This window comes from Oncorhynchus mykiss, chromosome 13, assembly GCF_013265735.2.
Source record: "Oncorhynchus mykiss isolate Arlee chromosome 13, USDA_OmykA_1.1, whole genome shotgun sequence".
NCBI classification, from domain to species: Eukaryota; Metazoa; Chordata; class Actinopteri; order Salmoniformes; family Salmonidae; genus Oncorhynchus; species Oncorhynchus mykiss.
In genome coordinates this window covers 58799601-58871689 of record NC_048577.1, presented here as the reverse complement: position 1 = coordinate 58871689, position 72089 = coordinate 58799601, and positions in this window count along the sequence as shown.

The window sequence follows — 72089 nt, the reverse complement described above, 5'->3', positions numbered from 1 at the left end:
ATCATGTGGAAAAAACAGAGCTGTCTGTCTTACGAGAGAGAGAGAGAGGGGGGGGGGGCGAGAGAGAGATAGAGAGAGGGGGGGTGAGAGAGAGAGGGAGAGAGAGAGAGAGAGGAGGAAGAGAGAAGGAGGGAGAGAGAGGAGGGAGAGAGAAGGAGGGAGAGAGAGGAGGGAGAGAGAAGGAGGGAGAGAGAAGGAGAGAGAGAGGAGGGAGAGAGAAGGAGGAAGAGAGGAGGGAGAGAGAAGGAGGGAGAGAGAGGAGGGAGAGAGAAGGAGGGAGAGAGAAGGAGGAAGAGATGAGGGAGAGAGAAGGAGGGAGAGAGAAGGAGGGAGAGAGAAGGAGGGGTAGAGAAGGAGGGAGAGAGAAGGAGGGAGAGAGAAGCAGGAAGAGATGAGGGAGAGAGAAGGAGGGAGAGAGGAGGGATAGAGAAGGAGGGAGAGAGAAGGGAGAGAGAACGAGGGAGAGAGAAGGAGGGAGAGAGAAGGGAGAGAAAAGGAGGAAGAGAGGAGGGAGAGAGAAGGAGGAAGAGAGGAGGGAGAGAGAAGGAGGGAGAGAGAAGGGAGTGAGAAGGAGGAAGAGAGAAGGAGGGAGAGAGAGGAGGGAGAGGAAGGAGGGAGAGAGAAGGAGGGAGAGAGAAGGAGGAAGAGATGAGGGAGAGAGAAGGAGGGAGAGAGGAGGGATAGAGAAGGAGGGAGAGAGAAGGAGGGAGAGAAAAGGAGGAAGAGATGAGGGAGAGAGAAGGAGGGAGAGAGGAGGGATAGATAAGGAGGGAGAGAGAAGGGAGAGAGAAGGAGGGAGAGAGAAGGAGAGAGAAGGAGGGAGAGAGCAGGGAGAGAAAAGGATTGAGAGAGGAGGGAGAGAGAATGAGGGAGAGAGAAGGAGGGAGAGAGAAGGGAGAGAAAAGGAGGAAGAGAGGAGGGAGAGAGAAGGAGGAAGAGAGGAGGGAGAGAGAAGGAGGGAGAGAGAAGGGAGAGAGAAGGAGGAAGAGAGGAGGGAGAGAGAAGGAGGGAGAAAGGAGGGAGAAAAAGGGGAAAGAAAGAGAGAGATGTTTATCTGGGTGCTCTTGACAACTAACTCCTCCACAGTGCACTTTAGTAATGTTGCTCTGCAGAAACCTGATCAACTGCTGCCAGGGCAAAACACCATTATAACAGGAAGTGTGAAATACTCTCTCCATCTTTACTTCCCCTCACACCTCTCCTGTCCTAATCTGCCCTCTTTCCATTCCTCCTTCACACACTAACCTTTCCTCCTCTCTTCCGTCTCTACTCCTCCTATTTCCTCCCCTTCTTAATATCCTCCTTAATGTCTCCTCCTCTCATCCACTTCTCCCTCCCTCTTTCTTTCACTCGTCTGTTTTTACTTTCCTCTCTTATTAACCCCTGTCCTCTTATCTTCATTCCCCTCTTTCCCACTGACCTCTCCTCTCTACTCCTGACATCCCCCTCTTCTTCCCTCTCTTAACCCTTTCGCCTCCTCTCCCTCTCCCTCTCTTCTCCTCTTTTCTCCCTGGCATATCTCAAGATTCTTGAAGTGAGACGAGGGTGAGACGAGGGGGGGACGAGGGGGGAGAACAGAACAAACAATGTGGGACAAGAGAGGCTCCGGGACTGGCATTAATTCCTCCTCTCTCCCTCTCTCTCTCCCTCTCTCTCCCTCTCTCTCTCCCACTCTCTCCCCCTCTCTCCCTCTCTCTCTCCCACTCTCTCCCCCTCTCTCCCCCTCTCTCTCTCTCTCTCTCTCTCTCTCTCTCTCTCTCTCTCTCTCTCTCTCTCTCTCTCTCTCTCTCTCTCTCTCTCTCTCTCTCTCTCTCTCTCTCTCTCTCTCTCTCTCTCTCTCTCTCTCTCTCTCTCTCTCTCTCTCTCTCTCTCTCTCTCTCTCTCTCTCTCTCTCTCTCTCTCTCTCTCTCTCTCTCTCTCTCTCTCTCTCTCTCTCTCTCTCTCTCTCTCTCTCTCTCTCTCTCTCTCTCTCTCTCTCTCTCTCTCTCTCTCTCTCTCTCTCTCTCTCTCTCTCTCCCTCTCTCTCCCTCTCTCTCCCACTCTCTCCCACTCTCTCCCACTCTCTCCCTCTCTCTCCCTCTCTCTCTCTTCTTCTCTACTGTTTCTTGGCTGTTATCCAGCAAATGTCAGCACCCATGATGGCGTACTGGGCACTGGCCAACAGATGCCCTTGAGGAGAACATTCCTGTCTGGCATAACCCATCTTTTCACGCTATTTATACAAAAATATCTAAGCCCCGACTCGGCTTCCACTGACACCACAGCACAGCACGCAATGTGCAGTGGCCGTTCTTCTTGGAACCATTCTCTTCACAATCAAATTAAATGGTGATATCGTGTTTTGTCATTTGTGCCAAATGGTGTCACAATGTAGGCTTAGTATTCTTCTCCATTCTCTCTCCTCACATGTTAATATCATGTACTGAACTGTAATTCCTGTAAAATGTTGTCCCAATGTGGTAGGCCTACAGGGCAGGAGTAGTTGTGTTGTGTGTTCTACAAATTCCAAGAACACAGGATGAGATGTTACTATCCTTTGTGCAAGCACTTCCAAGAGTTAATGAACAGTGAGCCTGGTGAAATTTGGGGAGCGCATCATCAGTAGTGTACCTTTGGTTCCTAGGGTGTTTCGGCCTTTCGCACTATACACCCTCCCCAAAGGCGGCCAGCGATAGGGTGATCAATCCTACGCTTGCGTCCCATTCCCAATTAGTCATAGGAGTTCCCTTGTTGATGATAGCCAACATCCCATGGGACTATGCATGGCAGGGGCATCCTCCTCCCTGAGTCAAGCATTGTTGACCGCATACCTCCTGGCCCTCTCACCCTCTCTTCCTCTTCATCCAGAGCCACTGACTGCTGCCTTCTGCCGCCTCCGATACAGCTTTGATTGCCGAACGCTGGCTCTGGCCCTTAATTCCTAGGTCTCTAAGCAGTCTGGTTGTAGATGTTGCCACAAAACCTCTGCAGCCCACCTCCACTGGTCGGACTTCTGTGTTCCAGCCATGATGCCGTGCTTCGGCAGCTAGATCGGCATAGCGCAGATGCTTTCGCTCATAAGCCTCATCTACTGAGTCCTCCCAGGGTACTGTGAGCTCAATGATGAAGACCTTCTTGAGTGAACGGGACCAGAGCACCATGTCAGGTCTTAGGGTGGTGGTCGCGATCTCCGGAGGAAACACAAGTTGCCGGCCAATGTCAGCTAGCATTTTCCAGTCGCGGGCCAAGCGCAGCTGGTCTCGCTCTAATGGTGTCGAGCCGCGCTTCGGTGGTTTAGCCCCTTCGCGGACAAAGTTTGTCCGTAAGGGGTGTGATGCTGCTGGGGGTGGTAGGGAGTTGGTGGCAGCTCGCTTGTCCTCCAGGGCGGACGCAAGGTTTTTAAGGACTTGGTTGTGACGCCAAGTGTAGCGTCCTTGAGTGAGGCTTGTTTTACACCCTGTGAGAATGTGCCTGAGGTTGGCTGGCATGGAACAGAGGGCACAGTCCGGATCTTCACCATACCATTGGTGAAGATTAACTGGTGTTGGAAGGACGTCATATGTTGCTCTGATGGAGAAGCTCAACCGCCTCGCTTCCATGGCCCACAGATCCTTCCAGCTTATCTTCCTCTTCTCCACACTGTCCCATCAAGTCCACTGTCCCTGTTTGGAAAGAGAGACTGCATTGGCCCACCTTGCAGCCTCCTCCTGATGGCGTACTTCCTGCACTACCATCTTCCGCCGCTCTGGTGCAGTGGCCTTACTCCAAGCAGCACGGCTAGTTAGCCCAAGGCCTCCTCTCCCTTGCTGAACATGACCCACAATGTCAGCATGTCTGAGGGCTGCTGTTGCCTCCTGGACTGCTTTTCTTGGCCTCCATTTGCGCCCAGTTGCCAAGGTCGGCGCGTTGTTGCTCACCACTGGGTCTCGAGATTCATTCAGTGTCATCTGGAGCCTGGTTTTTGAACACTTGAATTCCTCTGTTAGACTGGTGAGGGGCAGCTTGAGGACACCATCTCCATAGAGGCCTATGGTGGTAAGGCATCGTGGAACTCCGAGCCACTTCTTTAAGTAGCCTGTGACTCCTCTTTCCATCTTCTCCACTGTTGAGATTGGAACCTCATACACTGCTAAGGGCCACAACACCCGGGGTAGGAGACCAAACTGCAGACACCAGGCCTTTAACTTTCCAGGTAGCTGGGTGTTGTCGATGGACTGTAGGCTACTACTGATGTCTTTGCGCAGCTGTTGCACCTGGTCTTTGTCCTTCAGGCTTGCATCATACCACCTTCCAAGGCTTTTTACCGGCTGCTCAGACACTGTTGGGATTTGGTCATCTCCGATGAAGAATTTCAGGTCAGAGAGTACTCCCTTCACAATCGAGATGCTGCGTGACTTGGATGGTTTAATCTTCATACGGGCCCAGCTGATGTTCTCCTCGAGTTTTCTGAGCAGTCTCCTGGTGCATGGGACAGTGGTGGTCAATGTTGTAATGTCGTCCATGTAGGCTCTGAGTGGAGGGAGGCAGAAACCAGAGTCGACCCGCTGTCCACCAGCAACCCATTTTGAGGATCTGATGATAACCTCCATTGCCATTATGAATGCCAACGGAGAAATGGTACATCCCGCCATTATACCTACATTCAGGCACTGCCATGAGGTGGTGAACTCTGAGGTGGTAAAGCAGAACTGCAGATCCTGGAAGTACGACTTCACCAGGGTTGTGATGGTGTCCGGTATGTGGAAAAATCTGAAGGCAGACCACAGGAGTTCATGGGGCACAGAGCCAAATGCATTGGCGAGGTCAAGAAAGACTACATGGAGGTCCCTTTTTTCCACCTTGGCCATTTGGATCTGGTGCCAGATCATGCTGGAATGTTCCAAGCAGCCAGAGAACCCTGATATTCCTGCCTTCTGTACAGATGTATCGACGTACGCATTCCTTTGCAGGTACTCGGCCATCCTCTGGGCAATGACCCTAAAGAAGATTTTACCCTCGACATTCAGTAAGGAGATTGGGCGGAATTGGCTGATGTTCACTGCATCCTTCTCCTTAGGGATCAGGACCCTGCCTGCCCTACGCCACACTTTGGGTATTATCTTATTTTTCCAAGCTGTTCTCATAAGCCTCCAGAGGAACCTCAGGACGTCTGGTGCGTTCTTATACACTTTGTACGGGACTCCATTTGGCCCCGGGGCTGATGCTGTTCTTGCCCGTCGAACTGTGTTTTCCACCTCTTTCCATGTCGGAGGGCTGGTCTCAATATGATGTTCCGGGGGTTCAATGGGTGGGATATCTGATGGGATGGCCAGATGTTCATGTCGCTTTGAGTCAAAGTTTGTTGTTCTCAGGTGCTCCTCTAGGTCTTTCTTTGTTGTTTTTAGAGCTCCACTTTTTTCCTTCGTGAAGAGACTTTTAAGGAACTTGAAGGGATCTTTATAGAATCGAGTTCTAGTTTGTTCTTTCTTCCTTCTGCGTTTCCGTAGGTTCTCTGCTCTGCGGAGGGATGCCAACCGGGTTTTGATATCAGCCTGAAGTGCCTCTATGCCCTCCTTTTCCACTTCCGAGGCCTTCTTCCACTGTTTCTTAAGCTGTCGCCTTTCTTGAACGAGGCGCTTGATTTCTTGTTGCCTCCTGGAAACTGGTGGGGTTGGAACCTTTCTCCCGCCTTTTGCCTCTTCCACTCCAAATCTTTCTGTCCCGTACTCATAGATAATGTCCCCCATCCTCTCCAACTTCTTCTCCACTGTGCCTCGAAGTTTCTCGAGGGTCAAGGTAAGGTCAGTATTCACTGTTTCCCACAACTTCTTGTCACTGGCGCCAGGCCACTTCACATACGGCCTGTGCCCTGGTAGTCTCCTCTCGACTGCAGGTCTGGGAGGCTCGGTGAGTTCCACTCCTGTTGTTGGTTCCACCTCAGTTGTTACTTCGGTGCTTGAGTTTACGTCCTCCATGACAGTGGTGCTGATGCACTGCAAACTATGGTTTGCGTCCAGTTGCTGTGCTTCATTCGACTGATTTGATCGCTTTCGCAGAAAGTAATCAATGCGAGGCCTCTGTCTCTCTTTACCCAAACACCCCTTCTTCCCCTGGTGGATCCTCAACCCATGGTGTGATGTAACTTTCCTCCAACCACAGACACATACCTGCATCTGTTTGTGGCCCGCTGTTGCAGCAGAACTTGTGACAGTTGCCGTGGTGTTCTCTTGTGCTGTGCTCTCATTACTCGTAGTCGTTTCCGGTCCAGTCGTTACCATGTTGTCAGCCGATGAGTCATCTTCCGCCCCCGCTCTCGCAGACTCTAGGGGTATTCTCGTATGTTGACTTTCTGTAGCTAAAAGCGGGTGTTTCCAACATACTGTGAAGCATGGGAAACTACAGAAATGGGAAGCTACCCCATGACTGTCCCAGTGGGGTCTATTCCCTCCTGTCAGCCGTCTCTCCGTGCCGCCACAAAGACTTTCCCCTGTTGTCAGCTGATCTTTCTCAGCAGTCACTGGACAAGTCCAGATATTCAGATTCCAAGAACACAGGATGAGATGTTACTATCCTTTGTGCAAGCACTTCCAAGAGTTAATGAACAGTGAGCCTGGTGAAATTTGGGGAGCGCATCATCAGTAGTGTACAATAGTGTGTTGTCAACATTTTGATAAATGGTCTTTATTAGTTTCTATGAGACAGATATCCTGAGGACAATGTGTGGCTTATGAACCCTGATCTACATAAATTGATGTGACTCCATTGGTGAATTTGCGCCGAAAACAAATGTTTGACTCTTCACAAGAGTTTCAATTAGCTACATTTCCCATGGTATCACTCTTCTCTATATTCACCATAAAGAGCTTGGACTGAATCCCTTCTGGGTGACGTGGATGAAATGAACCATTATCAACAGAAAGTCAGGGGAAGAGCATTCTAAAAGTGCTCAATGAAGATTAAACACTGTGGTGTTTCAACTAAAGAGAAATCCATTCATTTTAGATATGTCACCCTTTGAGAAACCTAAATGAAAAGAGAGGAGGAGGAGGAGGATGGGGAGGAGAAGGAGGAGAACGAGCAGGAGGAGAACGAGGAGAAGAAGGAGAAAGAGGAGGAGGAGAAGGAGAAGAACAAGAAGGAGGAGAAGGAGGAGAATAAGGAGAAAGAGAAGGATGAGGAGGAGGAGAAGGAGGAGAACAAGAAGGAGGAGAAGGAGGAGAATAAGGAGAAAGAGAAGGAGGAGGAGGAGAAGGAGGAGGAGGAAAAGAAGGAGGAGGAGAACGAGAAGAAGGATAAGGAGGAGGAGGAGAACGAGAAAGAGGAGAAGGAGGAGGAGAAGAAGGAGAAAGAGAAGGAGGGGGAGGAGGAAGAGGAGGAGGAGGAGAAGAAGGAGAAAGAGAAGGAGGGGGAGGAGGAAGAGGAGGAGGAGGAGAAGAAGGATAAAGAGAAGGAGGAGGAGAAGGAGGAGGAGGAGAAGAAGGATAAAGAGAAGGAGGAGGAGGAGGAGGAGGAGGAGAAGAAGAAAGAGAAAGAGAAGGAGGAAGAGAAGGAGGAGAGAGGAGAGAGGAGGGAGAGAGAAGGAGGGAGAGAGGAGGGAGAAAGAGAAGGAGGAGAAGGAGGAGGAGAAGAAGGAGAAAGAGAAGAAGGCGGATGATGGGGAGGAGCACTAACATAATAAAAGACTTCAAGCAGCACTAACATAAAACGGGCTTCAAGCAGAACTAACATAAAACGGGCTTCAAGCAGCACTAACATAAAACGGGCTTCAAGCAGCACTAACATAAAACGAACTTCAAGCAGCACTAACATAAAACGGGCTTCAAGCAGCACAAACATAAAACGGGCTTCAAGCAGCACTAACATAATAACAGGCTTCAAGCAGCACTAACATATTACAGGCTTCAAGAAACACTAACAAAATAACAGGCTTCAAGCAGCACTAACATAAAACGGGCTTCAAGCAGCACTAACATAATAACAGGCTTCAAGCAGCACTAACATAAAACGGGCTTCAAGCAGCACTAACATAATAACAGGCTTCAAGCAGCACTAACATAAAACGGGCTTCAAGCAGCACTAACATAAAACGGGCTTCAAGCAGCACTAACATAAAACGGGCTTCAAGCAGCACTAACATAAAATGGGCTTCAAGCAGCACTAACATAATAACAGGCTTCAAGCAGCACTAACATAAAACGGGCTTCAAGCAGCATTAACATAAAACGGGCTTCAAGCAGTACTAACATAATAACAGGCTTCAAGCAGCACTAACATATAACAGGCTTCAAGAAACACTAACAAAATAACAGGCTTCAAGCAGCACTAACATAAAACGGGCTTCAAGCAGCACTAACATAATAACAGGCTTCAAGCAGCACTAACATAAAACGGGCTTCAAGCAGCACTAACATAAAACGGGCTTCAAGCAGCACTAACATAAAACGGGCTTCAAGCAGCACTAACATAATAACAGGCTTCAAGCAGCACTAACATAAAACGGACTTCAAGCAACACTAACAAAATAACAGGCTTCAAGCAGCACTAACATAAAACGGGCTTCAAGCAGAACTAACATAAAACGGGCTTCATGCAGCACTAACATCAAACGGGCTTCAAGCAGCACTAACATAAAACGGGCTTCAAGCAGCACTAACATAAAACGGGCTTCAAGCAGCACTAACATAAAACGGGCTTCAAGCAGCACTAACATAAAACGGGCTTCAAGCAGAACTAACAAAATAACAGTCTTCAAGCAGCACTAACATAAAACTGGCTTCAAGCAGCACTAACATAAAAATGGACTTCAAGCAGCACTAACATAAAACGGACTTCAAGCAGAACTAACAAAATAACAGGCTTCAAGCAGCACTAACATAAAACTGGCTTCAAGCAGCACTAACATAAAACTGGCTTCAAGCAGCACTAACATAAAAACGGGTGATTTCGTCACTGCCCAATGATTCCATAAAAAGAGTAAATGGGTTTCTTAAACCATCCCAAAACTAGTTGAGGAAAGCCACTCCTTTGTTGCATATTAGCTAATCAGATTTGGACATTCAGTAAAAAGAGTAGCCTAAACCCAGGTTCTGATGAAACCATGTGAAACTAGTCAAGGAAAGCAACTGTATGTATATTCTTTTATCAGTTGTCTTTCAAAAGGGCAACACTTCACTTTACACAAGCATATTTGGTTTGCCACTTGGGCAGTGCATGCTTATTTATTTTCGATACACACAGTGATGCACACTTCAAGGTTTCAAAGAGGCTCTGTTTCACGGGTGTAAAATAAACACCTGTGGGCAGTAGAATGGCAGTACTATGTTGAGCCTCCTCCAACCAACCCAACCCAGGCCCAGAGCAAACATGACAGGCTATTCTTATAAACACTTGATACTGTCATCAAGGGCCACACTATAGCTGGATGTTCTCACTATGGCCCTCTCTCCCCTGGGAGATGGAGGGGGAGTAGGTGGGAGGCAGCAGATTGATGCATATTGAATTGTAAAGATATTGGACAGGTTTAGGTCATACGCCTACTGCTCTACTCCACTTTTCTCCCCACCCCCCTCCTTCCCCTAGACATGTCCCAGCAGACCCCTCTCCATGGCGGGCCCTCCTCCGTGATAAAAAATGAAAGGGGGGAGAAAAGAAAGAGTGTTTTTTAGCATTTTAAACAGGGGTTAGGAGAGGTTTAGAGAGCAAAAGAGGTTCTGGGAGTGGATGGATTTAAACACTGTGACCATCTCCGGTTTGCTGTGGCTCAGGGAGCTCAGCCAAGGTTTTGTTTGGGTTCAGCCCAAGACATCTCTAACACCTGTTGAGAGGAAAGATTTCACGCTCCATCATCTCGCTGATCCTATAGTTCCATTTGTTTGGTTGCACTACATCTGAAATGTTCAATGTGATAGTGGACTTCAATGCTTTTCAGTGGGATAAAGGAAAAAGATAACTCTCTGGTTCTATGTGACATACAATATGATCCATTTGGAGTTTGGGCTGGTGACCATAGACAATACAGTACTTCTTCTTCTCCTTCTACTTCTATTCCTCCCTGCTCCTTTCTCTCTAGATATACCTGTACATTGGTTGATAGAGAGTCAGGAGGAGAGAGTCGGTGGCATTGGGAGTAGGGTTTAGGGTTCGTCCAAAGCTGCCGTTAAAACATGGGACCGCAGGCATAAAGCTGTCAGCGTGTGGACCAAGCCGTGGAAAACAGACCCACTTTGCACCCACAGGAACTTGACAGAAGGTTTTTATGTATATTTCTCCCTCCCCCTACCGAAACCTGTCTATATATTTTTTTCCCTCCCTCAAGTCCTGTTTAATATTCAGTGTGTGATTCCACAAGCATTCCATTAGATAAATCACCGGCCCAGGCACTTTCTAAAACAAAGACGTTAAGACTTGTTGGGGGAAATATTGCTTTCATCTGAGCACTCACACGTCTATGGATGGCATTTTAAGTCTTGCTGTCAGATATCATTTTACCCCCCCTGAAAGATTTTTGGAGTTGCTGATACATGGCGGTGGGTTTGTGTGCGTGTGCGTGTGTGTGCGTGTGTGTGCGCGTGTGCGTGTGCGTGTGCGTGTGTGTGTGCGTGTGTGTGTGTGTGTGTGTGTGTGTGTGTGTGTGTGTGTGTGTGTGTGCCTATGTGTGTGTGTGCTTGTGTGCACTCTGAATAATTTTCCTGTCTCTTTGATGTGAGGTTGATTGCGTGGCTCAGTCGTCTGTCTCCGTGGCGATGATAATTGTTGCGTTCTTTAATTAAAGAAGCAATTCAAACCTTTATGTAATCAGCCTGAGAACCTACCCTCCCACAATACCCAGCAACACTGGCATATTAAAGGGATCATCATATCACAACACTCTATGTTCATAATACCATCATACCACAACACACTGTGATCATACAAGTCCACTTGTTGATCATCTTTTGGCATCTTCCTTTAAAGCTGAAGTAGTAAAATTAAGTTACAAAGTTACTGTAGGGAAATACCTAATGAATGTGTACTGGATAATGGTTACCTCAACTTGAGATGAGTTACTAATTGAGAGATCAATGAAGACTGTCAGATACTGTAGTGTGGCTGTTGGAGACCTTGAGAATGACACACACACACACACACACACACACACTCACACACACACACACACACACACACACACACACACACACACACACACACACACAGTGATCTATGTGGGTTTACAACACCCTTATCCAGACACACATATTAATCTCTGTGGGTTTACAACACCCTTATCCAGACACACACAGTGATCTCTGTGGGGTTACAACACCCTGCTTGCCACCTGCCTGCCACCCTGCCTGCCACCCTGCCTGCCACCCTGCCTGCCACACTGCACTGGGTAATCAAAATAACATTTGTAAACCTGCCAACCAAAAAGTCCTGTAGATAGCATCAGAGATGGCTGCTTTGACCAGCCTGGTCTCGTAGACTAGACGTAACATAGTAAATGTAAACCGGGACAAATGGTATGAATTGTTACATTTGGTATGGTTACATAGAACAGAAGGTTACTTAAGGAAAAAACAAAAGTAGGGTGGTTTGCAACTACTTAGCAGGTTAGCTAACCCTTCCCCTAACTTGAACCCTTTAACCTAACTCCTAACCCTAAACCTTAACCCTAATCTTAACTCTAAATTTAACCCTGACCTTAACCCCTAAGTCTAACCCCTACCCTAGATTTGATTTGATTTAATTTGATTTAGCCTAGCTCACGTTAACCACCTAGCCACAAAAAATTGGAATTCCTAACATATTATATAAAATGGAGGATGGACATCCACAAATTAATTCATACCATACGAAATGTAACATATCATACTAATTGGAGTGTCATGGATTTACATTTACTATGTTACGTCTACCCCTGAGTCCAGGTTGCTTTGAAACATCACAGTCATTCCAGAAGTCTGTGTGTGTGTGAATGGTTATCAACATGGACCTCAGCCAGAAACCCCACTGGCCTCTGTACCCTCCACCGCTAATTCTGTTACTCTTTGTTCCCGTCGCTACTTTCTTCATTTTCTTTCTTCATTTCCTCACTTTAAAGTGGACTGACACACAAGCCCCATTTTCCTACATGGACTTCCTATTTTGGGAGAGGGGTAGGGGTGGGGGGGGGGGGGCACTATCAAAACACACAGAGGGGTGAGAGCGATATATTGGGAAAGAAAGAGGGGGAGAAGTTTATTAGCAGTGTGGAGGCGACCTGGGGTCAAAGGAAAGATCATAGTCAGGATACACTTTAGTGTTTTTGGATTATTCAGTCCTTACTATCACCCCTTATTCAGTCCTTACTATCACCCCTTATTCAGCCCTTACTATCACCCCTTATTCAGTCCTTACTATCACCCCTTATTCAGCCCTTACTATCACCCCTTATTCAGCCCTTACTATCACCCCTTATTCAGCCCTTACTATCACCCCTTATTCAGCCCTTACTATCACCCCTTATTCAGTCCTTACTATCACCCCTTATTCAGCCCTTCCTCTCACCCCATATTCAGCCCTTACTATCACCCCTTATTCAGTCCTTACTATCACCCCTTATTCAGTCCTTACTATCACCCCTTATTCAGTCCTTACTATCACCCCTTATTCAGTCCTTACTATCACCCCTTATTCAGTCCTTACTATCACCCCTTATTCAGCCCTTACTATCACCCCTTATTCAGTCCTTACTATCACCCCTTATTCAGCCCTTACTATCACCCCTTATTCAGTCCTTACTATCACCCCTTATTCAGCCCTTACTATCACCCCTTATTCAGTCCTTACTATCACCCCTTATTCAGCCCTTACTATCACCCCTTATTCAGTCCTTACTATCACCCCTTATTCAGTCCTTACTATCACCCCTTATTTAGTCCTTACTATCATTCCTTATTCAGTTCTCACTATCACCACTTATTCAGTCCTTACTATCCATACTGTCACCCCTTACTCAGATAGCACAAACAAGACAGTACCTGGTCCATCTCTCAGACAAAAACACAAGAGAAACATCAACAAAAACAGACAAAAACACAACAAAAACAGCACCACAGCAACCAGTGATCTGGGAGATGGTAGAGGTGTCCAGGACTACACAGCTATCAGACCAAGATGAAGAGATAGCACACTAAACGAACAGATTAACACTGTCTGCAGTAGATTAGGCTCTTCTTGGAGGTATCAGCAGTTCTGAGATCAGCCTTATTGTGGGGAAAAGAAGCACGGACTTATCAGCAGGTCAAGTAACAAAGCTGTTAGGTGCCGGTGTCTGATTTCACTTGATATGAGGGTCAAGCTGGGTGCTAAAACCATCACCAGAATGGTGGTCCTTCTCTCTGGTGCAGTGACCAGTGTCAGTCTTCTAAGAGACAGGCCGGATTCTTCTGTCTAGGGGAGAGGCAGGGAGACAGGCCTGATTCTTCTGTCTAGGGGTGAGGCAGGGAGACAGGCCTGATTCTTCTGTCTAGGGGAGAGATGCAGGGAGACAGGCCTAGTTCTTCTGTCTAGGGGAGAGATGCAGGGAGACAGGCCTAGTTCTTCTGTCTAGGGGAGGGATGCAGAGAGACAGGCCTAGTTCTTCTGTCTAGGGGAGAGATGCAGGGAGACAGACCTAGTTCTTCTGTCTAGGGGAGAGATGCAGGGAGACAGACCTAGTTCTTCTGTCTAGGGGAGGGATGCAGAGAGACAGGCCTAGTTCTTCTGTCTAGGGGAGAGATGCAGGGAAACAGACCTGCATTAGAAAGATACACTGCTTCTTTATGCAACCGCTGTGTTAGATTTATTTTTAACGTTACAGAAATCGCACACTATTTCATATGCTGAGGCAGCGCTCAGTTCCAAGCTACATTTCCACGTAATGTTGGAGTCAACAGAAACACAGATTTAAGCATAAATATTCCCTTACCTTCGATGGTCTTCGTTCAGAATGTTCTGGAAGGGTTCATACTTACCCAATACATCGTTTGGTTTCAAGTCTTGCGTCTTTGTATTAGCTACTGCTAATAACATCAGCTGAAATGCACCCAAAACGTCCTCCGGTCCGGATAAGTTGCGCATCAAAACTTCAAAATTACACATTATATGTCGACTAAACAGGTCAAACTAAGTGCAGAAGCAAGCTTTATGATGTTTTAGACGTGCAAAACAAACTTCAATTCAACCGGGCATCGTTTGCTCTTCCCAGGAGTGCTGGCACAAAGGAATGGCTGTGACCAATTCGCGCCCTAACGCACAGGTTTTTTTATCGCGACACTTACTCCAACCACTCCTATAGGGCCAATTCTCGCGCGATTTGAACGATTGAACGCTCCAAAGAAAGAGGACATCTAGTGGAAGAGATGGAAAGTGTCCCCAGATCCATAAGTGGTCGGGAAGGGTGGGGGCATGACGTCAAAGTTGCTCCAACTTTCATGGCCACAAAAACTAGTTTGGAAGAATGCATGCCCTGTGAGTTCTGCTATACTTACAGACATAATTCCAACGGTTTTAGAAGCTTTAGAGTGTTTTCTATCCAATAATAATTATTATATGCATATATTAGCAATTTTTAATATATATTTTTTTCAGTTTATTAGGGGTACCCAATTTCTCCAAAGGGGGCGTAAATCTGCCTGGCATCAACAGGTTAACACTCGTAGACAGCACACACATTGTGAGGATGTGGATGGTTCTAATGTCACGTCCTGACCTTAGTTCCTTTTTTATGTCTCTATTTTTAGTTTGGTCAGGGCGTGAGTTGGGGTGGGAATTCTATGTTTTTGTTCTATGTATTGTATTTCTGTGTTTGGCTGGGTATGATTCCCAATCGAAGGCAGCTGTCTATTGTTGTCTCTGATTGAGAACCATACTTAGGTAGCCTGTTCCCTCCTGTGTTTGTGGGAAGTTGTTTCCTGTTTCGTCACATGATAGGACTGTTTCGTTGGTCCACCTTTGTTATTTTGTGTTCAGATGAATAAAGTTAACATGGACACGTACCACGCTGCATTTTGGTCCGATCATATTCCTCATCAGACGAGGATGAGAATCGTTACATCTATGTGTTTTTGCCATCCAGCAGACTTCAAATGCTCTCTGCAGACCTCCCCCTTCTCTCGCTCCACCCTCTGGTTACTCATCCAAATGATGTAGACAGTACTTCCTCAAACGGATAGCAGTCTGTTTGTCTGTCTGTATGTATGTCTGTCTGTAGGCTGAGGCCCTTTGGCCACAGCACAGAAAACCTCCTTTACATAGTTTAAAGGGTTTTAAAAAAGGGGGTTCATTTTGTAGTCAATGGAGGGAGAGTTTTTATTGACAACTTATTTGAGACGATGAATGATCAAAACTCCCTCTTTCCAAAAACACACTGAGTGTACAAAACATTAGAAACATCTTCCAAATATTGAGTTGCACCCCCTTTTGCCCTCAGAACATCCTCAGTTAATTCAGGGGCATTGTACTCTATAAGGTTCCACAGGGATGCTGGCCCATGTTGACTCCAATGCTTCCCACAGTTGTATCAACCTACAAAGCATTACATGGGCTTGCTCCTACCTATCTCTCTGATTTGGTCCTGCCGTACATACCTACACGTACGCTACAGTCACAAGACGCAGGCCTCCTAATTGTCCCTAGAATTTCTAAGCAAACAGCTGGAGGCAGGGCTTTCTCCTATAGAGCTCCATTTTTATGGAATGGTCTGCCTACCCATGTCAGAGACGCTTTACTGAAGACTCATCTCTTCAGTGGGTCATATGATTGAGTGTAGTCTGGCCCAGGAGTGGGAAGGTGAACGGAAAGGCTCTGGAGCAACGAACCACCCTTGCTGTCTCTGCCTGGCCGGTTCCCCTCTTTCCACTGGGATTCTCTGCCTCTAACCCTATTACAGGGGCTGAGTCACTGGCTTACTAGGGCTCTTCATACCGTCCCTAGGAGGGGTGCGTCACTTGAGTGGGTTGAGTCACTGATGTGATCTTCCTGTCTGGGTTGGCGCCCCCCCTTGGGTTGTGCCGTGGCGGAGATCTTTGTGGGCTATACTCGGCCTTGTCTCAGGATGGTAAGTTGGTGGTTGAAGATATCCCTCTAGTGGTGTGGGGGCTGTGCTTTGGCAAAGTGGGTGGGGTTATATCCTTCCTGTTTGGCCCTGTCCAGGGGTATCATCGGATGGGGCCACAGTGTCTCCTGACCCCTCCTGTCTCAGCCTCCAGTATTTATGCTACAGTAGTTTATGTGTCGGGGGGCTAGGGTCAGTTTGTTATATCTGGAGTACTTCTCCTGTCCTATCCGGTGTCCTGTGTGAATTTAAGTATGTTCTCTCTAATTCTCTCTTTCTCTCTTTCTTTCTCTCTCTCGGAGGACCTGAGCCCTAGGACCATGCCTCAGGACTACCTGGCATGATAACTCCTTGCTGTCCCCAGTCCACCTGGCCGTGCTGCTGCTCCAGTTTCAACTGTTCTGCCTGTGATTATTATTATTTGACCATGCTGGTCATTTATGAACATTTGAACATCTTGGCCATGTTCTGTTATAATCTCCACCCGGCACAGCCAGAAGAGGACTGGCCACCCCACATAGCCTGGTTCCTCTCTAGGTTTCTTCCTAGGTTTTGGCCTTTCTAGGGAGCTTTTCCTAGCCACCGTGCTTCTACACCTGCATTGCTTGCTGTTTGGGGTTTTAGGCTGGGTTTCTGTACAGCACTTTGAGATATCAGTTGATGTACGAAGGGCTATAAAAATACATTTGATTTGATTTGATCAAGTTGGCTGGATGTCTTTTCGGTGGTGGACCATTCTTGATATACACGGGAAACTGTTGAGTGTGAAAAAAACAGCAGCGTTGGAGTTCTTGACACACTCAAACCGGTGCCCCTGGCACCTACTACTATACCCCATTCAAAGGAATTGAAATATTTTGCATTGCCCATTCACCCTCTGAATGGCACACACATACAACCAAGTCTCAATTGTTTCAAGGCTTTAAAATCCTTCTTTAACCTTTCCTCCCCTTTATCTACACTGATTGAAGTGACATCAGTGAGGGGTCATAGCTTTCACCTAGATTCCCCTGGTAAGTCTTCAGCTGGTCAGTTCATAAAGTTAGCCTGAACTGCCTCTGAGGGGTCAGACAATTTTCTGTTGATACAACACTACCATCATCATGAGAAAGTTATAAGTACGTTGGTTGTATTTATGTCTGGGAAGAGGCTTCATATGATCTTGTGGTTCTCTGTGAAAACATTCCATTATTCTTCTGATGTCAAAACACAGAGGAGGTTTTTTATTACCAGTTCACAACGTCCATGATCCCCCTCCCTCTCCCTCTCCTTCTCACTCTCCCACTTTCACACCCTCTCCCTCTCCCTCTCCCTCTCTCTCTCCCTCTCCCTCTCCCTCTCCCTCTCCCTCTCCTTCCCCTTCTCATTCTCCCTCTCCTTCTCCCTTTCCTTCCCCTTCTCCTTCTCCCTCTCCCTCTCCCTCTCCATGTGTACAGTATTACTGTACACATCTATGCCTGTCTAAGCTGCTGGCAACACAAGTTCTAAATATAGTGCTCAGTACACTCTGTAATCTAATGCTAATTTACCTAACAGCCTACATTCCCACAAACACACAGCAACATTTGTCTCCCACCAGCCAATTGCAGAATATTTTCCTCATTAACCGGATAACAAGATAATAAATAGCAACAATATTCTCCCCTGTCTCCATGTCTATTAGCCCTTTCACATTATCAACCCATACGGTGTTGGCTCCAACATGTTCCTTTCACATTATCAACCCATACGGTGTTGGCTCCAACGTGTTCCTTTCACATTATCAACCCATACGGTGTTGGCTCCAACGTGTTCCTTTCACATTATCAACCCATACGGTGTTGGCTCCAACGTGTTCCTTTCACATTATCAACCCATACGGTGTTGGCTCCAACGTGTTCCTTTCACATTATCAAACCATACGGTGCTGGCTCCAACGTGTTCCTTTCACATTATCAAACCATACGGTGCTGGCTCCAACATGTTCCTTTCACATTATCAACCCATACGGTGTTGGCTCCAACGTGTTCCTTTCACATTATCAACCCATACGGTGTTGGCTCCAACGTGTTCCTTTCACATTATCAACCCATACGGTGTTGGCTCCAACGTGTTCCTTTCACATTATCAACCCATACGGTGTTGGCTCCAACGTGTTCCTTTCACATTATCAACCCATACGGTGTTGGCTCCAACGTGTTCCTTTCACATTATCAAACCATACGGTGCTGGCTCCAACGTGTTCCTTTCACATTATCAAACCATACGGTGCTGGCTCCAACATGTTCCTTTCACATTATCAAACCATACGGTGCTGGCTCCAACATGTTCCTTTCACATTATCAAACCATACGGTGTTGGCTCCAACATGTTCCTTTCACATTATCAAACCATACGGTGTTGGCTCCAACATGTTCCTTTCACATTATCAAACCATACGGTGTTGGCTCCAACATGTTCCTTTCACATTATCAAACCATACGGTGTTGGCTCCAACATGTTCCTTTCACATTATTTATCAAACCATACGGTGCTGGCTCCAACATGTTCCTTTCACATTATCAAACCATACGGTGTTGGCTCCAACATGTTCCTTTCACATTATCAAACCATATGGTGCTGGCTCCAACGTGTTCCTTTCACATTATCAAACCATACGGTGTTGGCTCCAACATGTTCCTTTCACATTATCAAACCATAAGGTGTTGGCTCCAACATGTTCCTTTCACATTATCAAACCATACGGTGTTGGCTCCAACATGTTCCTTTCACATTATCAAACCATACGGTGCTGGCTCCAACATGTTCCTTTCACATTATCAAACCATACGGTGTTGGCTCCAACATGTTCCTTTCACATTATCAAACCATACGGTGCTGGCTCCAACATGTTCCTTTCACATTATCAAACCATACGGTGCTGGCTCCAACATGTTCCTTTCACATTATCAAACCATACGGTGCTGGCTCCAACGTGTTCCTTTCACATTATCAAACCATACGGTGCTGGCTCCAACATGTTCCTTTCACATTATCAACCCATACGGTGTTGGCTTCAACATGTTCCTTTCACATTATCAAACCATACGGTGTTGGCTCCAACATGTTCCTTTCACATTATCAAACCATACGGTGCTGGCTCCAACATGTTCCTTTCACATTATCAAACCATACGGTGTTGGCTCCAACATGTTCCTTTCACATTATCAAACCATACGGTGTTGGCTCCAACATGTTCCTTTCACATGATCAAACCATACGGTGCTGGCTCCAACATGTTCCTTTCACATTATCAAACCATACGGTGCTGGCTCCAACATGTTCCTTTCACATTATCAAACCATACGGTGCTGGCTCCAACATGTTCCTTTCACATTATCAAACCATACGGTGTTGGCTCCAACATGTTCCTTTCACATTATCAAACCATACGGTGTTGGCTCCAACATGTTCCTTTCACATTATCAAACCATACGGTGCTGGCTCCAACATGTTCCTTTCACATTATCAAACCATACGGTGCTGGCTCCAACATGTTCCTTTCACATTATCAAACCATACGGTGCTGGCTCCAACATGTTCCTTTCACATTATCAAACCATACGGTGTTGGCTCCAACATGTTCCTTTCACATTATCAAACCATACGGTGTTGGCTCCAACATGTTCCTTTCACATTATCAAACCATACGGTGCTGGCTCCAACGTGTTCCTTTCACATTATCAAACCATACGGTGTTGGCTCCAACGTGTTCCTTTCACATTATCAAACCATACGGTGTTGGCTCCAACATGTTCCTTTCACATTATCAAACCATACGGTGCTGGCTCCAACGTGTTCCTTTCACATTATCAAACCATACGGTGTTGGCTCCAACATGTTCCTTTCACATTATCAAACCATACGGTGCTGGCTCCAACATGTTCCTTTCACATTATCAAACCATACGGTGTTGGCTCCAACGTGTTCCTTTCACATTATCAAACCATACGGTGTTGGCTCCAACATGTTCCTTTCACATTATCAAACCATACGGTGTTGGCTCCAACATGTTCCTTTCACATTATTAAACCATACGGTGCTGGCTCCAACGTGTTCCTTTCACATTATCAAACCATACGGTGTTGGCTCCAACATGTTCCTTTCACATTATCAAACCATACGGTGTTCGCTCCAACATGTTCCTTTCACATTATCAAACCATACGGTGTTGGCTCCAACATGTTCCTTTCACATTATCAAACCATACGGTGCTGGCTCCAACATGTTCCTTTCACATTATCAAACCATACGGTGCTGGCTCCAACATGTTCCTTTCACATTATCAAACCATACGGTGTTGGCTCCAACATGTTCCTTTCACATTATCAAACCACACGGTGTTGGCTCCAACATGTTCCTTTCACATTATCAACCCATACGGTGTTGGCTCCAACGTGTTCCTTTCACATTATCAAACCATACGGTGTTGGCTCCAACATGTTCCTTTCACATTATCAAACCATACGGTGCTGGCTCCAACATGTTCCTTTCACATTATCAAACCATACGGTGTTGGCTCCAACATGTTCCTTTCACATTATCAAACCATACGGTGTTGGCTCCAACATGTTCCTTTCACATTATCAAACCATACGGTGCTGGCTCCAACGTGTTCCTTTCACATTATCAAACCATACGGTGTTGGCTCCAACGTGTTCCTTTCACATTATCAAACCATACGGTGTTGGCTCCAACATGTTCCTTTCACATTATCAAACCATACGGTGTTGGCTCCAACGTGTTCCTTTCACATTATCAAACCATACGGTGTTGGCTCCAACATGTTCCTTTCACATTATCAAACCATACGGTGCTGGCTCCAACATGTTCCTTTCACATTATCAAACCATACGGTGTTGGCTCCAACGTGTTCCTTTCACATTATCAAACCATACGGTGCTGGCTCCAACATGTTCCTTTCACATTATCAAACCATACGGTGCTGGCTCCAACATGTTCCTTTCACATTATCAAACCATACGGTGTTGGCTCCAACATGTTCCTTTCACATTATCAAACCATACGGTGTTGGCTCCAACATGTTCCTTTCACATTATCAAACCATACGGTGTTGGCTCCAACGTGTTCCTTTCACATTATCAAACCATACGGTGCTGGTTCCAACGTGTCCCTTTCACATTATCAAACCATACGGTGCTGGCTCCAACATGTTCCTTTCACATTATCAAACCATACGGTGCTGGCTCCAACGTGTTCCTTTCACATTATCAAACCATACGGTGCTGGCTCCAACATGTTCCTTTCACATGGTCCTTTCCAGGATGGTACAGCAATTACAGATGTAGGATCTTCAACTGATCACTCTTGTCTTGCTGAGAATTGTCCTGCAGAGGAAATGGGAAATGCAAACTTGAGAGTTTATTTGAGGTTTAAAAGGCTTCTAAAGTTTGTCATTTCCACTTAGAAATGTCAGACTTGATTTGCACTAACAAAAAATGTATCAACATCTATAAAAATGTCCATTAATTATAATCCACAAAATAATTCACATTTCCTGTTGATGCATGATTTTTTTTCTGCTGTAGCAAACTGCCTCAAATGAAGATCCTCCATCTGTATGGTGGATGTGTAAACAGGCCAGCTCAGTGCAGCTTGGCTCAACTCAGTAATGTGAAAATGGTATTTGTGTCTCCCCCTCGTGTCTTTCATATCATGATTCCCAGTTTGATGGAGAAGTGAGGGAAATGGAAAGAGCTGAGTCCTGCTATATGACCCTGCTGACTGTGGACTTTTTGACTCCTCTAAACTGTACAATACGACACACACACACGCACCACACACCCACATAGGAATGTCTTTATGTTGCAAAATGGTCTAATATGTTCTAATCCCCTCCAAGTAGTTAGTCAGCATCGCTGCTCAGAAACACATGCAGACACCTTTTCTTCATTGGGGAAAGAGACATCGACATAAATCACTTCACAATAATGACTGCAGAGGACATTTTACTGCTGAGTTCAGTAGTTGATTCGTCTCAGATGGGAAGCTGAGGAATTGTTGTCGTTCGAACCTAGCCACAACTGAGCCACATAGACAGTAAACATTGCATGCAGACTCCCATAGAACGACGTGTACTGTAACAATGGAGTAACAGGAGAAAGGTGTTGGGGGAAGAATGTGTTTGGGGGAATCTGACTTCCAAAGAAATGGATGATTACAGTAAACTTAAAACGTAATAAGCGAGAAATGTCTTGCAGGGAGTGTAATCAATCACTGTTACATATGGACCCCTTAAAACGGAACCGGTCCAAGAAACACAAGCTTTTAGCATCAGGCAACCAGGGCCGTGTTCATTAGGCACCAAACGGAAGAAAACAGACTGAAAAAGAAAGGGACTACCAATAAAAAACACACATGTTTGTTAACAGTTGCAAAGCATTTTAAAATTCACACCCTAATAAAAACACAACCCAGTTTTGCCAACTAATTTGATGGATTGGATTGGCCATTTACCCCATGGTATTCCTGACACAGATCTCATAGTGTAAAATGACTGTAGATGTGTGGAGCATGACAGTAGCTAACAGTTGAATGGCATTCTGTACCAACTTCCCGCACTATGATCACAAACATAGGTAACATGGAATAACATCTACCTGTCTCAGCAGAACCTTATAGCGTGAGCAGTCTAGAAGTCAGTGTTCTACACTCTTAAAAACAATAGGTTCCACAAGGGTTCTTGGCTTGTCCCCATAGGATAACTTTTTTTGGTTTCACGTAGAACCCTTTTGGGTTTCATGTAGATCCCTCTGTGGAAAGGGTCCTACATGGAAGCTAAAATGGTTCTACTTGGAACCAAAAAGGGTTGTCCTATGGGGACAGCTGAAGAACAATTTTAATTCTAGATATCACCCTTTTTTCTAAAAGTGTAGGTTGGCATTCCAGGTGGAGAGGAAAACGATGTTTACACACCATATGGGTTATATCATGCTTTATGTATGTAACTGTATATGCATACTGTATTCATGTGTATTTAAATGTATACATACAGTATGTATATTTATATGTATATTTACATAGAAATATATGCGATACTTTCCAAACAACATTTTGTATTTGGAAAGTATGGTTTGGGTACGGATGAGCTGAGGCAGGACTGGTCTTTTGCCAAGGAGATGTAGGGAGAGATGGAGAGGGGGGAAGGAGGTGGAGAGGGAAGAGAGGGATGAAGAGAAGAGAGGGATATGATAGGGGAGTGTGTGTGATGTGGTGCCAGTTGGTTTCTGGTCATCACAAAGAGACAAGCAGTGAGAGACATAGATGATAATATGATAATGATAATGCAAAGACAAGATGTCTAATTACAGTACAAATTAAGGGGTAATGGAGACAAGTGTAGAGAGAGAGAGAAATAGAGAGAGGGGGAGAGAAAAAGCTAGTGAATGTGTGTGAGAGAGGTAGAGACAGAGAGAGAGAGACAGAGAGAGAGACAGAGAGAGAGGGACAGAGAGAGAGAGAGAGAGAGACAGAGAGAGAGGGACAGAGAGAGAGAGAGAGAGAGATACTGTGAGTGTGAGAGAGATACTGTGAGTGTGAAAGAGAGAGAGAGAGAGAGAGAGAGAGAGAGAGAGAGAGAGAGAGAGAGAGAGGGGAGACAGAGAGAGAGAAAGATACTATGAGTGAGAGAGAGAGAGAGAGAGAGAGGGAGCGAGTGACGTAAGCCAGGTGGGGGGTTAAAACTGTTTAGAATCTAGGAGAGGAATCACAATGTTCTGTGTACCGGAGGCTCGGCCACAGCCTGTTCTGAGTCAAGTTTGTTTACGGACGATGAGATAGCATCTAAAAAACACATCTGTTGACTCACGCACAGGGTCCAGGCAGACTCTCTGTTAGGGCCTTTACTCTCCTCACCCTGCTCTCTCTCTCTCCCTCTCTCTCTTTCTCTACCTCTCTTCCTTTCTCTTCCCTCCTCTTTCTCTCTCTTTCTATTTCACCCTGCTCTCTCTCATTTATCTCTCTCTGTCTCTCTATCCCTTCCTCCCAATCTCCAAGAGCGGCTTGGGCCATGACAGAACTGCTATGGAGCACCATAAGCGATGCATCCGACTAGAAAAGACTAAGTGTAGCTGTTGCATGGTCTAGTGAGAGGGCCGTGGAGGGTATAGCGTGATGCCAGGTGTGTGAACCCTGTGTTGTGGATAGAGAATGGTCCTGAACGTAGATGGCGGTGCTGCCAGGCTGGTTTGGTTACGATGTTGTTTTCCTGAGAGTTGGGCTGTTTCCCAAATGGCACCCTATTCCCTACATAGTGGATATACTTTTGTCCAGAGCCATATATGGGCCCTGATCAAAAGTAGTGCACTACATAGGGAATAGGGTGCCATTTGGGAGGCACTTTGTGAGGGAAGCTTGTCCTTGGCCCTGTTCTAATACTTCAGAAATGCATCCTTCCCTCCTACAGTATCGTGTTGAAGTTAACACAGATGTGAATTGTTTGAATTGGTAAAAGTAATAGGGTGGTAACCTTCCTCACACCTATCCAATCACTTATAGAGCTGTGCTTACCTCAACGAACTAAACCTATCCAATCACTTATAGAGCTGTGCTTACCTCAACGAACTAAACCTATCCAATCACTTATAGAGCTGTGCTTACCTCAAGGAACTAAACCTATCCAATCACTTATAGAGCTGAGCTTACCTCAAGGAACTAAACCTATCCAATCACTTATAGAGCTGTGCTTACCTCAAGGAACTACACCTATCCAATCACTTATAGAGCTGAGCTTACTTCAATGAACTAAGGAAGTAAGGATGCATTTCTTAAATATTCTAACGGGGTCCCAGATCAGGATTTAGGCAGGAGAGGGCACTTTTGCAGTGATGAATAACATCTATGTAGTGTCATCTGTGGTATATTCATGCTTGCATCATTGTCTCCTGCTATGACCTCTCTCCCCCCTACGCCCAACTCCTTCTCATCACCGTGTTGTCACTTTCTTCTCATCCTGTGGTCCTGTGTGGCTCAGATGGTAGGAGTGTGGCACTAGCATCCTGAGGTCATGGGTTCAATTCCTGCAGGGATTGCATACACTGACTACAAAAAATAAAGGGTCTCAGAGTAGGAGTGCTGATCCAGTATCAGGACCCACCTGTCCATATCATTTTTATTGATTATGACCTAAAAAGGGTAAACTGATCCTAGACCAGCCATGGCTGTTTTTCCTTGTTCTCCTCCTCACCGGTGTAAATATATCTCTATACAGTGCTCCTGCTCAACACTGGATCAGAGTACTCACATTCTTACATTCACAGTAATTATGCTCAAAATCCTCTCTCCATTTCTTTCTCCTTTCTCCTCTTTCATTCTGTATTTTATTTTTACTTTTCTTTCCCACACTTTGTTCCCACTGCCCTCTATCGCTCTTCACCGCCCGTCCAGAGTTATTCCTCCTTTACCTCCCTCCCTCTCTCTCTTTACTGGGTAGGGTCTTGGCAGACAGAGACAGGCAGGGCCGGGGACGGACAGTTAAGGCCTGTTATTCTTTTCTCCCCTCTCTCTGGCATGTGTGGAGAATGGAGGGAGATTTGGAGCTTGTCTGACTGTAATTTCAGCCTCCTCTCCGCAGCCGGACAGGGATGAGAGGGTGAGAAGGGGTTGTTTTGTGGAGGGCTGGAGCGGTGGTGGTGGTGGGAAGGTGGGGAGGAGGAGGAGGGGGGGGGGTGGCCAATGCTACCCTTCCAGACAACCACACCCCCTTCTGTCTGCTGACTCCCCAGATACCAGGATTATTCCAAAGGAGGCGTGAAATATGGGTGGGGTGCAGAGAGACGGGAGAGGAGGTATTGAGGTTGGGGTGTTCACAGGGCTCAGAGGGTATTAGGGTTTAGTGGTGGGGTGCAGAGAGACGGGAGAGGAGGTATTGAGGTTGGGGTGTTCACAGGGCTCAGAGGGTATTAGGGTTTAGTGGTGGGGTGGGGTGCAGAGAGGGCATGGAGTGTGTGTGTGTATGTGTGTGTGTGTGTGTGTGTGTGTGTGTGTGTGTGTGTGTGTGTGTGTGTGTGTGTGTGTGTGTGTGTGTGTGTGTGTGTGTGTGTGTGTGTGTGTGTGTGTGTGTATGTGGGCAGCAGCAGTGTGCAGGGTAAACTGCAGTACCTAAGCCCCTGGATGTGGTGGATCAGAAGGCAGACAGAGGGCCAGGCCTCTCTGATCCCCCCAGACAGCCTCCTCTCCTGGGGTTTGGACCCGGAGCACACAGAGGTCTGGGCTCAGCACAGGTGTGTGTACTGTACTCTGTGTGTGTGTGTGTGTGTGTGTGTGTGTGTGTGTGTGTGTGTGTGTGTGTGTGTGTGTGTGTGTGTGTGTGTGTGTGTGTGTGTGCCTGTGTGTCTTGGCAGCTGGAGGGTTGCAGATTCCACCCGTCAACCCCCCTCCAGCGGGAGTTTGCATGAGAAGAGAGAGTAAATCTGCTTCAGATATCACCAGAGAGAAGAGGCAGGGTCCACCATAGACACAATCTAAAAGACATGAGGGGTTATGTGTGGCCAGGAAGAAATACTGGGGAATTTATTAAAGGTGCAATCTGCGATATTTACAACTGTTCAATGGGTGAGCCCCCAACTGGTGGGCCTGCCTTTAGGCTGACAAACAAATGACGGATTGTGCCTTTAAGGAGCTTTGGCACATGCTTTTGAGTGGTCATGACCACATAGTTTTTGATGTAAGAGATCACCAGCAGCCAATGTGTTCGATTACTGTAAAGAAGAGACGGACTGGTAGAGAAGAGAAGGACCGGTAGAGAAGAGAAGGACCGGTAGAGAAGAGAAGGACCGGTAGAGAAGAAAAGAGAAAGGCCGGTAGAGAAGAGAAGGACCGGTAGAGAAGAGAAGAGAAGGACCGGTAGAGAAGAGAAGAACCGGTAGAGAAGAGAAGAGAAGAACCGGTAAAGAAGAGAAGAAACGGTAGAGAAGAGAAGAGAAGGACCGGTAGAGAAGAGAAGAGAAAGACCGGTAGAGAAGAGAAGAACCGGTAGAGAAGAGAAGAGAAGGACCGGTAGAGAAGAGAAGGACTGGTAGAGAAGAGAAGAGAAGGACCGGTAGAGAAGAGAAGAACCGGTAGAGAAGAGAAGAGAAGGACCGGTAGAGAAGAGAAGAACCGGTAGAGAAGAGAAGAGAAGGACCGGTAGAGAAGAGAAGGACTGGTAGAGAAGAGAAGAGAAGGACCGGTAGAGAAGAGAAGGACCGGTAGAGAAGAGAAGGACCGGTAGAGAAGAGAAGGACTGGTAGAGAAGGAAAGGACCGGTAGAGAAGAGAAGAACCGGTAGAGAAGAGAAGAGAAGAACCGGTAAAGAAGAGAAGAACCGGTAGAGAAGAGAAGAGAAGAGAAAGACCGGTAGAGAAGAGAAGAGAAGGACCGGTAAAGAAGAGAAGACCGGTAGAGAAGAGAAGGAATGGTAAAGAAGAGAAGAACTGGTAAAGAAGAGAAGAACCGGTAGAGAAGAGAAGAACCGGTAAAGAAGAGAATAACCTGTAAAGAAGAGAAGAACCGGTAAAGAAGAGAAGGAATGGTAAAGAAGAGAAGAACCGGTAAAGAAGAGAAGAACCGGTAGAGAAGCGAAGGACCGGTAAAGAAAAGAAGGACCGGTAGAGAAGAGAAGGACCGGTAAAGAAGAGAAGGAATGGTATAGAAGAGAAGGAATGGTATAGAAGAGAAGGAACGGTATAGAAGAGAAGGAATGGTATAGAAGAGAAGGAATGGTATAGAAGAGAATGAATGGTATAGAAGAGAAGGAATGGTATAGAAGAGAAGGAACGATAAAGAAGAGAAGGACCGGTAGAGAGGAGAAGGACCGGTAGAGAACAGAAGGACCGGTAGAGAAGAGAAGGAATGGTATAGAACAGAAGGAATGGTATAGAATAGAATGAACGATAAAGAAGAGAAGGATCAGTAAAGAAGAGAAGGACCGGTAGAGAAGAGAAGGAATGATATAGAAGAGAAGGAATGTTATAGTAGAGAAGGAATGATAAAGAAGAGAAGGAATGGTATAGAAGAGAAGGAATGGTATAGTAGAGAAGGAATGGTATAGTAGAGAAGAACCGGTAGAGAAGAGAAGGAATGATAAAGAAGAGAAGGAATGATAAAGAAGAGAAGGAATGGTATAGTAGAGAAGGAATGGTATAGTAGAGAAGGAATGGTATAGTAGAGAAGGAATGATAAAGAAGAGAAGGAATGATAAAGAAGAGAAGTAATGGTACAGAAGAGAAGGAATGGTATAGTAGAGAAGGAATGGTATAGAAGAGAAGGAATGGTATAGAAGAGAAGGAATGGTATAGTAGAGAAGGAATGGTATAGTAGAGAAGGAATGGTATAGTAGAGAAGGAATGGTATAGTAGAGAAGGAATGGTATAGTAGAGAAGGAATGGTATAGTAGAGAAGGAATGATAAAGAAGAGAAGGAATGATAAAGAAGAGAAGGAATGGTATAGTAGAGAAGAACCGGTAGAGAAGAGAAGGAATGATATAGAAGAGAAGGAATGGTATAGTAGAGAAGGAATGGTATAGTAGAGAAGGAATGATAAAGAAGAGAAGGAATGGTATAGAAGAGAAGGAATGGTATAGTAGAGAAGGAATGGTATAGTAGAGAAGAACCGGTAGAGAAGAGAAGGAATGATAAAGAAGAGAAGGAATGATAAAGAAGAGAAGGAATGGTATAGTAGAGAAGGAATGGTATAGTAGAGAAGGAATGGTATAGTAGAGAAGGAATGGTATAGTAGAGAAGGAATGATAAAGAAGAGAAGGAATGGTATAGTAGAGAAGGAATGATAAAGAAGAGAAGGAATGGTATAGTAGAGAAGGAATGATAAAGAAGAGAAGGAATGGTATAGTAGAGAAGGAATGGTATAGTAGAGAAGGAATGATAAAGAAGAGAAGGAATGATAAAGAAGAGAAGTAATGGTACAGAAGAGAAGGAATGGTATAGTAGAGAAGGAATGGTATAGAAGAGAAGGAATGGTATAGAAGAGAAGGAATGATAAAGAAGAGAAGGAATGATAAAGAAGAGAAGGAATGGTATAGTAGAGAAGGAATGGTATAGTAGAGAAGGAATGGTATAGTAGAGAAGGAATGATAAAGAAGAGAAGGAATGATAAAGAAGAGAAGTAATGGTACAGAAGAGAAGGAATGGTATAGTAGAGAAGGAATGGTATAGAAGAGAAGGAATGGTATAGAAGAGAAGGAATGGTATAGTAGAGAAGGAATGGTATAGTAGAGAAGGAATGATAAAGAAGAGAAGGAATGATAAAGAAGAGAAGGAATGGTACAGAAGAGAAGGAATGGTAAAGATCAGACCATTCCAGACCAGACACCAGACACCAGACCAGACCAGAGACCAGGGAACAGACCAGACCAGAGACCAGAGACCAGGGACCAGAGACCAGGGAACAGACCAGACCAGAGACCAGAGACCAGACCAGAGACCAGACCAGACCAGACCAGACCATAGACCAGAGACCAGCGAACAGACCAGACCAGAGAGACCAGAGACCAGACCAGAGACCAGAGACCAGAGACCAGAGACCAGACCAGATACCAGAGAACAGACCAGAGACCAGGGAACAGACCAGACCAGAGACCAGGGAACAGACCAGACCAGAGACCAGAGACCAGGGACCAGAGACCAGGGAACAGACCAGACCAGAGACCAGAGACCAGAGACCAGAGACCAGAGACCAGAGACCAGAGACCAGACCAGAGACCAGACCAGACCATAGACCAGAGAGCAGCAAACAGACCAGACCAGAGAGACCAGAGACCAGAGACCAGAGACCAGAGACCAGAGACCAGAGACCAGAGACCAGACCAGATACCAGATTCCAGATACCAGAGAACAGACCAGAGACCAGAGAACAGACCAGACCAGAGACCAGAGAACAGACCAGACACCAGACCAGACTAGACCAGACCAGATACCAGAGAACAGACCAGACACCAGACCAGACTAGACCAGAGACCAGATCAGAGAACAGAAAAGACCAGACACCAGACCAGACTAGACCAGAGACCAGACCAGATACCAGAGAACACACCAGACCAGACACCAGAGACAGACCAGATACCAGACCAGACTAGACCAGAGACCAGACCAGATACCAGAGAACAGACCAGACTAGACCAGACACCAGACACCAGAGACAGACCAGATACCAGACAGATACCAGAGACCAGACCAGAGAACAGACCAGACCCCACTGTACCAGACCAGAAGAGAGACCAGACCAGACCCCACTGTACAAGAGATAGGGCATTATGTCCCTGGGGAGAAGGAATGTGTACCTTGGAGAGATGCCCAGGTCCTGAAATACATCAAATAAATCAAATACCTGCTTACAGAGGACCAGCTTTCACAGAGCTCCTCATCAAACAAGGTGAGCTGTCAGTGGTCGGTCCTCATCACGAGAAAATCAAACACAAGAAAGCCCCTTTGAGCCAGGCAGGGCACTCTGCCCCAACAAGCACTGTAGGGTGTGTGTGTGTGTGTGTGTGTGTGTGTGTGTGTGTGTGTGTGTGTGTGTGTGTGTGTGTGTGTGTGTGTGTGTGTGTGTACTTACGCATGTGTGTGCATGCTACAGCAACACCATGCACTGATCCCACTTCCATTTTATTTTCCATTTAAAGGAGGGAAAAACGAGTTCAAAGTGACATGTAGGTAGAGTAAGTGCAGTGGAAGCTAACACCATGCCGGGTTTGGGATTTGGGGGTTTTCCCCTTTTTCACAGAGTGCTGCAACACAACTAACAGTACAACACAGCCTGAGCTATTACCCAAGGAGGGGGAGGTTGTGTAAAAAAATCCAAACTGAAAGGTGCATTGTGTGTTGTATTCTTCAGAGAATTGGGACTCAGGATGCCTCCCAAATGACATGCCATTCCCTACATAGTACCCTACTTTTGACCAGAGCTATATTGGCCCTGGTCAAAAGTAGTGCACTATACTGTATAGGGTGCCGTTTGTGACATAGCCTTAATAACCTGAGGTTGGCTGGGGTTTCTTTCTAAAGAGAACATCAAGGAGATGTGTATTAAACACTGAACATGTAACTCTGTCACTTCCTCCCTGCCGCAGCTTCGGCTTCTACGTCTGGCTCTGATGTTGCCGCACCTACTCAAACACATGCATGTACATGATTGCACTTACTTACAAACACACTCATGCTCACACGTAGGCATGCACACACAGACACACACACCCCACTTCCCCAACCTCTCTCCAACCTCCACCTCCCCAACCTCCCTCCACCCTCCAACCTCCCTCCACCTTCCAATCTCCTCCACCTTCCAACCTCTCTCCAACCTCCACCTCCCCAACCTCCCTCCACCCTCCAACCTTCCAACCTTCCAACCTCCTCCACCTTCCAACCTCCCTCCAACCTCCACTTACACATTCAAAACCTCCCTCCACCCTCCAACCTCCACCCACCCACCCACCCACCCACCCACCCACCCACCCACCCACCCACCCACCCACCCACCCACCCACCCACCCTCCAACCTTTCTACAACCTCCACCTCCTCAAACTCCCTCCACCCTCCAACCTCCAACCTCCCTCCACCTTCCAACCTCCTCCACCTTCCAACCTCTCTCCAACCTCCACCTCCCCAACCTCCCTCCACCCTCCAACCTTCCAACCTTCCAACCTCCTCCACCTTCCAACCTCCCTCCAACCTCCACTTACACATCCAAAACCTCCCTCCACCCTCCAACCTCCACCCACCCACCCACCCACCCACCCACCCACCCACCCACCCACCCACCCACCCACCCACCCACCCACCCACCCACCCTCCAACCTTCCTACAACCTCCACCTCCTCAAACTCCCTCCACCCTCCAACCTTTCTCCACTCTCCAACCTCCCGCCACCTTCCAATCTCCACCTCCCCAACCTTACTCCACCTTCCAATCTCCCTCCAACCTCCTCCTCCCAAACCTCCCTCCATCTCCCCAACCTCCCTCCACAACCTCCCTCCACTCTCCAACCTTCCTCCACCTCCCAAATCTCCCTCCACCTCCCAAACCTCCCTCCATCCTCACCTCCCTAACCTCCCTCCACCCCCTAGCTTCTCAACCTCCCCCCACCTGCCTAACCTCCCTCCACCCCCTAGCTCCTCAACCTCCCTCCACCCCCCACCTCCATAACCTCCCTCCACCCTCCAAATCAGCAGCACCACAGTTGGGTACACACATGTTGTACTGTTCTGTTCCTGAGAGTGTCCTGAGGGTAACCTGGGCTGTGAGTGTTACCTAATGGGTATCTCTCTCTCTCTCTCTCTCTCTCTCTCTCTCTCTCTCTCTCTCTCTCTCTCTCTCTGCTGTGAATGGGGCTTTGTAAGTTACCCGTCCTGTCATTAGGGTGCTACATGATGTCACCCTCTAACTAGGGGAAAACTCCTCCGGTCACCCTCTAACCAGGGTAAAACTCCTCCCGTCACCCTCTAACCAGGGGAAAACTCCCGTCACCCTCTAACCTGGATAAAACTCGTCCTGTCACCCTCTAACCTGGGTAAAACTCCTCCCGTCACCCTCTAACCAGGGTAAAACTCCTCCCGTCACCCTCTAACCTGGGTAAAATTCATCCCGTCACCCTCTAACCAGGGGAAAACTCGCCCCGTCAACCTCTAACCTGGGTAAAACTCCTCCCGTCACCCTCTAACCTGGGTAAAACTCGTCCCGTCACCCTCTAACCAGGGTAAAACTCCTCCCGTCACCCTCTAACCTGGGTAAAACTCGTCCCGTCACCCTCTAACCAGGGGAAAACTCCTCCCGTCACCCTCTAACCTGGGTAAAACTCCTCCCGTCACCCTCTAACCTGGATAAAACTCCTCCCGTCACCCTCTAACCTGGGTAAACCTCCTCCCGTCACCCTCTAACCTGGGTAAAACTCGTGCTGTCACCCTCTAACCAGGGGAAAACTCATCCCATCACCCTCTAACCTGGGTTAACCTCCTCCCGTCACCCTCTAACCTAGGTAAAACTCCTCCCGTCACCCTCTAAACTGGGTAAAACTCATCCCATCACCCTCTAACCAGGGGAAAACTCCTCCCGTCACCCTCTAAACTGGGTAAAACTCATCCCATCACCCTCTAACCAGGGGAAAACTCCTCCCGTCACCCTCTAACCTGGGTAAAACTCCTCCCGTCACCCTCTAACCTGGGTAAAACTCCTCCCGTCACCCTCTAACCTGGATAAAACCCGTCCCGTCACCCTCTAACCTGGGTAAAACTCGTCCCGTCACCCTCTAACCAGGGGAAAACTCCTCCGGTCACCCTCTAACCAGGGTAAAACTCCTCCCGTCACCCTCTAACCAGGGGAAAACTCCCGTCACCCTCTAACCTGGGTAAAACTCGTCCTGTCACCCTCTAACCTGGGTAAAACTCCTCCCGTCACCCTCTAACCTGGGTAAAACTCCTCCCGTCACCCTCTAACCTGGGTAAAATTCATCCCGTCACCCTCTAACCAGGGGAAAACTCGCCCCGTCACCCTCTAACCTGGGTAAAACTCCTCCCGTCACCCTCTAACCTGGGTAAAACTCGTCCCGTCACCCTCTAACCAGGGTAAAACTCCTCCCGTCACCCTCTAACCTGGGTAAAACTCGTCCCGTCACCCTCTAACCAGGGGAAAACTCCTCCCGTCACCCTCTAACCTGGGTAAAACTCCTCCCGTCACCCTCTAACCTGGATAAAACTCCTCCCGTCACCCTCTAACCTGGGTAAACCTCCTCCCGTCACCCTCTAACCTAGGTAAAACTCGTGCTGTCACCCTCTAACCAGGGGAAAACTCATCCCATCACCCTCTAACCTGGGTTAACCTCCTCCCGTCACCCTCTAACCTAGGTAAAACTCCTCCCGTCACCCTCTAAACTGGGTAAAACTCATCCCATCACCCTCTAACCAGGGGAAAACTCCTCCCGTCACCCTCTAAACTGGGTAAAACTCATCCCATCACCCTCTAACCAGGGGAAAACTCCTCCCGTCACCCTCTAAACTGGGTAAAACTCATCCCATCACCCTCTAACCAGGGGAAAACTCCTCCCGTCACCCTCTAACCTGGGTAAAACTCCTCCCGTCACCCTCTAACCTGGGGAAAACCCCTCCCGTCACCCTCTACCTGGATAAAACCCGTCCCGTCACCCTCTAACCTGGCTAAAACGCCTCCCGTCACCCTCTAGCCTGGGGAAAACCACTCCCGTCACCCTCTACCTGGATAAAACCCCTCCCGTCACCCTCTACCTGGATAAAACTCCTCCCGTCACCCTCTACCTGGATAAAACCCCTCCCGTCACCCTCTACCTGGATAAAACTTGTCCCGTCACCCTCTAACCAGGTTAAAACTCATCCCGTCACCCTCTAACCTGGGTAAAACTCCTCCCGTCACCCTCTAACCTGGGTAAAACTCCTCCCGTCACCCTCTAACCTGGATAAAACTCCTCCCGTCACCCTCTAACCTGGGTAAAACTCCTCCTGTCACCCTCTAACCTGGGTAAAACTGCTCCCGTCACCCTCTAACCTGGATAAAACTCCTCCCGTCACCCTCTAACCTGGGTAAAACTCCTCCTGTCATTCTACTAATGTTTTAATTACATTGATACTTGGATGTATAGACTTGGATGTTAGCCATATATGGTGTTTCTGTATGTTCAGTGTTGATACCTGGATCATTCTGTGCTACAGTATCTGGTTCACTAATGCATAATGTTTTTGCAACGTTATAGTTAGGCTTCTGCACCCGATTTGCTAAAAGTTATAACGTTTCCCCAACATTGAAGCCAGACATCACTGCGAACAACCAGGGCCTGGACCACCGCAGGCTCCAACGACTGGACAAGAGCGCTGCAATTATAGCTCACTTCAAAGATGCCAGCCAGTGAAAGAGAGCATTCATGCATTTATTTTGGCCAACCCAGTCCCACCACTGCTCTCCTCACCTTTCCACCTCCCCCTCCTCCCCCCTCTCCCCTTCTCTCTCCAGTTCTAACCCCCAAGCTTGTTTAGATGAGCGATTAACGGTAGAAACAAGTGCAAATAGAGTTTGCTTTGGCACTGAGAGGAAGGCCACTGTTGACACAGTTTACGGAAATCACTCTCTCTCTCTCTCTCTCTCTCTCTCTCTCTCTCTCTCTCTCTCTCTCTCGCTCTCGCTCTCGCTCTCGCTCTCGCTCTCTCTCTCTCTCTCCCTGAGCTGAATAGTCAGCAGAGGTGAGGGACGGGGGTGGCTACCCCAGTCGGGGGCCTCAGTGTGTCCACACAGGTAGGCTTCAGTCCTCGGGCCCCCTGCAGCTCCAGAGATCCATATATATAACCAAAGAGGGAGGGAGAGCGAGAGCGAGAGAGGGAGAGAGAGAGAGAGAGAGAGAGAGAGAGAAATATAAATAAATATGCAAAGGTATTAGATGCTCAATTATCACTGTAACTGATCTATTTGCCACGTCAACAGACTAGCGATGTCACTAAGCAACGTCTATAATTCAGAACCCCGTCTCCTCCGGACCCACATTTAACTGTTGATGACACATTTAGAGACTGCAGTGTAGGCCAGATTTAAAGCCCCAGTCTACGATCTATAGGCCAGCTTGGACTTTATTAAATCTGTCGAACACAAATTTAGAGGAAGTGTTGATTCACTGGCTTTAATTTACTTCCTGGATTTGTTTGATGTGGGACGTTGGTGGTGTAGGTTGTGACTAATAATCCTGTAATACTGCACTTCCTCCAACATGTTATTGAAGGGGGGAGTTTTAAGAGGTCGCACAAAGGTTCTGAACAGAGTCCAGAGTGCCATAAGACTTGAACAGCTGGTGTTTTCTCTCCATCCTCTCCATATGTTCTCTGTTTATTGGACGGTCATCACCAACTCTAGCCCATAGCATATCATATGATCTGATTTCAGGACATTCCTATGTGTCGGCCATCTGCTCAGGAGGCCCCAGTCTGTAAACTAGTCTGGGACTAGTCAGGATCTAGGATCTATAATCCAGCTCTAGGACTGAGTCTGTGATTGTCCCACCAGTAACTACAGCTCTAGGACTGAGTCTGTGATTGTCCCCCTAGTAACTACAGCTCTAAGAGTGAGTCTGTGATTATCCCCCTAGTAACTACAGCTCTAGGAGTGAGTCTGTGATTATCCCCCTAGTTTCTACAGCTCTAGGAGTGAGTCTGTGATTATCCCCCTAGTAACTTCAGCTCTAGGAGTGAGTCTGTGATTATCCCCCTAGTAACTACAGCTCTAGGAGTGAGTCTGTGATTATCCCCCTAGTAACTACAGCTCTAGGAGTGAGTCTGTGATTATCCCCCTAGTAACTTCAGCTCTAGGAGTGAGTCTGTGATTATCCCCCTAGTAACTACAGCTCTAGGAGTGAGTCTGTGATTATCCCCCTAGTAACTTCAGCTCTAGGAGTGAGTCTGTGATTATCCCCCTAGTAACTTCAGCTCTAGGAGTGAGTCTGTGATTATCCCCCTAGTTTCTACAGCTCTAGGAGTGAGTCTGTGATTATCCCCCTAGTAACTTCAGCTCTAGGAGTGAGTCTGTGATTATGCCCCTAGTAACTACAGCTCTAGGAGTGAGTCTGTGATTATCCCCCTAGTAACTTCAGCTCTAGGAGTGAGTCTGTGATTATCCCCCTAGTAACTAAAGCTCTAGGAGTGAGTCTGTGATTATTCCCCTAGTAACTTCAGCTCTAGGAGTGAGTCTGTGATTATGCCCCTAGTAACTACAGCTCTAGGAGTGAGTCTGTGATTATGCCCCTAGTAACTTCACACATACAGTTATGGGGTTCATGAGTGTTGTGTTTATGGTGTGAGGTGAAGGGCATAGAAGGGTGTGTGTGTGTATGCCTCCAGGTGTGTATTCCTCCATTTGTGTGTTTGTGTGTTTGTGTGTGTGTGTGTCAGAATCAAAATCTCTTTATTCACCAAGTACAATTCTACGGACTGTGATCATGTGAGCATGTATCTGCGTGTATGTCCGAATGTCAACTGATTCTGTGTGTATACATACAGTATGCATTATAGTTAAAAGTGTTTGTGTGTTGGTGCAGTTGAACATAAACACTCCTCCCCTCCCACCCTTCGGGTCACATCTCCCACCTTCGTCGCTTCCCCCAGAATCCGAAACCCGACGCTGGAAGTCAGGCAGTTGGAGCATCCCACTGGCTGATTAGGGGGGGACCCACCACGCTGCCGGTGTTACAGTCTGGCTCAGGTGTCCCATTTGTCACACCCACAGGCCCCCAAGCCACCTGGCGGCCCGCACCCCAGGCTGAGGCACTGTCGCTGGGCTAGAGAGGCAGACAGACAGGGCCCCTCTGGGTCAGTTAGTCTCCAGGGTTCTATATATCGTCCCGGCTGTTGAAGTTTCTAAAGTTCTCGTCTCTCGTTAAAAGCCAGACCTGTCTTGTTAAATCACGGAGCTGTCGTCTATACATCACACACCTGGTGGGACATGTATGGCTGCAGAACAATGGCTGTCATAAGGGCTGGAGAGGAGAGGGATGGTTCTGAGAAAATAGGGCATTCAAAGAGCAATTATCCCGACTCCTCAGAGGGATAACGTGTGTGCATATGTGCACGCACGCACGCACACACACACACACACACACACGCACACACGCACACACGCACGCACGCACGCACACACACACACGCACGCACGCACGCACGCACGCACGCACGCACACACACACACACACACACACACACACACACACACACACAGACACAGATACACACACACACACACACACACACACACACACACACACACACGCTCTAGGATCCCGTCGTAATGGTTGATAGGATGAGCATGGTGTCTGAATGGTGTCTGAGGTGAGGCAGAGCCCACACAATTACACTGCTGGTGTTGTTTGGGTGGGGCACTGGAAGGTTACCTGGGAGGGGTGTTTATGCTCACACACACACACACACACACACACACACACAAGAAAGCACACACGAATGTACACGGGGAGGCACACACCTGTACATGCACGCGTGCACACACACCCTCTGGGCACTGTGGTTCGGCATTCCCCCTCATTCCCATCCAACTTGATAGCTGACAGCTTGCAGAAAGGAACAGATCATAACTCCCACACACACACACACACACACACACACACACACACACACACACACACACACACACACACACACACACACACACACACACACACACACACACACCCACAGCGTATCATAACCCAGCTGGCATACAGTAATCCCTAACAGTGTTGTCATTGTCTACTCCCCACTCCTTTGGCTCAGGTCCATGCAGTCTCCATGGAGAAGACAAGGCCTACAGGCTAGCTGGTCTCCATTCTACTCATTATGTACTGACCTACATCTGACCTCTGCCTCCTCACAGCTTCCTTCAGAGTCACTGAAAACAGGAAGGAAATTTGCATTTGATGATGACTGGTGATGCCAATAAAATGTCAAATGATGACCAATCCAGACTAGCGACACAGAGGACAATGACAGACATGGGGAAAAATCCTAACTTAAGCAATGCAGTGTACCACTCAAAGGTTACTACGAACTCTATCTCTCATTGAAATCAATACATTGACCTCAAAGTTTAATCCTGACATGAAAGTCTGATGTTAGAATTCAGCCCTAATTAAATACTAAAAAGGTAAGAGCACCTTCCCACTTCATCAACAGAACAACTCAAGACCTTCCCGTCTCTCTCTCCCAGTGGCCCAGAGCTCTGGTAGGAAATCTGGCTCCAACATCAAGACTTCCATGGAAGCACAGTCTGAGATCCAGTCAGCCAGTGAGTTCAGAAACAGTGAACCTCGCCAAACATCGCAGACAGCTGCCCTGTACCAAATACCAGGACAGAGAGATAAAGCACAGAGAGCTGAGGACACCGACCCTGGTACTGGAGAACTCCATGTTGTTCAGGCTTTTGTTCCAGCGCAGCACTAACACACTTGATTCATCTAATCAAGCTTTTGATGATCAGCTGATTGGTGGACTCGTTTATGTAGGGCTTGAGCAAAATCCTGCACACCCCACTCTCATTACCAATGTTTGGCTAAGAGAAAAATGTGTCTGGTGGTTCCAGATCTGTGTGTGCTGTGTTCAGCCAATGTCTATGGTTGTTGCCATTGTTTGGCATTGATAATGATCATAGGACTTGGCTATGGACAGCACAATCAAATCTGTGTCCAGGCTAGAGAGAGAGAGAGAGAGAGAGAGGCAGAGAGTAGAGAGAACAGGAGGAGGGAAAGAGCTTATGGCAACCCGACAACAATAACACTTAAAGCATGCATATCATCCCAAATAGAAACATTCTATTTGGGTCTGGAGAGAGGTTAACACACCACTGTTATTCCCAGCTCCCCTTTGACCTCTCACACCCTCTCACACCCTCCCTTCCTGGCCTTGCCTCGGGCAGCTATGCTAATGGACTTCTACACTGGTATGCAGAGTCTGTGTGTGTGTGTGTGTGTGTGTGTGTGTGTGTGTGTGTGTGTGTGTGTGTGTGTGTGTGTGCACTCGTGCTTATGCATGTATGCGGGTGTGCATGTGTGTGTGTGGGTGAACAACACAGAGAAAATCCTGCCAACACTGCACGAAAAAACCACCCAATCCTCCTGAGTGCATAAGGGCTGTGAAACCCTAGGTGGTCCCTGAAGAGAGAAGGGAGTGGGAGAAAGTAAGAAAGAAAGACAGAAAGAAAGACAGAAAGAAAGAAAGCAAGAAAGAAAGAAAGAAAGAGAGAAAGAAAGAAAGAAAGAAAGAAAGGAAGAGGGAGGGCAGGAGGTGTGTGGGGGAGAAAGTTCAAAGAGAGAGAGGGGAGACTGTCAGGTTGTCTGTGTCAACAACACGGAATATAATTGGCCTGTAGCCCGAGGCCTCTCCACAGTGAGGCCCCGGGGGGCCAGAGGGGCCACATCCCTGGCATTACACACAATTAGAGTAGCCAGAGGGTCAACTAGGCCAGCCAGGGGAGGTCCCAGGCCTGTCAGCCCCAGGGAGGGCTGCCCCTCTGCCACAGGGTGAGCCCAGGCAAGGCCCAGGTCACGGTGAAAGGCCCACACTAACACTAGGCTCCTGTCTGGTAGATAAAAGCTTCCTGTGAGTGTCACAGTGATCTGAGGGACTAAGGTAGGAGAGGGAGGGCTGACACTGCAAATTACACAGGAGGCGGGGAAGGGAGGGGAGGGGATGGGAGCAGGGGATGAGGGGAGGAGAAGAGGAGGGGATGAGAGGAGGGATGGGAAGAGGGGGAGGGGAAGGGAGGAGGGGGGAGGGGTAGTGCAGGTTTATATTGGTGATGGTTGTGTGTGTGCGTGTAAATGTTTCTGTAAGTTTGTGTGTCTACAAAGGGTAACAACATTTTAAGATCAACCATGAATCCCAGTTACTATTCATTTTCTTAAGTCCCACATACACTTTCTAACCTCCTTAACTACAATGACATTCCACCCTAACACTTTCGCATGTTTCTGACAAGATCAGAGGATCTGGACAGTGTTTATGAGTGTCTCTGTTGGTTAGCCCTGGCTTTGGTTTGACCCCATCCTTGACCTCTATCCTAATGTGATAAACAGGCCCAATCAGCAGAGGAAACACCGGGGAAGTGACTGGGGAAGTTAATATGACCTGCAGTCCAGGCTTCAAACACCACCAGCCCTCTGTTCTCCTCTCTTCCAGTGAACTAGTGAGAGAGACTGGAGGTCAACTAGTTCAGGCATTAAAAAGTTGTTTGGTTTAAAAGTAATGAGGGAAGTGGTTTTGTTGCGTCTAACCTCTACTCACCTCTCTTCAGACATCAGGCAACTAGTGCCATGTGGGAGGAAGGTCGGCCGGTTCAAGTCTAGAACCTTTTATTTTGTTTGTTCAAAACAGTTATGATGGAAATGGTTAGTTCTTTTCCCTCTGTTCTCCTGTGTTCTCCTCGGGTTTCCAATAAACCTGTGAGAGGCATGGAGTGAGGGTCATCTTAAAATCTTTTGTTTAAAAATGGGATTTATTCAAAGGAGTTAGTTATGAGAGGAAATGCTTCAGCTTTGTTTTTCAACTTCTCTCATCTCCTGAGAAGTCAACTAGGTGACAGAGAAAAGGGGAAGGTCAGTCAGTATTACCCACGTTAAAGGAAAAAGGTGAAGGAACCTTCTGCTTTGTTCAAAACTTGGATGTCCTCCAGTCATGTGCTCCACAGTGCCTTGCAAAAGTATTCACCCTCCTTGGCGTTTTTCCTATTTTGTTGCATTACAACCTGTAATTTAAATGGATTTTTATTTGGATTTCATGTAATGGACATACACAAAATAGTCAGAATTGGTGAAGTGAAATTTAAAAAATTAAATATATATATATTTTTTAAACGGAAGTGGTGCGTGCATATGTATTCACCCCCTTTGCTATGAAGCCCCTAAATAAGATCTGGTGCAACCAAATACCTTCAGAAGTCACATATTTAGGTAAATAAAGTCCACCTGTGTGCAATCTAAGTGTCACATGATCTGTCACATGATCTCAGTATATACACACCAGTTCTGAAAGGCCCCGGATTCTACAATACCATTAAGCAAGGGGCACCACCAAGCAAGCGGCACCATGAAGACCAAGGAGCTCTCCAAACAGGTCAGGGACAAAGTTGTGGAGAAGTACAGATGGGTTGGGTTATAAAAAACATTGACCATCCCACGGAGCACCATTAAATCCATTATTAAAAAATATAAAGAATATTGCACCACAACAAACCTGCCAAGAGAGGGCCGCCCACCAAAACTCACGGACCAGGCAAGGAGGGCATTAATCAGAGAGGCAACAAAGAGATCAAAGATAACACTGAAGGAGCTGCAAAGCTCCACAGCGGAGATTGGAGTATCTGTCCATAGGACCACTTTAATCCTGCACTCCACAGAGCTGAGCTTTATAGAAGAGTGTCCAGAAAAAAGCCATTGCTTAAAGAAGAAAATAAGCAAACACGTTTGGTGTTCGCCAAAAGGCATGTGGGAGACTTCCCAAACATATGGAAGAAGATACTCTGGTCAGATGAGACTAAAATTTAGATTTTTGGCCATCAAGGAAGACGCTATGTCTGGTGCAAACCCAACACCTCTTATCACCCCGAGAACACTAACACTATGAAGCATGGTGGTGGCAGTATCATGCTGTAGGGATGTTTTTCCATCGGCAAGGACTGGGAAACTGGTCAGAATTGAAGGAATGATGGATGGCGCTAAATAGAGGGAAACCTGTTTCAGTCTTCCACAGATTTGAGACTGAGACAAAGGTTCACCTTCCAGCAGGACAGTGACCTGCATACTGCTAAAGCAGCACACGAGTGGTTTAAGGGAAACATTTAAATGTCTTGGAATGGCCTAGTCAAAGCCCAGACCTCAATCCAATTGAGAATCTGTTGTATGACTTAAAGATTGCTGTACACCAGCGGAACCCATCCAACTTGAAGGAGCTGGAGAAGTTTTGCCTTGAAGAATGGGCAACAACCACAGTGGTTAAATGTGCCATGCTTATAGAGACATACCCCAAGAGACTTGCTGCTGTAATTGCTGCAAAAGGTGGCTCTACAAAGTATGAGGGGGGGTGAATAGTTATGCAAGAAAAAGTTAACATTTTTTGTCTCATTTCTTGTTTGTTTCACAATAAAAAATATTTTGCATCTTCGAAGTGGTAGGTATGTTGTTTAAAGAAAATGATACAAACAGAACAAAAAATACATTTTAATTCCAGGTTGTAAGGCATTTTTTTTTGAAGAATGCTAAGGGGGTGAATACTTTCGCAAGACACCATAAATGCTCCAGTTGGGAGAAGGGTTGGATACAGCCATAGAGTTAGCGTATATACTGGACAGTATATGTACATAAACATGAACTATTTTTTCATGTCTAGGAATATACAGTAGCCATTCACTTAGCCCTACATTTAGCCAGGATGCCATTGTCTTCCAGAGACTGGCTGGTCCTTTGGGTTTATGACTGAATAGCCAGACCTGTAGTCTCCTTACTGGCTTCCATGCTATTCCATCTCTCACAACACACACGTGTAAGCACACACACACACACACTCACACTCACACACACACACACACACACACACACACACACACACACACACACACACACACACACACACACACACACACACACACACACACACACACACACACACACACACACCTGCCTCTGGACATCGTGACAGGTTATGCGTAATGAGCCAGGGTGAAGCCAGGAGAGGCCAAACAGAAGCACTATATTGTCTTGGCAGCTTCTCTGATTCAGACAGATTATGACACGTTTCATCTCATCATAGTCTTTACTGTATTTCCATATACATTTGCGAGCGTCTCACATTCTATCAGTCTGGGCTGCGTTAGAGACTCCAGATGACTTCATGTAACTAGAGAGGAGAGGTGGAGAAGAGGAAAGAGGGAGGAGGAGAAGAGGAAAGAGGGAGGAGGAGAAGGGAGGAGGAGAAGGGAGGAGGAGAAGGGAGGAGGAGGGAGCCTGGTCTGGGTTAAATGTTCTGTTCTTCTGGTTCACTCTGGTCTAGGATGAAATGGTGGTGAGTGAAAGTGAAAATAAACAACAAAAATAACCTGTCTGCCTCCTTTTTTACCATGTTCCTTTTCATTCTCATGGAGGCCTGTTGGCTGCATGTAACAATATCTTTGAAAATCCGTTTGTGAGATTTAACAGTGTTTTCGTTTCAGGGATTGGTCCCCCATGAAACTCGATCTGTGACAGTTCAACCATATACCCCCAAATCCCCCTACCACCACCACCACACTCCAACCCCTCTAGCCCCCCTGCAACCCGTCAACACACACACACACACATTGGGTGACCCCTCTGAAGGAATTTGGTTCTGCATGTAATGTTATACTGCATATGTCAGAGCTCTCCTTTTACTGAGACCATTTTGCCCCTTTACAGTATGGGACAGGACAGAACAGGGGGGTTGAGGGGTGCCGTGGTACGTTGGGGGGTGTTGGGGAGGGGTGCATCAGATTCCCCCCTACCCCAGGGATAGAGCTACAGACCCAGTGAGCTCATGTTTTGTCAGCAGGCATCAATCTCTCCTTTCTGTCACTTCTTCTCCCCTCCAACCTCTGACCCATGACCCCTAACCGTGCCCCTCGGCCTCGGTTACAAGGTTCCTGGCTTTCTCATTGGTGGACCGGGGGGTACAGCTGAGATTGGGTGATCTCTCCCTTTCATGCTACAGTCTGCCCCAGGGGAATGCTGTCTCTGTAGTTACATGGTGGAAGGCTTTGCTGTTTCTGTCTCACTGCACATGACAGTCTACAACAGGGGTTGGAACTCAAAACAATTCTCCAATCGTTTAGTTCTGAACAGAACCACCATTTTTTGCGTTCTGTTCCACTGAAGAAAAATAGAGCTGGCCTGTCTCACTGTACATGTCAGTCTATAGGGCTGGCCTGTCTCACTGTACATGTCAGTCTATAGAGCTGGTCTGTCTCACTGTACATGTCAGTCTATAGGGCTGGCCTGTCTCACTGTACATGTCAGTCTATAGGGCTGGCCTGTCTCACTGTACATGGCCGTCTATAGAGCTGGCCTGTCTCACTGTACATGTCAGTCTATAGGGCTGGCCTGTCTCACTGTACATGTCAGTCTATAGGGCTGGCCTGTCTCACTGTACATGGCCGTCTATAGAGCTGGCCTGTCTTACTGTACATGTCAGTCTATAGGGCTGGCCTGTCTCACTGTACATGTCAGTCTATAGGGCTGGCCTGTCTCACTGTACATGGCCGTCTATAGAGCTGGCCTGTCTCACTGTACATGTCAGTCTATAGGGCTGGCCTGTCTCACTGTACATGTCAGTCTATAGGGCTGGCCTGTCTCACTGTACATGGCTGTCTATAGAGCAGGCCTGTCTTACTCTACATGCAGTTTATATGGCTGTCCTGTCTTAGTGTACATGACAGTCTATAGTGCTGGCCTGTCTCACTGTGCACAACAGTCTATAGGGCTGACCTGTCTTACTGTACACGGCAGTCTATAGGGCTGACCTGTCTTACTGTACATGACAGTCTATAGTGCTGGCCTGTCTCACTGTGCACAACAGTCTATAGGGCTGACCTGTCTTACTGTACACGGCAGTCTATAGGGCTGACCTGTCTTACTGTACATGACAGTCTATAGGGCTGACATGGGAGGAGGTAAAGAGGCCTGTTTCAGTTGGCAACAGCAAATGTATTATATTATATTCTATACTATTTTATTTTATTCTGTTCTATTTTGTTATATTCAAATTATATTGTTTTCTATTCTATTCTAGTCTAGTCTATTCTAGCCTCATCCATCTTTCTATGAATATCTATTTGTCTAGTTTCTATTATGTTCTTGGATCTGGTTTCTCTCTATCTTGATCTGCTTCCTTTCCTCTGCTCCATGACACCCTCTGCTCCATGACATCCTCTGCTCCATGACATCCTCTGCTCCATGACATCCTCTGCTCCATGGCATCCTCTGCTCCATGACATCCTCTGCTCCATAACATCCTCTGCTCCATAACATCCTCTGCTCCATGACATCCTCTGCTCCATGGCATCCTCTGCTCCATGACATCCTCTGCTCCATAACATCCTCTGCTCCATGACATCCTCTGCTCCATGGCATCCTCTGCTCCATGACATCCTCTGCTCCATAACATCCTCTGCTCCATAACATCCTCTGCTCCATAACATCCTCTGCAATTCAGTCTCCATTCTATATCCTCCTCATCATCCTATCAGTTCACTTCTTTCTCCTCCTCCTTCAGATGACTAAGTGTTCTATCCATCTCTTATTCAATGGACCTGTCAGTGGACCTGTCAATGGACCTGCTTCCCTCAGCGTAAAGGATGATGATGTCGGAACAAAGTGAGTCACACTCTGCTCTGGAGATGGAAGCTCTGGGCCTGCTGCTGGGGAGGGTATCTGGGGCTTGGAGGGGCATGCCGGGGCCAGGGGGTTACAGCAGAGGGAACATGACAAACCACTTGTGGAATGCCCTTCTCTTCCCGTCTCCTTGATTCCCCTTGAATCATTAATCCAGCCTACCGGTCTGGTGTCATCCTCCCCAGTCATTATGCTGATCTTAGGGGTTTCTCTCCCTCTCCGTCTCTTTTCTGGGTCTGTCAATGAAACACTGAGGTCAAGAAACAGACAGGATTTCACGGGCATCCTTCACACTGTGACCTCCTGCATTTTTCTTTCTTCTTTCCACCAATACTGTGTCTCACTTTCTGTCTCTCTCTTTGGTTATGGGGGAAGTAACGTGGACAATGTAGATTTTTGGGGGGTGGGGGGTGGTACCTGTCAGGCACAACCAGCTCACCCTCTCCATCACTCCTCCCCCCAATCTCTCCATCAATTCTCTTCATCATCCCTCCATCACTCAGTGTCCCTCATCCATCACCGTCTGGTGAACCCCCAATTTCAGAGATATCACTTCCAACCCCCTGTACCCTCTCCCCCACCACCCTTTATTTCCTGTCTCACTCCATCTCCTTCTGTCCTCTCCTTCATTTCTCCCTCTCCTCCCGTGTGAAGCAGCCTGGCTTCCGTCCATCAGCTAGTCTCTCAGCCCAGATCCAGAATGCTGACCAGTTGGTTTCAAATGAACTTTTCCTATTCTAGTTTGCATTCTAGAGCTCCTTGTTGTTTCAGACATCTCCTTCCTATGTAACAGGTGGCAACCTGTGCCAACCACAAGATTCCACAGGACACACATTTCTCACAGAAAATGTTTCTGTCTACAGCTTCTGTTCTCTGTTCTCCAGTGATATTTCTATAAATCTACTGTATATTAAAAAAAACATTTATGGGATGTTGCAATGGTAACGTTAGCTGTAAACCATATTGGGTTCCATTGGAACAGTACCTAATATTGTAGGAACGATCACTGTTTGCTGGGCAGTCCCTGACCCATTTAGTCTATTCTGTTGAGGATAACCTACTTTGTTATCCAGGCCTTTGTCCCCATCTGCAAATAATCAATACGCTGCAGCTGACATCAGCGCCCCCATGGCACTTAGCTACCTCAAAGACACCAAATCAAAGAGAAGAAACCTGTATGGTCCTGTATTTAAACAGATCACGTTCTTCTTTCTTACTTTTACATTTTTTTTTAGGCAGAGGCCCTACCCCTATGATGGTCCTTCCACTCCCCTCCTCCATCCCTCCTCCACTCCCCTCCTCCATCCCTCCACCACTCCCCTCCTCCATCCCTCCACCACTCCCCTCCTCCATCCCTCCACCACTCCCCTCCTCCATCCCTCCACCACTCCCCTCCTCCATCCCTCCACCACTCCCCTCCTCCATCCCTCCACCACTCCCCTCCTCCATCCCTCCACCACTCCCCTCCTCCATCCCTCCACCACTCCCCTCCTCCATCACTCCACCACTCCCCTCCTCCATCCCTCCTCCACTCCCCTCCTCCATCCCTCCACCACTCCCCTCCTCCATCCCTCCACCACTCCCCTCCTCCATCCCTCCACCACTCCCCTCCTCCATCACTCCACCACTCCCCTCCTCCATCCCTCCACCACTCCCCTCCTCCATCCCTCCACCACTCCCCTCCTCCATCCCTCCACCACTCCCCTCCTCCATCCCTCCACCACTCCCCTCCTCCATCCCTCCACCACTCCCCTCCTCCATCCCTCCACCACTCCCCTCCTCCATCCCTCCATCCCTCCACCACTCCCCTCCTCCATCACTCCACCACTCCCCTCCTCCATCCCTCCACCACTCCCCTCCTCCATCACTCCCTCACTATACCCTTCCATCCCTCCACCACTCCCCTCCTCCATCCCTCCACCACTCCCCTCCTCCATCCCTCCATCACTACACCCTTCCATCCCTCCACCCCTCCCCTCCTCCATCCCTCCACCCTTCCATCCCTCCACCACTCCCCTCCTCCATCCCTCCATCCCTCCACCCTTCCATCCCTCCATCACTCTCCTCCTCCATCCCTCCATCACTACACCCTTCCATTCCTCCACCACTCCCCTCCTCCATTTTTCCATCACTACACCCTTCCATCGTTCCACCCCTCTACCCGATAGATTTGATGCTATGTTCAGTTGAAGTCTCCCTCTCTGAAGATCCATTCACAGACACCTGCACAGGTTGGCGCAGCCTTACTTGCTATATTATCACAATAAACCTGTGACCCCTTCCAGAGGGGTGGGGGGGGGGGTGAAGGGGGTGAGACCGACAGATAGAATGAGGGGGGTGAGAGAGAGGGGGTGAGAGGGTGAGAGAGATAGGGGTGAGGGAGAGAGAGAGAGATATGGGGTAAGGGGGGTGAGAGAGAGGGGTGTGTGAGAGAGAGGGCTGGGGGGTGAGAGGACTGGAGGGGGGGGGGGGGGTGAGAGAGAGGGGGTGAGAGGGTGAGAGAGATAGGGGTGAGGGAGAGAGAGAGAGATATGGGGTAAGGGGGAGGAGAGAGGGGTGGGGGTGAGAGGACTGGAGGGGGGGTGAGAGAGAGGGGGTGAGAGGGTGAGAGAGATAGGGGTGAGGGAGAGAGAGAGAGATATGGGGTAAGGGGGGTGAGAGAGAGGGGTGTGTGAGAGAGAGGGCTGGGGGGGTGAGAGAGGGGGTTTGAGGGATTGGGTATAACTAAGCAGTAACATAACATACTGTAGGGGTAAGTGGAGAGAAGAGGGTGAATAGTGTAAACTACCTAAAAAACATTAACTCGTCATGACAAATAGATTCCACAGTTTCATTAAGTTCTGTGTTGTTTTACATTTTTACTCCTCAACCAGGTAGAAAGATAGAAACATCTCTCAAATTGATCACTGCAGTTATTTGTCCATGAAATGAACCATCTTAAAAATGTCCTCTCTGTTTAATCCCACTATCCTACACTAGCAACAACATTGCATAAGAGAGGGTGAGGAGTCTGGTAAAAGTGACTGAGGTGTGGGATTTGGCTGTGATTTAAGGTGCAGGATTCTCTGGCTCCAGTGCCATGGGGGCGTACTGGGGGCCTGGTCTCGTCTGCCCTGCCGTGTGAATGTGGCCTCAGACGCCAGCTCTCCACAGGGCAGAGTGTCCCCTGGGTAACTCCTCACCACCCTGGCCACAGAGGGACAGAGCACTCCTTCATCACTGTACTGTAAGGACAGTGTGTGTGTACACGGACATCTTACTTAGTCGCTGGCTCTGCACACTCCGTGTGTGTGTGTGTGTGTGTGTTGTGTGTGTGTGTGTGTGTGTGTGTGTGTGTGTGTGTGTGTGTGTGTGTGTGTGTGTGTGTGTGTGTGTGTGTGTGTGTGTGTGTGTGTGTGTGTATATGTACAGTATGTGTGTGCGTGCAGACAGGACCCTCGCCCAGCCCGTAGCCCTGTGCTACCAGTGGGCTATGTAACCGCTGGCAACAGCAGAAAAGAATAACTGCCTTCATAGTAGCCAAATAAGCAAGCACAGGTAAATAAACTGTTCCTATAAAAAGGTGTGCTCTTGCTCTTCTTCCTTAAAGGCTGACTGCTACACCGTCATGGATAAACACACACACACACACACACACACACACACACACACACACACACACTGTATCTTAGTGATCCTAATTTGTTTAGGCCAGAGAAAATTGCTTTCAGGTAACTATAACAACACCAGTGGAAGACGGGACTGTTTCCTCTCGTGTTGGTCTTTCTGAAAATAAAATAGCGTGTGAGTGTGAGAGACGGAGAGATTGAGAGACAAGGATGGCGGACTGCGGTTTGCGTTTGAGACAGAATTTGTTCCTCTGTCTTTCTCTGATCTCTGTTTAGCTCTGTGTGTTTCCAGTTTGGCTCCTCTGGCCTGTTCCCAGGCTCCTAACCCTCCAAGCCACTCTGCCACCGCAGGCTCACGTCTTTAACACGCGTCAATATTAGCTGATGATTATTTCGGAGGCCCGAGAGGGATGGAATGTCCGTCGCAGATTACAGAGTTAAACACAAAATAATTAGATGGAATCCGAGGCATCGGAACCTAACCACTAATGAATATTTAGCATTTGCCTAAAACAAACAGAGATGATTTAACCCAGGCATTCTGCGGGCAGCTAAATGTGGGTGTGTGGAGACGGGGGTCCTGACTAACTGACTAACCTCAGCCCGGAATAGCCCAGAGGAAGAGACAGTATTGCAGTTGCTGTGGGACTGCTTTCATTGCAGGTGTGGAGTGAAGCGACTGTGTAACTTGGAGGTTACCCTCCTCTAGCTAAGGATGGTCTCTCATAAAAGCTCCATGACGGGTGGGTTTGGCCAGGGGAAATGGCCAAACGGGGCTCAGATTTGGCACTCATTCCTGGGAAGAGCAAGCTGGGGAGCTTGAGTGACTGTCTGGGTGGTCGGGCCTGACTCATGGACGCACGCACACACACACACACACACACACACACACACACACACACACACACACACACACACACACACACACACACACACACACACACACACACACACACACACACACACACACACACACACAGGTCTGGGCCAAAGAGATTACTCACTGTGCTCCCCTTCCTTTCTAATATTAGATGACAGACAGCAGGTAGGGAGGGGGAAATGTGAAATATGCTGTGTTTTGAGAGATGATTGTTTTTTTATTCCATTGTTCTTTGATTCCTAAAGACTCCCAGGTGGGGTCGTCCTGGCAAACCTCACGCTTGAGTTTTTGATGTAGTGTGTATTACAGCGGTACAGTGGGGTTTGAGGTTGGGACGGAGTTATAATCCATTGTCTCTGCTTGGCCTAAGAAGGCTTGGCGGCTCTGTCTGTCTGTCTGCCTGCCTGCCTGCCTGCCTGTCTGCCTGCCTGCCTGCCTGCCTGCCTTGAGTATTCTTGCGTATGACGCTACAAGCTAGGCACACATGTATTTGGTTTCTCCCATTCTTCTCTGCAGATCCATTCAGGCTTTGCCAGGTTGGATGGGGAGCGTTGGTGCATAGCTATTTTCAGGTCTCTCCAGAGATGTTCAATCGGGTTAAAGTCTGGGCTCTGGCTGGGCCACTCAAGGACATTCAGAGACTTGTCCCGAAGCCACTTCTGCGTTGTCTTGGTAGTGTGCTTAGGGTTGTTGTCCTATTGGATGGGGAACCTTTTCCCCGGTCTGAGGTCCTGAGCGCTCTGGAGCAGGTTTTCATCAAGGATCTCTCTGTACATTGCTCCGTTCATCTTTCCCTCGATCCTGACTAGTTCCCCATTCCCTGCCACTGAAAAACAACCCCACAGCATGATGCTGCCACCACGATGCTTCACTGTAGGGATGGTGCCAGGTTTCCTCCAGACGTGACACTTGGCATTCAGGCCAAAGAGTTCAATCTTGGTTTTATCAGACCAGAGAATGTTGTTTCTCAAGGCCTGAGAGTATTTAGGTGCCTTTTGGCAAACTCCAAGCTGGCTGTCATGTGCCTTTTACTGAAAAGTGGCTTCAGTCTGGCCACTCTACCATAAAGGCTTGATGGTGGAGTGCTGCAGAGATGGTTCTCCTTCTGGAAGGTTCTCCCATCTCCACAGAGGAACTCCGTTAGAGTGACCATCGGGTTCTTGGACACCTCCCTGACCAAGGCACTTCTCCCCCGATTGCTCAGATTGGCCAGCTCTACGAAGAGTCTTGTTGCTTGCAAACTTCTTCCATTTAAGAACAATGGATGCCACTGTGTTATTGGGGACTTTCAATGCTGCAGAAATGCTTTGGAACCCTTCCACATGTCTGTGCCTCGACACAATCCTGTCTCGGAGCTCTACGGACAACTTCTTTGACCTCCTGGCTTGGTTTTTGCTCTGACATGCACTGTTAAATGTGGGACTTTATATAGACAGGTGTGTGCCTTTCCAAATGATGTCCAATCAATTTAATTTACCGCAGGTGGACTCAATCAACTTGTAGAAACATCTCAAGGATGATCAATGGAAACAGGATGCACCTGAGCTCAATTTCGAGTTTCATAGCAAAGGGTCTGAATACTTTTATTTTTAATACATTTACATACATTTCAAAAAACCTGTTTTGGCTTGTCATTGTGGGGTATTGTGTGTAGATTGCTGAGTAATTGTTTTTATTTAATCCATTTTAGGCTGGACAATAACAAATAACAAAATGTGGACAAAGTCAAGCGGTCTGAATACTCTCTGAAGGCATTGTATAGGCAGGGATAAAGTGACTTGGCAACAGGATAGATAATACCTGACCTAAAAAGACTTGGTGGCTCTGTCCGTCTGTCTCAGTCTGGGTTGGTCTGGGGGGACGTCAAGCCAATTAATTAAGTATGTTCCTATAGACCAGGACTGACCAAGCCTTTAAGAGTACAGTGTGTTCCTATAGACCAGGACCGACCAAGCCTTTAAGAGTGCAGTATGTTCCTATAGACCAGGACCGACCAAGCCTTTAAGAGTGCAGTATGTTCCTATAGACCAGGACCGACCAAGCCTTTAAGAGTACAGTATGTTCCTTTAGACCAGGACCGACCAAGCCTTTAAGAGTACAGTATGTTCCTATAGACCAGGACCCACCAAGCCTTTAAGAGTACAGTATGTTCCTATAGACCAGGACCGACCAAGCCTTTAAGAGTACAGTATGTTCCTATAGACCAGGACCGACCAAGCCTGAGTACAGTATGTTCCTTTAGACCAGGACTGACCAAGCCTTTAAGAGTACAGTATGTTCCTATAGACCAGGACTGACCAAGCCTTTAAGAGTACAGTATGTTCCTTTAGACCAGGACTGACCAAGCCTCTAAGAGTACAGTATGTTCCTTTAGACCAGGACTGACCAAGCCTTTAAGAATACAGTATGTTCCTATAGACCAGGACCCACCAAGCCTTTAAGAGTGCAGTATGTTCCTATAGACCAGGACCGACCAAGCCTTTAAGAGTACAGTATGTTCCTATAGACCAGGACCGACCAAGCCTTTAAGAGTGCAGTATGTTCCTATAGACCAGGACCGACCAAGCCTTTAAGAGTGCAGTATGTTCCTATAGACCAGGACCGACCAAGCCTTTAAGAGTACAGTATGTTCCTATAGACCAGGACCCACCAAGCCTTTAACAGTACAGTATGTTCCTATAGACCAGGACCGAACCAAGCCTTTAAGAGTACAGTATGTTCCTATAGACCAGGACTGACCAAGCCTTTAAGAGTGCAGTATGTTCCTATAGACCGGGACCCACCAAGCCTTTAAGAGTACAGTATGTTCCTATAGACCAGGACCGACCAAGCCTTTAAGAGTACAGTATGTTCCTATAGACCAGGACCGACCAAGCCTTTAAGAGTACAGTATGTTCCTTTAGACCAGGACCCACCAAGCCTTTAAGAGTACAGTATGTTCCTTTAGACCAGGACCCACCAAGCCTTTAAGAGTACAGTATGTTCCTTTAGACCAGGACCGACAGTACAGTATGTTCCTATAGACCAGGACCGACCAAGCCTTTAAGAGTACAGTATGTTCCTATAGACCAGGACCGACCAAGCCTTTAAGAGTACAGTATGTTCCTATAGACCAGGACCGACAGTACAGTATGTTCCTATAGACCAGGACCGACCAAGCCTTTAAGAGTGCAGTATGTTCCTATAGACCAGGACCGACAGTACATTATGTTCCTTTAGACCAGGACCCACCAAGCCTTTAAGAGTACAGTATGTTCCTATAGACCAGGACTGACAGTACAGTATGTTCCTATAGACCAGGACCGACCAAGCCTTTAAGAGTACAGTATGTTCCTATAGACCAGGACCGACAGTACAGTATGTTCCTATAGACCAGGACCGACCAAGCCTTTAAGAGTACAGTCTGTTCCTTTAGACCAGGACCGGCCAAGCCTTTAAGAGTACAGTATGTTCCTTTAGACCAGGACCCACCAAGCCTTTAAGAGTACAGTATGTTCCTATAGACCAGGACCCACCAAGCCTTTAAGAGTGCAGTATGTTCCTATAGACCAGGACCGACAGTACAGTATGTTCCTATAGACCAGGACCCACCAAGCCTTTAACAGTACAGTATGTTCCTTTAGACCAGGACCCACCAAGCCTTTAAGAGTACAGTATGTTCCTTTAGACCAGGACCGACCAAGCCTTTAAGAGTACAGTATGTTCCTATAGACCAGGACCCACCAAGCCTTTAAGAGTACAGTATGTTCCTTTAGACCAGGACTGACCAAGCCTTTAAGAGTACAGTATGTTCCTATAGACCAGGACCGACCAAGCCTTTAAGAGTACAGTCTGTTCCTTTAGACCAGGACCGGCCAAGCCTTTAAGAGTACAGTATGTTCCTTTAGACCAGGACCCACCAAGCCTTTAAGAGTACAGTATGTTCCTTTAGACCAGGACCCACCAAGCCTTTAAGAGTACAGTATGTTCCTATAGACCAGGACCCACCAAGCCTTTAAGAGTGCAGTATGTTCCTATAGACCAGGACCGACAGTACAGTATGTTCCTTTAGACCAGGACCCACCAAGCCTTTAAGAGTACAGTATGTTCCTATAGACCAGGACCGACGAAGCCTTTAAGAGTACAGTATGTTCCTATAGACCAGGACCGGCCAAGCCTGAGTACAGTATGTTCCTTTAGACCAGGACTGACCAAGCCTTTAAGAGTACAGTATGTTCCTATAGACCAGGACTGACCAAGCCTTTAAGAGTACAGTATGTTCCTTTAGACCAGGACTGACCAAGCCTTTAAGAGTACAGTATGTTCCTTTATACCAGGACTGACCAAGCCTTTAAGAATACAGTATGTTCCTATAGACCAGGACCCACAAAGCCTTTAAGAGTGCAGTATGTTCCTATAGACCAGGACCGACCAAGCCTTTAAGAGTACAGTATGTTCCTATAGACCAGGACCGACCAAGCCTTTAAGAGTGCAGTATGTTCCTATAGACCAGGACCGACCAAGCCTTTAAGAGTGCAGTATGTTCCTATAGACCAGGACCGACCAAGCCTTTAAGAGTACAGTATGTTCCTATAGACCAGGACCCACCAAGCCTTTAACAGTACAGTATGTTCCTATAGACCAGGACCGAACCAAGCCTTTAAGAGTACAGTATGTTCCTATAGACCAGGACTGACCAAGCCTTTAAGAGTGCAGTATGTTCCTATAGACCGGGACCCACCAAGCCTTTAAGAGTACAGTATGTTCCTATAGACCAGGACCGACCAAGCCTTTAAGAGTACAGTATGTTCCTATAGACCAGGACCGACCAAGCCTTTAAGAGTACAGTATGTTCCTTTAGACCAGGACCCACCAAGCCTTTAAGAGTACAGTATGTTCCTTTAGACCAGGACCCACCAAGCCTTTAAGAGTACAGTATGTTCCTTTAGACCAGGACCGACAGTACAGTATGTTCCTATAGACCAGGACCGACCAAGCCTTTAAGAGTACAGTATGTTCCTATAGACCAGGACCGACCAAGCCTTTAAGAGTACAGTATGTTCCTATAGACCAGGACCGACAGTACAGTATGTTCCTATAGACCAGGACCGACCAAGCCTTTAAGAGTGCAGTATGTTCCTATAGACCAGGACCGACAGTACATTATGTTCCTTTAGACCAGGACCCACCAAGCCTTTAAGAGTACAGTATGTTCCTATAGACCAGGACTGACAGTACAGTATGTTCCTATAGACCAGGACCGACCAAGCCTTTAAGAGTACAGTATGTTCCTATAGACCAGGACCGACAGTACAGTATGTTCCTATAGACCAGGACCGACCAAGCCTTTAAGAGTACAGTCTGTTCCTTTAGACCAGGACCGGCCAAGCCTTTAAGAGTACAGTATGTTCCTTTAGACCAGGACCCACCAAGCCTTTAAGAGTACAGTATGTTCCTATAGACCAGGACCCACCAAGCCTTTAAGAGTGCAGTATGTTCCTATAGACCAGGACCGACAGTACAGTATGTTCCTATAGACCAGGACCCACCAAGCCTTTAACAGTACAGTATGTTCCTTTAGACCAGGACCCACCAAGCCTTTAAGAGTACAGTATTATCCTTTAGACCAGGACCGACCAAGCCTTTAAGAGTACAGTATGTTCCTATAGACCAGGACCCACCAAGCCTTTAAGAGTACAGTATGTTCCTTTAGACCAGGACTGACCAAGCCTTTAAGAGTACAGTATGTTCCTATAGACCAGGACCGACCAAGCCTTTAAGAGTACAGTATGTTCCTATAGACCAGGACCGACCAAGCCTTTAAGAGTGCAGTATGTTCCTATAGACCAGGACCGACCAAGCCTTTAAGAGTGCAGTATGTTCCTATAGACCAGGACCGACCAAGCCTTTAAGAGTACAGTATGTTCCTATAGACCAGGACCCACCAAGCCTTTAACAGTACAGTATGTTCCTATAGACCAGGACCGAACCAAGCCTTTAAGAGTACAGTATGTTCCTATAGACCAGGACTGACCAAGCCTTTAAGAGTGCAGTATGTTCCTATAGACCGGGACCCACCAAGCCTTTAAGAGTACAGTATGTTCCTATAGACCAGGACCGACCAAGCCTTTAAGAGTACAGTATGTTCCTATAGACCAGGACCGACCAAGCCTTTAAGAGTACAGTATGTTCCTTTAGACCAGGACCCACCAAGCCTTTAAGAGTACAGTATGTTACTATAGACCAGGACCGACAGTACAGTATGTTCCTATAGACCAGGACCGACCAAGCCTTTAAGAGTGCAGTATGTTCCTATAGACCAGGACCGACAGTACATTATGTTCCTTTAGACCAGGACCCACCAAGCCTTTAAGAGTACAGTATGTTCCTATAGACCAGGACTGACAGTACAGTATGTTCCTATAGACCAGGACCGACCAAGCCTTTAAGAGTACAGTATGTTCCTATAGACCAGGACCGACAGTACAGTATGTTCCTATAGACCAGGACCGACCAAGCCTTTAAGAGTACAGTATGTTCCTATAGACCAGGACCGACAGTACAGTATGTTCCTATAGACCAGGACCGACCAAGCCTTTAAGAGTACAGTCTGTTCCTTTAGACCAGGACTGACCAAGCCTTTAAGAATACAGTATGTTCCTATAGACCAGGACCCACCAAGCCTTTAAGAGTGCAGTATGTTCCTATAGACCAGGACCGACCAAGCCTTTAAGAGTACAGTATGTTCCTATAGACCAGGACCGACCAAGCCTTTAAGAGTGCAGTATGTTCCTATAGACCAGGACCGACCAAGCCTTTAAGAGTGCAGTATGTTCCTATAGACCAGGACCGACCAAGCCTTTAAGAGTACAGTATGTTCCTATAGACCAGGACCCACCAAGCCTTTAACAGTACAGTATGTTCCTATAGACCAGGACCGAACCAAGCCTTTAAGAGTACAGTATGTTCCTATAGACCAGGACTGACCAAGCCTTTAAGAGTGCAGTATGTTCCTATAGACCGGGACCCACCAAGCCTTTAAGAGTACAGTATGTTCCTATAGACCAGGACCGACCAAGCCTTTAAGAGTACAGTATGTTCCTATAGACCAGGACCGACCAAGCCTTTAAGAGTACAGTATGTTCCTTTAGACCAGGACCCACCAAGCCTTTAAGAGTACAGTATGTTCCTTTAGACCAGGACCCACCAAGCCTTTAAGAGTACAGTATGTTCCTTTAGACCAGGACCGACAGTACAGTATGTTCCTATAGACCAGGACCGACCAAGCCTTTAAGAGTACAGTATGTTCCTATAGACCAGGACCGACCAAGCCTTTAAGAGTACAGTATGTTCCTATAGACCAGGACCGACAGTACAGTATGTTCCTATAGACCAGGACCGACCAAGCCTTTAAGAGTGCAGTATGTTCCTATAGACCAGGACCGACAGTACATTATGTTCCTTTAGACCAGGACCCACCAAGCCTTTAAGAGTACAGTATGTTCCTATAGACCAGGACTGACAGTACAGTATGTTCCTATAGACCAGGACCGACCAAGCCTTTAAGAGTACAGTATGTTCCTATAGACCAGGACCGACAGTACAGTATGTTCCTATAGACCAGGACCGACCAAGCCTTTAAGAGTACAGTCTGTTCCTTTAGACCAGGACCGGCCAAGCCTTTAAGAGTACAGTATGTTCCTTTAGACCAGGACCCACCAAGCCTTTAAGAGTACAGTATGTTCCTATAGACCAGGACCCACCAAGCCTTTAAGAGTGCAGTATGTTCCTATAGACCAGGACCGACAGTACAGTATGTTCCTATAGACCAGGACCCACCAAGCCTTTAACAGTACAGTATGTTCCTTTAGACCAGGACCCACCAAGCCTTTAAGAGTACAGTATGTTCCTTTAGACCAGGACCGACCAAGCCTTTAAGAGTACAGTATGTTCCTATAGACCAGGACCCACCAAGCCTTTAAGAGTACAGTATGTTCCTTTAGACCAGGACTGACCAAGCCTTTAAGAGTACAGTATGTTCCTATAGACCAGGACCGACCAAGCCTTTAAGAGTACAGTCTGTTCCTTTAGACCAGGACCGGCCAAGCCTTTAAGAGTACAGTATGTTCCTTTAGACCAGGACCCACCAAGCCTTTAAGAGTACAGTATGTTCCTTTAGACCAGGACCCACCAAGCCTTTAAGAGTACAGTATGTTCCTATAGACCAGGACCCACCAAGCCTTTAAGAGTGCAGTATGTTCCTATAGACCAGGACCGACAGTACAGTATGTTCCTTTAGACCAGGACCCACCAAGCCTTTAAGAGTACAGTATGTTCCTATAGACCAGGACCGACGAAGCCTTTAAGAGTACAGTATGTTCCTATAGACCAGGACCGGCCAAGCCTGAGTACAGTATGTTCCTTTAGACCAGGACTGACCAAGCCTTTAAGAGTACAGTATGTTCCTATAGACCAGGACTGACCAAGCCTTTAAGAGTACAGTATGTTCCTTTAGACCAGGACTGACCAAGCCTTTAAGAGTACAGTATGTTCCTTTATACCAGGACTGACCAAGCCTTTAAGAATACAGTATGTTCCTATAGACCAGGACCCACAAAGCCTTTAAGAGTGCAGTATGTTCCTATAGACCAGGACCGACCAAGCCTTTAAGAGTACAGTATGTTCCTATAGACCAGGACCGACCAAGCCTTTAAGAGTGCAGTATGTTCCTATAGACCAGGACCGACCAAGCCTTTAAGAGTGCAGTATGTTCCTATAGACCAGGACCGACCAAGCCTTTAAGAGTACAGTATGTTCCTATAGACCAGGACCCACCAAGCCTTTAACAGTACAGTATGTTCCTATAGACCAGGACCGAACCAAGCCTTTAAGAGTACAGTATGTTCCTATAGACCAGGACTGACCAAGCCTTTAAGAGTGCAGTATGTTCCTATAGACCGGGACCCACCAAGCCTTTAAGAGTACAGTATGTTCCTATAGACCAGGACCGACCAAGCCTTTAAGAGTACAGTATGTTCCTATAGACCAGGACCGACCAAGCCTTTAAGAGTACAGTATGTTCCTTTAGACCAGGACCCACCAAGCCTTTAAGAGTACAGTATGTTCCTTTAGACCAGGACCCACCAAGCCTTTAAGAGTACAGTATGTTCCTTTAGACCAGGACCGACAGTACAGTATGTTCCTATAGACCAGGACCGACCAAGCCTTTAAGAGTACAGTATGTTCCTATAGACCAGGACCGACCAAGCCTTTAAGAGTACAGTATGTTCCTATAGACCAGGACCGACAGTACAGTATGTTCCTATAGACCAGGACCGACCAAGCCTTTAAGAGTGCAGTATGTTCCTATAGACCAGGACCGACAGTACATTATGTTCCTTTAGACCAGGACCCACCAAGCCTTTAAGAGTACAGTATGTTCCTATAGACCAGGACTGACAGTACAGTATGTTCCTATAGACCAGGACCGACCAAGCCTTTAAGAGTACAGTATGTTCCTATAGACCAGGACCGACAGTACAGTATGTTCCTATAGACCAGGACCGACCAAGCCTTTAAGAGTACAGTCTGTTCCTTTAGACCAGGACCGGCCAAGCCTTTAAGAGTACAGTATGTTCCTTTAGACCAGGACCCACCAAGCCTTTAAGAGTACAGTATGTTCCTATAGACCAGGACCCACCAAGCCTTTAAGAGTGCAGTATGTTCCTATAGACCAGGACCGACAGTACAGTATGTTCCTATAGACCAGGACCCACCAAGCCTTTAACAGTACAGTATGTTCCTTTAGACCAGGACCCACCAAGCCTTTAAGAGTACAGTATTATCCTTTAGACCAGGACCGACCAAGCCTTTAAGAGTACAGTATGTTCCTATAGACCAGGACCCACCAAGCCTTTAAGAGTACAGTATGTTCCTTTAGACCAGGACTGACCAAGCCTTTAAGAGTACAGTATGTTCCTATAGACCAGGACCGACCAAGCCTTTAAGAGTACAGTATGTTCCTATAGACCAGGACCGACCAAGCCTTTAAGAGTGCAGTATGTTCCTATAGACCAGGACCGACCAAGCCTTTAAGAGTGCAGTATGTTCCTATAGACCAGGACCGACCAAGCCTTTAAGAGTACAGTATGTTCCTATAGACCAGGACCCACCAAGCCTTTAACAGTACAGTATGTTCCTATAGACCAGGACCGAACCAAGCCTTTAAGAGTACAGTATGTTCCTATAGACCAGGACTGACCAAGCCTTTAAGAGTGCAGTATGTTCCTATAGACCGGGACCCACCAAGCCTTTAAGAGTACAGTATGTTCCTATAGACCAGGACCGACCAAGCCTTTAAGAGTACAGTATGTTCCTATAGACCAGGACCGACCAAGCCTTTAAGAGTACAGTATGTTCCTTTAGACCAGGACCCACCAAGCCTTTAAGAGTACAGTATGTTACTATAGACCAGGACCGACAGTACAGTATGTTCCTATAGACCAGGACCGACCAAGCCTTTAAGAGTGCAGTATGTTCCTATAGACCAGGACCGACAGTACATTATGTTCCTTTAGACCAGGACCCACCAAGCCTTTAAGAGTACAGTATGTTCCTATAGACCAGGACTGACAGTACAGTATGTTCCTATAGACCAGGACCGACCAAGCCTTTAAGAGTACAGTATGTTCCTATAGACCAGGACCGACAGTACAGTATGTTCCTATAGACCAGGACCGACCAAGCCTTTAAGAGTACAGTATGTTCCTATAGACCAGGACCGACAGTACAGTATGTTCCTATAGACCAGGACCGACCAAGCCTTTAAGAGTACAGTCTGTTCCTTTAGACCAGGACCGGCCAAGCCTTTAAGAGTACAGTATGTTCCTTTAGACCAGGACCCACCAAGCCTTTAAGAGTACAGTATGTTCCTATAGACCAGGACCCACCAAGCCTTTAAGAGTGCAGTATGTTCCTATAGACCAGGAACGACAGTACAGTATGTTCCTATAGACCAGGACCCACCAAGCCTTTAACAGTACAGTATGTTCCTATAGACCAGGACCCACCAAGCCTTTAAGAGTACAGTATGTTCCTTTAGACCAGGACTGACCAAGCCTTTAAGAGTACAGTATGTTCCTATAGACCAGGACCGACCAAGCCTTTAAGAGTACAGTCTGTTCCTATAGACCAGGACCGACAGTACAGTATGTTCCTATAGACCAGGACCGACCAAGCCTTTAAGAGTACAGTATGTTCCTTTAGACCAGGACCGGCCAAGCCTTTAAGAGTACAGTATGTTCCTTTAGACCAGGACCCACCAAGCCTTTAAGAGTACAGTATGTTCCTATAGACCAGGACCCACCAAGCCTTTAAGAGTGCAGTATGTTCCTATAGACCAGGACCGACAGTACAGTATGTTCCTATAGACCAGGACCCACCAAGCCTTTAAGAGTGCAGTATGTTCCTATAGACCAGGAACGACAGTACAGTATGTTCCTATAGACCAGGACCCACCAAGCCTTTAACAGTACAGTATGTTCCTTTAGACCAGGACCCACATAGCCTTTAAGAGTACAGTATGTTCCTTTAGACCAGGACCGACCAAGCCTTTAAGAGTACAGTATGTTCCTATAGACCAGGACCCACCAAGCCTTTAAGAGTACAGTATGTTCCTTTAGACCAGGACTGACCAAGCCTTTAAGAGTACAGTATGTTCCTATAGACCAGGACCGACCAAGCCTTTAAGAGTACAGTCTGTTCCTATAGACCAGGACCGACAGTACAGTATGTTCCTATAGACCAGGACCGACCAAGCCTTTAAGAGTACAGTCTGTTCCTTTAGACCAGGACCGGCCAAGCCTTTAAGAGTACAGTATGTTCCTTTAGACCAGGACCCACCAAGCCTTTAAGAGTACAGTATGTTCCTATAGACCAGGACCCACCAAGCCTTTAAGAGTGCAGTATGTTCCTATAGACCAGGACCGACAGTACAGTATGTTCCTATAGACCAGGACCCACCAAGCCTTTAACAGTACAGTATGTTCCTTTAGACCAGGACCCACCAAGCCTTTAAGAGTACAGTATGTTCCTTTAGACCAGGACCGACCAAGCCTTTAAGAGTACAGTATGTTCCTATAGACCAGGACCCACCAAGCCTTTAAGAGTACAGTATGTTCCTTTAGACCAGGACTGACCAAGCCTTTAAGAGTACAGTATGTTCCTATAGACCAGGACCGACCAAGCCTTTAAGAGTACAGTCTGTTCCTATAGACCAGGACCGACAGTACAGTATGTTCCTATAGACCAGGACCGACCAAGCCTTTAAGAGTACAGTCTGTTCCTTTAGACCAGGACCGGCCAAGCCTTTAAGAGTACAGTATGTTCCTTTAGACCAGGACCCACCAAGCCTTTAAGAGTACAGTATGTTCCTTTAGACCAGGACCCACCAAGCCTTTAAGAGTACAGTATGTTCCTATAGACCAGGACCCACCAAGCCTTTAAGAGTGCAGTATGTTCCTATAGACCAGGACCGACAGTACAGTATGTTCCTTTAGACCAGGACCCACCAAGCCTTTAAGAGTACAGTATGTTCCTATAGACCAGGACCGACCAAGCCTTTAAGAGTACAGTATGTTCCTTTAGACCAGGACCGGCCAAGCCTTTAAGAGTACAGTATGTTCCTTTAGACCAGGACCCACCAAGCCTTTAAGAGTACAGTATGTTCCTATAGACCAGGACCCACCAAGCCTTTAAGAGTGCAGTATGTTCCTATAGACCAGGACCGACAGTACAGTATGTTCCTATAGACCAGGACCCACCAAGCCTTTAAGAGTGCAGTATGTTCCTATAGACCAGGAACGACAGTACAGTATGTTCCTATAGACCAGGACCCACCAAGCCTTTAACAGTACAGTATGTTCCTTTAGACCAGGACCCACCAAGCCTTTAAGAGTACAGTATGTTCCTTTAGACCAGGACCGACCAAGCCTTTAAGAGTACAGTATGTTCCTATAGACCAGGACCCACCAAGCCTTTAAGAGTACAGTATGTTCCTTTAGACCAGGACTGACCAAGCCTTTAAGAGTACAGTATGTTCCTATAGACCAGGACCGACCAAGCCTTTAAGAGTACAGTCTGTTCCTATAGACCAGGACCGACAGTACAGTATGTTCCTATAGACCAGGACCGACCAAGCCTTTAAGAGTACAGTCTGTTCCTTTAGACCAGGACCGGCCAAGCCTTTAAGAGTACAGTATGTTCCTTTAGACCAGGACCCACCAAGCCTTTAAGAGTACAGTATGTTCCTATAGACCAGGACCCACCAAGCCTTTAAGAGTGCAGTATGTTCCTATAGACCAGGACCGACAGTACAGTATGTTCCTATAGACCAGGACCCACCAAGCCTTTAACAGTACAGTATGTTCCTTTAGACCAGGACCCACCAAGCCTTTAAGAGTACAGTATGTTCCTTTAGACCAGGACCGACCAAGCCTTTAAGAGTACAGTATGTTCCTATAGACCAGGACCCACCAAGCCTTTAAGAGTACAGTATGTTCCTTTAGACCAGGACTGACCAAGCCTTTAAGAGTACAGTATGTTCCTATAGACCAGGACCGACCAAGCCTTTAAGAGTACAGTCTGTTCCTATAGACCAGGACCGACAGTACAGTATGTTCCTATAGACCAGGACCGACCAAGCCTTTAAGAGTACAGTCTGTTCCTTTAGACCAGGACCGGCCAAGCCTTTAAGAGTACAGTATGTTCCTTTAGACCAGGACCCACCAAGCCTTTAAGAGTACAGTATGTTCCTATAGACCAGGACCCACCAAGCCTTTAAGAGTGCAGTATGTTCCTATAGACCAGGACCGACAGTACAGTATGTTCCTTTAGACCAGGACCCACCAAGCCTTTAAGAGTACAGTATGTTCCTATAGACCAGGACCGACCAAGCCTTTAAGAGTACAGTATGTTCCTATAGACCAGGACCGACCAAGCCTGAGTACAGTATGTTCCTTTAGACCAGGACTGACCAAGCCTTTAAGAGTACAGTATGTTCCTATAGACCAGGACTGACCAAGCCTTTAAGAGTACAGTATGTTCCTTTAGACCAGGACTGACCAAGCCTTTAAGAGTACAGTATGTTCCTTTAGACCAGGACTGACCAAGCCATTAAGAATACAGTATGTTCCTATAGACCAGGACCCACCAAGCCTTTAAGAGTGCAGTATGTTCCTATAGACCAGGACCGACCAAGCCTTTAAGAGTGCAGTATGTTCCTATAGACCAGGACCGACCAAGCCTTTAAGAGTGCGGTATGTTCCTATAGACCAGGACCGACCAAGCCTTTAAGAGTGCAGTATGTTCCTATAGACCAGGACCGACCAAGCCTTTAAGAGTACAGTATGTTCCTATAGACCAGGACCCACCAAGCCTTTAACAGTACAGTATGTTCCTATAGACCAGGACCGAACCAAGCCTTTAAGAGTACAGTATGTTCCTATAGACCAGGACTGACCAAGCCTTTAAGAGTGCAGTATGTTCCTATAGACCGGGACCCACCAAGCCTTTAAGAGTACAGTATGTTCCTATAGACCAGGACCGACCAAGCCTTTAAGAGTACAGTATGTTCCTATAGACCAGGACCGACCAAGCCTTTAAGAGTACAGTATGTTCCTTTAGACCAGGACCCACCAAGCCTTTAAGAGTACAGTATGTTCCTTTAGACCAGGACCCACCAAGCCTTTAAGAGTACAGTATGTTCCTTTAGACCAGGACCGACAGTACAGTATGTTCCTATAGACCAGGACCGACCAAGCCTTTAAGAGTACAGTATGTTCCTATAGACCAGGACCGACCAAGCCTTTAAGAGTACAGTATGTTCCTATAGACCAGGACCGACAGTACAGTATGTTCCTATAGACCAGGACCGACCAAGCCTTTAAGAGTGCAGTATGTTCCTATAGACCAGGACCGACAGTACATTATGTTCCTTTAGACCAGGACCCACCAAGCCTTTAAGAGTACAGTATGTTCCTATAGACCAGGACTGACAGTACAGTATGTTCCTATAGACCAGGACCGACCAAGCCTTTAAGAGTACAGTATGTTCCTATAGACCAGGACCGACAGTACAGTATGTTCCTATAGACCAGGACCGACCAAGCCTTTAAGAGTACAGTCTGTTCCTTTAGACCAGGACCGGCCAAGCCTTTAAGAGTACAGTATGTTCCTTTAGACCAGGACCCACCAAGCCTTTAAGAGTACAGTATGTTCCTATAGACCAGGACCCACCAAGCCTTTAAGAGTGCAGTATGTTCCTATAGACCAGGACCGACAGTACAGTATGTTCCTTTAGACCAGGACCCACCAAGCCTTTAAGAGTACAGTATGTTCCTATAGACCAGGACCCACCAAGCCTTTAACAGTACAGTATGTTCCTTTAGACCAGGACCCACCAAGCCTTTAAGAGTACAGTATGTTCCTTTAGACCAGGACCGACCAAGCCTTTAAGAGTACAGTATGTTCCTATAGACCAGGACCCACCAAGCCTTTAAGAGTACAGTATGTTCCTTTAGACCAGGACTGACCAAGCCTTTAAGAGTACAGTATGTTCCTATAGACCAGGACCGACCAAGCCTTTAAGAGTACAGTCTGTTCCTATAGACCAGGACCGACAGTACAGTATGTTCCTATAGACCAGGACCGACCAAGCCTTTAAGAGTACAGTCTGTTCCTTTAGACCAGGACCGGCCAAGCCTTTAAGAGTACAGTATGTTCCTTTAGACCAGGACCCACCAAGCCTTTAAGAGTACAGTATGTTCCTTTAGACCAGGACCCACCAAGCCTTTAAGAGTACAGTATGTTCCTATAGACCAGGACCCACCAAGCCTTTAAGAGTGCAGTATGTTCCTATAGACCAGGACCGACAGTACAGTATGTTCCTATAGACCAGGACCCACCAAGCCTTTAACAGTACAGTATGTTCCTTTAGACCAGGACCCACCAAGCCTTTAAGAGTACAGTATGTTCCTATAGACCAGGACCCACCAAGCCTTTAAGAGTACAGTATGTTCCTATAGACCAGGACCGACCAAGCCTGAGTACAGTATGTTCCTTTAGACCAGGACTGACCAAGCCTTTAAGAGTACAGTATGTTCCTATAGACCAGGACTGACCAAGCCTTTAAGAGTACAGTATGTTCCTTTAGACCAGGACTGACCAAGCCTTTAAGAGTACAGTATGTTCCTTTAGACCAGGACTGACCAAGCCTTTAAGAATACAGTATGTTCCTATAGACCAGGACCCACCAAGCCTTTAAGAGTGCAGTATGTTCCTATAGACCAGGACCGACCAAGCCTTTAAGAGTGCAGTATGTTCCTATAGACCAGGACCGACCAAGCCTTTAAGAGTGCAGTATGTTCCTATAGACCAGGACCGACCAAGCCTTTAAGAGTGCAGTATGTTCCTATAGACCAGGACCGACCAAGCCTTTAAGAGTACAGTATGTTCCTATAGACCAGGACCCACCAAGCCTTTAACAGTACAGTATGTTCCTATAGACCAGGACCGAACCAAGCCTTTAAGAGTACAGTATGTTCCTATAGACCAGGACTGACCAAGCCTTTAAGAGTGCAGTATGTTCCTATAGACCGGGACCCACCAAGCCTTTAAGAGTACAGTATGTTCCTATAGACCAGGACCGACCAAGCCTTTAAGAGTACAGTATGTTCCTATAGACCAGGACCGACCAAGCCTTTAAGAGTACAGTATGTTCCTTTAGACCAGGACCCACCAAGCCTTTAAGAGTACAGTATGTTCCTTTAGACCAGGACCCACCAAGCCTTTAAGAGTACAGTATGTTCCTTTAGACCAGGACCGACAGTACAGTATGTTCCTATAGACCAGGACCGACCAAGCCTTTAAGAGTACAGTATGTTCCTATAGACCAGGACCGACCAAGCCTTTAAGAGTACAGTATGTTCCTATAGACCAGGACCGACAGTACAGTATGTTCCTATAGACCAGGACCGACCAAGCCTTTAAGAGTGCAGTATGTTCCTATAGACCAGGACCGACAGTACATTATGTTCCTTTAGACCAGGACCCACCAAGCCTTTAAGAGTACAGTATGTTCCTATAGACCAGGACTGACAGTACAGTATGTTCCTATAGACCAGGACCGACCAAGCCTTTAAGAGTACAGTATGTTCCTATAGACCAGGACCGACAGTACAGTATGTTCCTATAGACCAGGACCGACCAAGCCTTTAAGAGTACAGTCTGTTCCTTTAGACCAGGACCGGCCAAGCCTTTAAGAGTACAGTATGTTCCTTTAGACCAGGACCCACCAAGCCTTTAAGAGTACAGTATGTTCCTATAGACCAGGACCCACCAAGCCTTTAAGAGTGCAGTATGTTCCTATAGACCAGGACCGACAGTACAGTATGTTCCTATAGACCAGGACCCACCAAGCCTTTAACAGTACAGTATGTTCCTTTAGACCAGGACCCACCAAGCCTTTAAGAGTACAGTATGTTCCTTTAGACCAGGACCGACCAAGCCTTTAAGAGTACAGTATGTTCCTATAGACCAGGACCCACCAAGCCTTTAAGAGTACAGTATGTTCCTTTAGACCAGGACTGACCAAGCCTTTAAGAGTACAGTATGTTCCTATAGACCAGGACCGACCAAGCCTTTAAGAGTACAGTCTGTTCCTATAGACCAGGACCGACAGTACAGTATGTTCCTATAGACCAGGACCGACCAAGCCTTTAAGAGTACAGTCTGTTCCTTTAGACCAGGACCGGCCAAGCCTTTAAGAGTACAGTATGTTCCTTTAGACCAGGACCCACCAAGCCTTTAAGAGTACAGTATGTTCCTTTAGACCAGGACCCACCAAGCCTTTAAGAGTACAGTATGTTCCTATAGACCAGGACCGACCAAGCCTTTAAGAGTACAGTATGTTCCTTTAGACCAGGACCCACCAAGCCTTTAAGAGTACAGTATGTTCCTTTAGACCAGGACCCACCAAGCCTTTAAGAGTACAGTATGTTCCTTTAGACCAGGACCGACAGTACAGTATGTTCCTATAGACCAGGACCGACCAAGCCTTTAAGAGTACAGTATGTTCCTACCTATAGACCAGGACCGACCAAGCCTTTAAGAGTACAGTATGTTCCTATAGACCAGGACCGACAGTACAGTATGTTCCTATAGACCAGGACCGACCAAGCCTTTAAGAGTACAGTCTGTTCCTTTAGACCAGGACCGGCCAAGCCTTTAAGAGTACAGTCTGTTCCTTTAGACCAGGACCCACCAAGCCTTTAAGAGTACAGTATGTTCCTTTAGACCAGGACCCACCAAGCCTTTAAGAGTACAGTATGTTCCTATAGACCAGGACCGACCAAGCCTTTAAGAGTACAGTATGTTCCTTTAGACCAGGACCCACCAAGCCTTTAAGAGTACAGTATGTTCCTTTAGACCAGGACCCACCAAGCCTTTAAGAGTACAGTATGTTCCTTTAGACCAGGACCGACAGTACAGTATGTTCCTATAGACCAGGACCGACCAAGCCTTTAAGAGTACAGTATGTTCCTATAGACCAGGACCGACCAAGCCTTTAAGAGTACAGTATGTTCCTATAGACCAGGACCGACAGTACAGTATGTTCCTATAGACCAGGACCGACCAAGCCTTTAAGAGTGCAGTATGTTCCTATAGACCAGGACCGACAGTACATTATGTTCCTTTAGACCAGGACCCACCAAGCCTTTAAGAGTACAGTATGTTCCTATAGACCAGGACTGACAGTACAGTATGTTCCTATAGACCAGGACCGACCAAGCCTTTAAGAGTACAGTATGTTCCTATAGACCAGGACCGACAGTACAGTATGTTCCTATAGACCAGGACCGACCAAGCCTTTAAGAGTACAGTCTGTTCCTTTAGACCAGGACCGGCCAAGCCTTTAAGAGTACAGTATGTTCCTTTAGACCAGGACCCACCAAGCCTTTAAGAGTACAGTATGTTCCTATAGACCAGGACCCACCAAGCCTTTAAGAGTGCAGTATGTTCCTATAGACCAGGACCGACAGTACAGTATGTTCCTATAGACCAGGACCCACCAAGCCTTTAACAGTACAGTATGTTCCTTTAGACCAGGACCCACCAAGCCTTTAAGAGTACAGTATGTTCCTTTAGACCAGGACCGACCAAGCCTTTAAGAGTACAGTATGTTCCTATAGACCAGGACCCACCAAGCCTTTAAGAGTACAGTATGTTCCTTTAGACCAGGACTGACCAAGCCTTTAAGAGTACAGTATGTTCCTATAGACCAGGACCGACCAAGCCTTTAAGAGTACAGTCTGTTCCTATAGACCAGGACCGACAGTACAGTATGTTCCTATAGACCAGGACCGACCAAGCCTTTAAGAGTACAGTCTGTTCCTTTAGACCAGGACCGGCCAAGCCTTTAAGAGTACAGTATGTTCCTTTAGACCAGGACCCACCAAGCCTTTAAGAGTACAGTATGTTCCTTTAGACCAGGACCCACCAAGCCTTTAAGAGTACAGTATGTTCCTATAGACCAGGACCCACCAAGCCTTTAAGAGTGCAGTATGTTCCTATAGACCAGGACCGACAGTACAGTATGTTCCTATAGACCAGGACCCACCAAGCCTTTAACAGTACAGTATGTTCCTTTAGACCAGGACCCACCAAGCCTTTAAGAGTACAGTATGTTCCTATAGACCAGGACCCACCAAGCCTTTAAGAGTACAGTATGTTCCTATAGACCAGGACCGACCAAGCCTTTAACAGTACAGTATGTTCCTATAGACCAGGACTGACCAAGCCTTTAAGAGTACAGTATGTTCCTATAGACCAGGACTGACCAAGCCTTTAACAGTACAGTATGTTCCTATAGACCAGGACCCACCAAGCCTTTAAGAGTACAGTCTGTTCCTATAGACCAGGACTGACCAAGCCTTTAAGAGTACAGTATGTTCCTATAGACCAGGACCGACCAAGCCTTTAAGAGTACAGTCTGTTCCTATAGACCAGGACCGACCAAGCCTTTAAGAGTACAGTCTGTTCCTATAGACCAGGACTGACCAAGCCTTTAAGAGTACAGTATGTTCCTATAGACCAGGACTGACCAAGCCTTTAAGAGTACAGTATGTTCCTATAGACCAGGACCGACCAAGCCTTTAACAGTACAGTATGTTCCTATAGACCAGGACTGACCAAGCCTTTAAGAGTACAGTATGTTCCTATAGACCAGGACTGACCAAGCCTTTAACAGTACAGTATGTTCCTATAGACCAGGACCCACCAAGCCTTTAAGAGTACAGTCTGTTCCTATAGACCAGGACTGACCAAGCCTTTAAGAGTGCAGTATGTTCCTATAGACCAGGACCGACAGTACAGTATGTTCCTATAGACCAGGACCCACCAAGCCTTTAAGAGTACAGTCTGTTCCTATAGACCAGGACTGACCAAGCCTTTAAGAGTACAGTATGTTCCTATAGACCAGGACTGACCAAGCCTTTAAGAGTACAGTATGTTCCTATAGACCAGGACCGACAGTACAGTATGTTCCTATAGACCAGGACCCACCAAGCCTTTAAGAGTACAATATGTTCCTATAGACCAGGACTGACCAAGCCTTTAAGAGTACAGTATGTTCCTATAGACCAGGACCCACCAAGCCTTTAAGAGTACAGTATGTTCCTATAGACCAGGACTGACCAAGCCTTTAACAGTACAGTATGTTCCTATAGACCAGGACCCACCAAGCCTTTAAGAGTACAGTCTGTTCCTATAGACCAGGACTGACCAAGCCTTTAAGAGTACAGTATGTTCCTATAGACCAGGACCGACCAAGCCTTTAAGAGTACAGTCTGTTCCTATAGACCAGGACCGACCAAGCCTTTAAGAGTACAGTCTGTTCCTATAGACCAGGACTGACCAAGCCTTTAAGAGTACAGTATGTTCCTATAGACCAGGACTGACCAAGCCTTTAAGAGTACAGTATGTTCCTATAGACCAGGACCGACCAAGCCTTTAACAGTACAGTATGTTCCTATAGACCAGGACTGACCAAGCCTTTAAGAGTACAGTATGTTCCTATAGACCAGGACTGACCAAGCCTTTAACAGTACAGTATGTTCCTATAGACCAGGACCCACCAAGCCTTTAAGAGTACAGTCTGTTCCTATAGACCAGGACTGACCAAGCCTTTAAGAGTGCAGTATGTTCCTATAGACCAGGACCGACAGTACAGTATGTTCCTATAGACCAGGACCCACCAAGCCTTTAAGAGTACAGTCTGTTCCTATAGACCAGGACTGACCAAGCCTTTAAGAGTACAGTATGTTCCTATAGACCAGGACTGACCAAGCCTTTAAGAGTACAGTATGTTCCTATAGACCAGGACCGACAGTACAGTATGTTCCTATAGACCAGGACCCACCAAGCCTTTAAGAGTACAATATGTTCCTATAGACCAGGACTGACCAAGCCTTTAAGAGTACAGTATGTTCCTATAGACCAGGACCCACCAAGCCTTTAAGAGTACAGTATGTTCCTATAGACCGGGACTGACCAAGCCTTTAAGAGTACAGTATGTTCCTTTAGACCAGAAGCAGCCATGATCTCTATCTCTACTGTACCATGTTCTATGTATTGTTACTGTA